The sequence below is a fragment of the Nicotiana sylvestris genome, chromosome 10 (genome assembly GCF_000393655.2).
Source record: "Nicotiana sylvestris chromosome 10, ASM39365v2, whole genome shotgun sequence".
NCBI lineage: Eukaryota > Viridiplantae > Streptophyta > Magnoliopsida > Solanales > Solanaceae > Nicotiana > Nicotiana sylvestris.
This window is the reverse complement of record NC_091066.1, coordinates 111,986,381-112,058,469: the sequence shown is the minus strand read 5'-3', so window position 1 is coordinate 112,058,469 and position 72,089 is coordinate 111,986,381. Positions and strand designations below refer to the sequence as shown.

The 72,089-nt window shown below is 37.9% G+C and overlaps 1 protein-coding gene and 1 pseudogene across 1 annotated transcript; one reads left to right on the top strand and one right to left on the bottom strand.

Annotated features, from left to right (window-relative positions):
• Nucleotides 1-4,966: 4,966 nt before the first annotated feature.
• On the top strand, nt 4,967-5,716 carry LOC138879811 (uncharacterized). Its single transcript, XM_070159446.1, has 2 exons — nt 4,967-5,213; nt 5,340-5,716. The coding sequence occupies exons 1-2, from the start codon at nt 4,967-4,969 to the stop codon at nt 5,714-5,716; spliced, it is 624 nt and encodes a 207-aa protein (XP_070015547.1).
• A 32,873-nt stretch (nt 5,717-38,589) lies between these two features.
• On the bottom strand, nt 38,590-62,472 carry LOC104211848 (protein BONZAI 3-like; annotated as a pseudogene).
• Between the last annotated feature and the right edge of the window lie 9,617 nt (nt 62,473-72,089).

Below are 72,089 nucleotides of genomic sequence, written 5' to 3'. Positions count from 1 at the left end.
AGATGGTGGAAACTAAAAATGGTGAGGAGGAAAATTCACAAATTTATGCCTTCAAGGTGTTTGCTGAAATGCCCAATAGGAAATTTGACATGAAAGTTGAAGATTCAGTGCAAAATGATTCAGTAAAGCCTGAAACCCAGGTGTTCAACGAATTGTTTCAAACAATTTCCTCAGTTAAGTGTGATTACAGTGACTATTGTCATGTTTGCTAATCAACTAGCACTTCCTTGTGTGCTTTCTACTTTCGGTCCCCGCCAACATCTCGACAGAGCTATATTTGATTATTTAAGTAGATTTAATCATGTTAAACTTATCTTATCCTTGCATCAATTTCCACGTGATCAATTCGAATTGGAGTTCCCATATGATCCCGGCTCTAATTTGCTTACGACATTCCTTAGAGCTACAATAAATTGTATATTTTTTGCTGCTTGGGGTGACTTGGAGCCTGATAAGTTCACAATGTCAACCTTAATGGATTCTTGCAATTGGGTTGATACTGGACAAGGGAGAAATCATCTTAGTTTCTTGTGGTTTATATTGAAGGATCTTGTTAGAGAGGAGAAATACAGAGGGTACTCGAGGAAATTACTGGAAGGCAATACGAGCTGTCACCATATATTCTAGTCAATAAAGCTGTTGTGTTCTTGTTTGCCATGTTTGGTTCAGTTCATAAATCATGGTCAACTTCGCAGGTAGAAGATTTTCAAGGATCAGGTAATTTTCAATGTGTCAAGAAAGTCTTCTTTGAACATATACATGAAACTAAAGATGGTGTCTTTTTCATTAAGACCCATGATGGGTTGACGTTGGTGCTTTGTGGACCAAAACAACAAGGTGCCAACCAATTTATTTTGCAAGAGCTTGCAGCACAAGGCCTAGCTTCACTGGTAATGCCAATGCCAATCATAAGGGGTTTTCACAGTGTGCTATGGATAATAGACATGTCTGACTATGAAGTAATAAAACTAACTATAGTTGGTACATGACAAGAATTACAACCTTGTTTGCTGGAATTCTACATTTGTTTGCTTATCCTGTTACTAAAGGAACAATTTCAGTTGAAGAAATCTACTTTTCTCAAGATTATTTGTTGACTAAGAACATCATGCTACTCAATACACCTGCTATAGTCATCCATGATCCCTATTTGAGCCTTTATGATTTCCCCATGGCGCTATCAGTGTTGTTATACTCGAACCTTGAGGACAAGGTTCTTATTGAGAATGGGGTAATGTCATGATGGATGAGGAATTTGGGCTCAAGGATAATATTGGGTCATTTGAAGAGGCAAGAATTAGTAGAATTGGCCCAACTAGGAGAAGCAGGAGAACTAAAAGGCTACCACAAAGGCTTTTTGGCTATATCTGGGATCCGGGTTGATAAATCGGGTACATGTAATAGGAATATTAGTGAGGGCACAGAAATAGTTAAATAGCAGAATAGTACCAGTAGTATTCTAGGTTGAATATTGTAGAAACTTCCCTCTCTGGTCTCTCTCTCCCACGCTATTTCTCTCTGTGGCTCTGTCTCTCCCCTGCTTTCTTTCTGTTCCTATCTTAATGTCGTTAATGTCTATCATGTTGTTTACTATTTCCATGTACTGAGTGTTGCTATTAATCAATATTAGTTGTTGTTGAGAGGTTCATAACAAGCTAATTAGTCCTAATACCTAAAGTGACCGCACCAACCACCTTCTCACAATTGAGACCTATAAGCCTCTGTAATGCGTCCAACAAAATTTTCTCCAAAATATTGACTAGAAGAGTTGATCCTATTTTTTATAAGATCATCATTGAGACCATTTTACTAACTCAGCAGATAGTTCATGCCATTACAGAGAAGAACAAGGGTGGGATTATATCAGTATATAAAGAATTTGCAATATCTGGTTTGAGAAAAGATAAGGGAAAGGAAAATAGCACATATTACTATATGAATCAGAATATATATGTGTTTAACCAAAAAGTGGGATTTCGGTCAAAGCGATAATTTAGAAGAACTCAGGTTACTGATAATCAAAGAAAGTATAGAAAAAAGTAATTTTACTAGCAATGATATAATCAGGAGAAAACAAGTAAACCAGTATATTCAGATAGTATTTCGTGTCGTTACAATTGATCCATTCTCTCCCTTTTATAGCTATTTTGGAGATATGCATTTTGCCTTTGTCAGAACAAGGCCATTATAGACAATTAAAGATATTAAATGCTATGTTACATAATCATTGTGTTTAATACAGATTCTCTAATGTTTTTAGTATTTAAGACTCATTAAATACCGTATCTGTACTCCCATGAACTGTCAGATTCATTCCCCTTGATTCTTGAACTTAAATAGGTATGGGCGTTGAGTCTTTTGAATAACCGCTCGTGCCTCTTCCTTTACCTCTGCTCGTATCTGTTGCAACTCGTACCTCTTTGCCAATCATAACTCTTTGACCAGTCTACGTGTCATGACACATCATCTTTATACCACTTTAATATGTAAACTCAATTTTTCCCAATACAGATAGTCCCCCTACTTGCCATTTATTCATCAATTGAATATTTAGGAAGTGGATTTCATTAAAACGAGAATTTTTGTCACCATTAATGCTATGACAGAATCGACGCTTCAATTGTCACTTCCATTTAATGTTCTTCACTCGTGTCACTTTTTCATTAGTTCTGTAGTTTTGCAGCACTTTTAAGGCTTTTTCACGGCTTCACTGTTCACGAAGTGTCAGTTATCATTATTATGGTCCTTCCATCATTGCACCTTTTCCTTTGATGGTTGCTTCTTAGTATAAATATAATTTTCTTCTTTGTCTTTACCATATAAAGTTTTCTGATCATCTAATTTCTCAAATCTTTGTTTGCTTCTTCCTCGTACTATCATGTCTTCATCAAAACCTAATCCTAGAAGGGTCCCCATAGTTGATAACTTCCCTAATGCCTATAGTAGGAGCAGAAGAGGAGGTAGGCTCCATAATTTAGGATCTTTATCTGTACGTGGTTCTTCTGTTCCTTCACCTGGTTCTGGCCCCTCTTCTAGAACTAGGGGTTCTCTTTCACAAAGATCTTCTTCTAGGGGTAAAGAACCTTCTGAACCTCTTCGTGAACCTTTAGTAGAGGAGATAGTTCCTGCGAAACTATCTTTTATAATGACAGAGAGTCTCTTAGAAATCAAGCATCTTCTTTAGATCGTGCTGATATCTATCCCACTCAAATTACTGAAGGTTTGATTTCTTTAGTTCGTAGAGACTGTCATTGGGATCATAACTTTCCTATCATTATTCCCAATCCGAATCAAAGAATTACCTCTTACTTAACCGGATTTTCATTTGTCTATACGTACCCTTTCACTTTTAGATTCAAACCTGCTATTGATTATGTTATTCTCGAGTTCTGTCATTTCTTTGATGTTTACATAGGTCAAATTGGCCCAATAATATGGAGGGCTGTCGCCTGTTTGAGGCATTTGACCAACACAGCCAGTGTGTCTTTTACTTTCCCGCATCTGATTCACCTTTACTCCCCTAGACTCTCTCGCAATGGTGTTTTTACACTATTAGCCAGGAGCAAAAGAGTTCTAGTTAGCCCTGAAGATGACAAAGACCGTGGATGGTATGCCAAGTTTGTTGCTACTCCCGCTGTTAGTTTAGTGGGTGATGAGAACGTTCCCTTCCCTGAGAAGTGAAATTTTGCACGTGAGTCTTCTAACTTTCTCGTACCTTTTTCTTCAATTTTATTGATTTTTCTAATTTTGCTTTTCTTTTTCAGCAACCATTGTAGTTGTGGAAGATGTTCCCAATTTCTGTAATTGGGTAGACAAGCTGTTGAAGATTACACCAATGGATGGTAGATCTTGGAAGACCCTTTCCTAACGATTTGGTTGGAAAGTAAAAACTCATGGTAAGAGATTTTTTATTTTATTTTACATATTGTTTCCTCCTGAACTTATTTCAATCCTTCTTTCTATCAGGATTTGCTATTCGAGAAGTTACTGCCAAGGCAGTCGCGGCTTCTCGTATCTCTTTGGAAAGGGCCCAAGGCTCTTCATCTTGGGTTCTTCATCGAAAAGAAAAGCCGTTTATGACCAAGGTTCTGAAGAAGAGGAAGACGGGGGCTCTTTGGTAACAAGGCCACAGGCTTGTAGATGCATCATTTCTGATGATGAAGTAGAAGCATCCACCCACCATTCTATTCCTCTTACCGAGTCTGTTGAGACCCCGGTTGTGATTCTTGATGATGATGATGCTGCTCCCGCTGTTGCTCATGACTCTGTTGAGCAGCTTTTTATCAGCGGGTTTGGTAGTGAAAGTTTAGGCCCAGTTTTTGATGAAGCACCTCTGGCTTCTTTTTCTACTCCCGTATCTGTGACTCCTTCTTTGACGATCTCGGCTATTTTCGTTCCTCCCCAGGCTATTTTTACTACCTCTACTATTCCATCTTCGACAATTCCTCCTCCACTTACTCACCGTGCTGAGGTTGGCTCCTCAAGTAGGAGTAGTGCTATGAGGCAAGTTTAGGCCCAGTTTTTGATGAAGCACCTCTGGCTTCTTTTTCTACTCCCGTATCTGTGACTCCTTCTTTGACGATCTCGGCTGTTTTCGTTCCTCCCCAGGCTATTTTTACTACCTCTACTATTCCATCTTCGACAATTCCTCCTCCACTTACTCACCGTGCTGAGGTTGGCTCCTCAAGTAGGAGTAGTGCTATGAGGCAAGTGATTATTGAAGTCCCCACTGAGGGCAATCTTTTGAAGAAATCGGGTCAAGCAGATGTGTGGCTAAAGCCCTTAATTGGTCCTATTGAGAGAGCCAAGCTAGAGATCCATAGTTCCTTGACCTTGATGTATGACATTGTGCATGCTTCTTTAAAGGTATTCCTTTTTTTTAAACTTTTACTTTGTCATTTTCCTATCTTTGGATTCTCATTCCCTTTCCTTTTCCCTTTTTCAGGCCAATCTTATCGGCACGTAGATGATGAAAAGGATTACCCTCTCAGAGCAATTAGTGCGTGACTATCAATTAGAGGTGTATAATTGGAAGGAACATAATGAAAGTCTTCATATTGATGTGGAATACTTAGAAGTAAGTAAGAGTACCTTGGAGCAGCAGATACGGGCCTTAACTTCGGAGTTGGCAGTTGAAAAGGCCTCCTCAAGTCAAGCAGATAAAGAAAAGGCTCGTCTTGAAACTTCTTTCTCCGAGCAGTTGTCCAAGGCTAGTGAATAGATTAGAGAGTTGAAGACTCTCTTGGGTGGGAAAGAAGCTTATGCTGGTGAGCTCGTGCAAAATTTAACTCAAGCCCAAGAAGACCTCTGAGTTTCTTCTGCTAAGGTTTGTTCCTTAGAGAATTTCCATGCCTCTCTTCAAGCTTCTTATGAATCTGCCTTGGCTGAGAATGAAAAATTAAAGAATGAAATTGCTGACTGGAAAAGAGATTATGAGATCCTTGAGGATAAATCTGCCATCGAAGTGAGTTGGGCGTTTTTGAATTCTCGCCGTGATATCCTTGTTGAAGCTAGCCAAGAGAATTTTAACTTGGAATCTGAGTTAGCTAAAATCAATGCAACTATTGAGAAGGCTCAGCAAAACCAAGATTTTCCTTCTCCCGTGGCCGAAGCTTCCACAAATGTTGAAGTTGATACGGGTATCCCCACTCCTTCAAGCCAAGTTGAGCCCGCTGCTGTTGATGCACCTGTTGTAGTTCCTCCATCTTTTCATTGACAAATTTTTAAGTTGTTTGAATTTCTTTGTGTTTTTTTTTGGAAAATTGTGGTTAGCAACCTTGGTCTCATTTAAGGGTTTGTTTTGGAAACTCAAGTCCCTGGACCTTTTATGGGGCAACTTGTATAAACAATTTTATGACTAAGTCTACTTAGTCTAAGCTTTTTAATATTAAGAAGTTTTTCGTTATTATTTTGAACTTCCATTTTGTTTATTCTTGCCTCTATTTCTAAGAACTTATAGAATAACTTACATTTTTATTCTTCAAAAATGCTTCTGTTAACTTCATGAATATTCAAATTAATCATGAATTTTATAAAGAGGGCTTTTTTATATTCGACACTTAATGAAGAAGACGTCTCAACTTCATAATGGTGTTAACATACGATAAAAGAAATAGGAATACACGTGTTTCTTTGAAATAACTTTGACAAGTTTTTATTTGAACTCTGTCTAGTTTTGGATAACACTTTACACATATTTGAATTACATATATAACTTTCTCGTAACTGTTTTTCTTTATTAGATTTAAAAAAGAAAAATAAACACGAGGTTTTTATTTATAACCCATTTCAATACATTGCCTTTACCCTAATTATGGTAAGGTTTTTCTTTGGCCTTAGCTCGTGACTTTGCTCTGCACTTGACTCATTCAGTGAGTGAAATTTTCAGGCTTGATCTTTGATTATTTCCCAATCTTCTTTTCCTTCTTTATACACATGCCCGTGTATATTATATAGTCCCCCAAGTGTTTGAGTGTTGAAGTATGAAGCCTCGAGCACTTGATTGTTCCTCTCATTTGGTCCTTTCCCTGAAAAAGAAAAACATACGGGACTCAGAGTACGATTATAGATGTAGACTGCTTAACCCGTTTGAATTTCTATCAGAATAATTGTAACTCTAGGCCAGGAAGTTTAATTTATTTCACGTGCCTTACAGGTCGTGACTCATCATTTAGTATGGGTTAGCTTTTTGCCTATCATCTAAAATCGTTAGTAAAATTTTAACAATTTAAAAATTAAATTCAAAAATATGGATACCTTACCGTGGGTATTCCTTAGAAATAGTATCTCTTCAGATGAACAACATTCGAATGTGAAGGTAGTATCTTGTCATCCATTGTTTCCAGCTCGTATGCTCCTTTTCCTGAAATATCATGAATTCTATAGGGTCCTTCCTATGTTGGACTTAATTTTCCCGCATTAGCTACCTTTGTAGATTGAAAAACCTTTTTGAGCACGAAGTCCCTAATTTTGAAGAATTTGAGGTGTGCTTTTCGGTTATAGTATCGTTCTATGACCTGCTTCTGTGTTGCCATTCTTATTAGTGCAACTTCTCTTCTTCCTTCAAGTAAATCAAGATTTACACGCATTTCCTCGTCATTAGATTCTTTTGACGCATGTGTGAACCTTGTACTCGGCTCTCCTATCTCAACTGGAATTAAAGATTCAGCTCCATAAACCAATGAAAATAGTGTTTCTCCTGCACTTATATTTGCTGTTGTGTGGTATGCCCATAAAACACCAGGTAACACTTCTGGCCAATTACCTTTGGATTCCTATAAACGCTTCTTTAAATTGTTGATAATGACTTTGTTTTTTGACTCAACTTGCTCATTACCCACTGGATGATAAGGTGTGGATGTAATCCTTTTGATTTGCCAACTTTGAAAGAACTCTGTGATTTGAGCGCCTATAAACTGAGGGCCATTATCACACACGATTTCCTTTGGCACACCGAATCGACATATGATATTCCGCCAAATGAAATCTTTAACTTCCTTTTCTCGCACCTGTTTGAATGCTCCTGCCTCCACCCATTTAGTAAAATAATCAGTGAGTACGAGCAAAAATTTTACCCGACCTTTTGCTTGTGGTAGTGGACCCACGATATCCATTTCTCACTTCATAAATGGCCACGGTGCAATGACCGGATGTAGTAACTCCGCAGGTCTATGCATATTATTACCGTAACTTTGGCATTTATCATATTTAGCCACGAAATTTTCCGCTTCTTCCTCCATTTTAGGCCAGTAATAACCTGCCATAATTAGGGTTCTTACCAATGACCTTCCATCTGCTTGATTCCCACAATGCCCCTCGTGTATTTTTCTCATTACGTATTTTGTTTGAGAAAGTCTGAGGCATCTTGCTAAGGGACCACCGAACATTTTTCGGTAAAGATTTCCTTGCTTTAAGCAATACCGAGCAGCCTTTTTTCGAAGCGCATGAGCTTTTTTCTTATCTTCAGGGATGGTACCATACTGCAAAAAAGCAACAATCTCGTTCCTCAAATCCCAAGTTAAGTTATTAAAATTTACCTCATTCTTATCGGGGTCGAGAACTGAATGAAATAAATGAATAACTAAAGCATTTTCATTGCTTGCCACGTCTGCCGCAGATGCAAGATTAGCTAGGGCGTCGGCTTCGACATTTTTATCCCTTGGTATTTGTGTCACTTTCCAGTTTTGAAATTGCTTTATCAAATCCCGTACCTTTTCTAAGTACTGCTGCATCCTTGCTTCCCTGGCCGTATAAGTCCCCAATATTTGATTAACTATGAGTTGTGAATCACTTTTGATTATAATCTGATTTATGCCAAGTTCTCATACCAGTTCTAAACCTGCAATCACAGCCTCATATTCTGCCTCATTGTTAGTTATAGAATGACATTTAATAGCTTGTCGAATGGTTTCACCCGTAGGTGGTACCAAAACAATCCCTAAACCAGCACCTTTTACGTTAGATGAACCATCAATAAATAAGGTCCAAATTCCTGGGTTAGCTCCATTGAACACCTGCAACTCTTTTTCTGCTTCTAATTGCATCCCTTGGCTAAAATTAGCCACGAAATCAGCTAACACTTGAGATTTTATAGCAGTTCTAGGTTGGTAGGTGATATCATATTCACTTAATTCTATAGCCATTTAACTAACCTACCTGACAACTCATGCTTATGTAATATATTGCGTAATGGGTAAGCAGTTACTACAATAATAGGATGACATTGAAAATAAGGCCTTAATTTTCTAGATGCCATGATTAATGCAAGTGCAAGCTTTTCTAATTGAGGATACCGCATCTCCGCATCTAATAAAGATTTTCTAACATAATAAATCGGAGATTGTTTACCTTGGTTCTCACGGACTAAAACAATACTTACCGCTACTTCTGAAACAACAAGGTAGATGAGTAGTCTTTCCCCAGCCTTAGGTTTTGCGAGCAATGGTGGATTTGATAAGTATGTCTTAAATTTTTTGAGTGCCTGCTGACATTCCTCATTCTATTCAAAATGATTTTGCTTTTTAAGAGCTGAAAAGAATTTAAAGCACTTTTCTGATGATTTAGAAATGAATCTTCCCAAGGCTGCAATTCTTCCTGTCAACCTCTGCACTTCTTTTTTGCTTGAAAGCATATCAGGAATTTCTTCAATGGCCTTAATCTATGCGGGATTCACTTCAATACCACGGTTAGAAACAAGAAAACCCAAAAACTTATCTGACGTAACACCAAATGCACATTTCTCCGGATTTAATTTCATATTAAATTTGCGCAAAATCTGAAATGTATCAGACAAGTGTGATATATGATCTCTCGAATGGTGAGTTTTAACAAGCATATCGTCTATATAAACCTCCATGATTTTTCCCAAATGTTCTTGATACATTTTAGTCACTAGCCTTTGATATGTTGCACCAGCATTTTTGAGACCAAAAGGCATTACTTTGTAACAATAAGTCCCCTGTATGTTATGAATGAAGTTTTTTCTTCATCTACTGAATCCATTTTGATCTGATTGTATCCTGAATACGCATCTAAAAAATTTAATAATTCATGTCCTACAGTAGCATCAATTAGTTAATATATATGCGGTAGTGGAAAAGAATCTTTAGGACAAGCTTTATTAAGGTATGTGTAATCTACACAAACTCGCCACTTACCATTCTTCTTTGGTACTACAACAGTATTGGCTAACCAATTAGGGTACTTTACCTCACGAATAGACCCAATCTTTAGTAATTTTTGAACCTCTTCCTGAATCACCTGATTTTTGAAAGTTCCTTGCTTTCTCTTCTTTTGTTTGACAGGAGGGTACGATGAGTCTTCATTTAATTTGTGAGTCATTACCTCCTGTGGTATTCCTGTCATATCAGAGTGGGACCAAGCAAAATAGTCCACGTTAGTTTTCAAAAATTCAATTAACTTACCTTTCATGTCTTGGCTTAAATTGGCCCCTATGTAGACTTTCTTATCAGGCCATTGTGCAAATAATACTACAGCCTCCACTTCTTCAATTGTTGTTTTGATATTTTCGTTATCCTCCGGTTCTTGAATGGTATCAGGCCTTGAGTCCACATCTGTCTGCCCTTGTTCAATTGAGGTTTGTGTTGTGGTGCCCTCAACTGGCTTCTGTGATTGCTATTTTTCTTCGTGTTTTGAATTGCTACAGAATTGATGTTCCTGGATGTACGTTGATCCCCACGGATTTGGCATATTCCCCATGGTGATGGAAATTTAATAACTTGATGCAAGGTTGAAGGAACGACATCCATTTCGTGTATCCACGATCTCCCAAGGATCATATTATAAGCCATCTCCATATCTACTACCTGAAACTTTGTATCTTTGACAACTCCTTCTGCGAATGTAGTGAGTATTACCTCTCCTTTCGTCACAACACTGGAATTGTCAAATCCGGATAAAGTATGCGCCTTTGGTATTAATTTATCTTCAGCTTGCATCTCTCGTAATACTCTTAGCAAAATAATGTTCACGGAACTACCTGGATCAATCAAAATTTGTTTTACATTAGTATCATGTACAAGTAAAGATATTACCAATGCATCGTTATGAGGAGATAATACGCCATCTGCATCAGCATCATCAAACTTAATACTTTTTTCCTCTAAGACATGCCGCACCCATTTCCCTTGGGTAGTTGTGACTTTGGAAATTTTATTAGCTACAGTATACGTCACACCATTGATATCTTCACCCTCGCTGATAACATTGACGGTCCTTTTGGGAGAAGGTAGTTTGGGGGGCTCCTGCCTATTCTTCATGTATGCTTGCTTACCTTTCTCACTAAATAACTTGGTGAGATACCCCTGTTTTAATAAATGATCAACTTCGCTTTGTAAAAACCTACAGTCAGCCGTTTTATGCCTGTGATCATTATGAAATTCACACCAATGATCAGGGTTGCGCCTGTTTGGATTCGATCTCATCTGTTTTGGCCATCGTACCTTGTCACCCATGCTTCTCAAAACAGCTACGAGTTCAGAAAAGCTCACATTGAAATTATAACCGCCAAATCTCGCCTTCAAATTTCTATCATCATCTTGTGACTCATGGGTGTTTCGATCATTCCTAATCTTGATGACGAGCCTGACTCTCTATTCCTTGATCTGTGATCGTACCTTTGATTGTCCTATTTTGACCGTGAGACTTTTCCCGCAGGTCCCATGTATGATTCGTACCTATTTTTACCTAAACGTTTTTCGGTTTCTGCCCGTCTCGAACTTATCTTTTCTTCTTTTTGATACCGTGAAATAATATCTTCTTCAATCCTCAGCTTCGTGCTATACCTGTTGTAAATGTCATTCCATGTTGTGGCTGGGAATTCAAGAAGACTTTCCTTGAGTCGCCTCGTAGCCTCAGAGCTTTTTTCATTCAAATTACTCATAAAAGCTATAGCGTCCCAATTGTCAAGTACACGCGGTAATGTCATTCTTTCACGTTGGATTCTGTCCACGAACTCTCTCAGCAATTCTGAGTCCTCTTGCTTGATTTTGAAATAATCTTCCATTATTTTTTCGACTTTTTGAGCTCCCGAGTGTGCTTTGATGAAATAATCTGCAAGCTTAGCAAAATAATTTATAGAATTTTTGGGTAAAAGAGAATACCATGTTAATGCACCCTTAGTAAGTGTTTCACCGAATTTCTTGACCAATACTGATTCAATCTCCTGTTTGGTCAAGTCATTGCCTTTGACGCCTGTTGTGAATGCAATCACGTGGTCTCGTGGATCAGTTGTTCCATCATATTTTGGAATATCAGGCATTTTGAATTTCTTTGGAATTGGGAGGGGAGAAGCACTTGGCTTCCAGTGTTATTGCGAATATTTATCCATATCCATCCCTTTGATTATGGGTGGCACCACAGGTATTTGCTCTATGCGGTCACTTTGCTTCTTGAGCTGTTTCTGCAATGTTAGTACTAAATTTTGTAAATTAGAATTGGCTAAGTTACCCGGTACTCCCTCTTGTGATTCGCTGGGGGTTCTACCACTTCCTGAATTAACAAGCCCAGAACGAGGGTTCTCCAAAGTGTTGTTATTAGGAGTGGGTGGTGCAGCTGGTTAGCAAAGGCTTCAAGAGCTTTATTGACCTGTTCAGCAATTAGTTTTTGCAAAGCTTCATAGATAGCTTCAACATTTTCAAATTGATCATTCTCATTTGCATGAGATCCATCAGGAGTGCCTTCTCGAGACCGTCGAGAGGAGTTTTGCTGAGAAGGATTCGGAGACTGCTCATCCTGAAGATTCCTTTGGAGTTGATGATTCCTTGGTTTCCTTGGTTTCCTTGGGTGTTGTCATTAACGTTTGGCATGACTGACGTAATAAGAAAGTTAGGCTGAGAACGAATAGATTATCAGATTCCCGGTAACGGAACCAATTTGTTTAACCAAAAAGTGAGATTTCGGTCAAAATGATAATTTAGAAGAACTCAGGTTACTGATAATCAAAGAAAGTATAGAAGAAAGTAATTTTACTAGCAATGATATAATCAGGAGAAAACAAGTAAACCAGTATATTCAGATAGTATTTCGTGTCGTTACAATTGATCCATTATCTCCCTTTTATAGCTATTTTGGAGATATGCGTTTTGCCTTTGTCATAATAAGGCCATTATAGACAATTAAAGACATTAAATGCTACGTTACATAATCATTGTGTTTAATACAGATTCTCTAGCGTTTTTAATATTTAAGGCTCATTAAATACTGTATCTGTACTCTCATAAACTGTCACATTCATTCCCCTTGATTCTTGGACTTAAATAAGTACGAGCGCTGAGTCTTTTGAATAACCGCTCGTGCCTCTTCTTTACCTCTGCTCATATCTGTTGCAACTCGTGCCTCTTTGCCAATCATAACTCTTTGACCAATCTACGTGTCATGACACGTCATCTTTATACCACTTTAATATATAAACTCAATTTTTCCCAATACAATATGGACCAAACACGATACTCAAACATTAAACTGAATAATTCCAAAACTTTGCCAATCGCTTGGAATCTGCCAAGAATTAATAACGTATTTGTAATAGTAACATGAATGGATTAGGACCGACAAGTTAACAAACTTTTCTAAAGGAGAACATAACTTCATATCAATGGGTAATCCGACTTGTCCGAAAGAGTGTATCATTCCTCGATGACTAATCTGAAGGAGGAATTGGTATGTATGAAGCGTGTTCTTTTCCTTTTTTCTGTAAATAGGATATTTAGAGTGTGTTTGGTATACGTTTTTAAATTTTTTCATATTTAGTTGGCTTAAATGTTTTGAAAAATATTTTGTTTGTAAAGTCTTTTTCTTTCAATTGGAGAAAATATCTTTCTTACCAAGAGAAGAAAAAATATTTTCCGAAACTTTTTTTAACTTTCTCCACCCTATTTCCCACCCCACCATCCTGCAACCCCACCTTATCCCACCCCACCTCCACCCACACCCTATCCTACCTTACCCCAGCCCAACCCCCACTCCCACCCTCCCCTCCCCCTCACTCTATCCCCCCAAACCCCTCCTCCCTTCTCACCCCACCTCATAATGTTTGTTTAATTTATATATTTTTTAAAATAATTTTTTCTACTAACTAATTAAACATAACAAATTATTTTAAAAAAAAAATTCACTTACCAACTAAACATGGGAAAATAAATGATAAAATCACTCATTTTTCAAGAAAAATATTTTTCTCCATACCAAACACACCCTTAGATTTTTAAGATAAGAAGGCGTCACGACCCAAAATTTCATCAGAGCCATGATGGCGCCTAACACTGCTTGCTAAGCAAGCCAGCAATAAATATGCGAAAATGAACTTTAAAAATAATAGGAAATAAACCTCAAGTAGCGGAATGGTATAAATAGAAGAAGTCTGAATGTCTTTACAACTGAAATCCACCCCAAAATCTGGTGTCACTGAGTGCATGAGCTCTATATAGTACTAAATACAATGTCTAAACAAAATACAATACTGTCTGGAAGACTAAACAATATTAACATACGATAAAAGAGGGGACTTCAAGGCCTGCGAGTTGGAAGAGCAGTGCTATCTCGAAATCCGTAAGCTAATCCAAATCCGGGTTATGGGCAACTACCACGATCAGTAATACCTGGAGATAAAGTGCAGAATATAATATGGGTATAACCGACCCTATGTATTCAATAAGTAGCAAGCTTAACCCCGGGCCTAAAGCAGTGACGACCTTGGCAAGATACAATGCTTATTTTTCACAGTCAACAACAACAATAACAATAGAATAATGACATATAGGAAAAAAACTCAAATAATAACAAGCTCAACTCTGACATAATAAGATAAGAAATAGACATGCTTTTCAAATGTAACAGGCAAGCCATCAACTCTTTTATAGAATTCACTTAGATATGGATTGAAGAAGATAAAACTATAATATCAAGCTTTAAATATCAAGTAGAGACATCAAATACAATTAAATAAGGATAGTACAACTCTATATCTGCATGTCTGATATACATGTCAAATCAACAAAGAATCACCGTTTAAATATTAAGTACACGTAATCTCTGCACATTCATAGTGCCTGGCACAAAGTACCCCTTAGTCATACTCTTAGCACTCCCATTATGCCTGGCTCAATGCCTATGAATCATACTCCCAGCACTCTCATGGGCCTGACAAAATGCCTATGGACCATCACACACACACATATAGCAATGTATGGTGTCTCACACAAGTCATTCACCAAACACATATATGACATGTCTGCCTGCACCCACAAGTGATTACCTGATTCCGGAGGGACGGGTCCTAGTCCAAGTGCTTATTGGATCTAAGTCAACGATCAATATCAATTAGTCCAATATTGGGCCTGGTCATGCATCACCTCATTATTAATACCACACATCCCAATAAGGGACCTGGCACATGCGTCACCTCACTATTATTAGCAACACAGCTCTAAGACCTAAAATCAATCATCAATCTACTCAAGTCTCCACATGCCAACATTTCACAGAAACACAATTCAACATACCACACAGAATACACCTACGTGCCACAATTCAGCTCAAACTCGTGCCACGCTCAAGGACACCAATAACATGTGAGATATCATATAAAAAGCTCACAGAGACAGAGATGTAATACACTGAAATAATACCATGGCCGAAAAGTATGACTATTGCTAAGGCAAATAAGTCAACACAACAAAATATCCCTATCATGCCTCAACAAATAAACAAATAGCCTATACATGATTTTCTAGCATGAATAATAGCTCACATAGCCATACAAATGGAGAAACCAAGATATCAAGGAAGCATCATAGCAAGACAATGCATATAACGGCCTAAGATCTATCCGGATCATGAATAACGACGGTTCATGCATATATGCTTGCCACCTCGCGTATACGTCACCCCCAACATATAATAAATATCATAGCCAACAGGAAAGGTTACCCTCAAACCAAGCTTCAACAAGATACTTATCTCATCGGGACTAGTCTTCAACCTCGATCTAGACCTACAATAATGCAAATCCAAGCCAAACATCATCCATAAAGCTACGATCTTTGAGGAAATTTTCAAAAGTCAACAAAAGTCAACCCAAACCCACATTCCCAACATTCAAAACCAATATCAAAATCAAATAATCTATAACCTACCAAGTCCAAATATATAATAAGTTTCAAAAATCGAGTCCAAATAAGTACTAAAATCTCAAAAATACACTCTCTTAAAGCGTTGAAAAATTTCAAACTTTCGTCCAAAATTCCTTGTTTTAGGTGTAGAAATCTATGAGTAATCAGTATATAAAACCAATCCAAGTGGAAATCACTTACCTCCTCGGTAGTAGTAAAATTGCTCTTTAAAATATCCTCTTCACGAAGTCTACGGCTCAAAATATGAAATAATTGGAAAAATCCCGAAAATGGCCACTTAAATGCACTGCCCAGCAGTACACTATGAGATCGCAGTAGTAACCTCGCGATCGTGATGGTCAAAGTGCCTCCAGCTCCAGTTATGCCTCGCGAACGCGAAGCCTACTATAGAAACACGATGATCCATACTGCCTTGGCCTATACAAATGCAATGCTGCCTGTCACACCCCTTTTTTACAAACTTCACTAACCCGCTTAAAAATAAATAAAAGATTTAGTAAAGCTTGAAAAGGGTTTTTAATTAGAAAGTGACAAAACTTTGTGTTTAAAAGGATTAACTCAGAGTCGCCACCTGACATTGGTTTCGGTGTGCCAGGTCACCATTTTTTTTAGAAATAAATTTTCCTTTTAAAACACTTTGGACTCCGAAATTAAGTCTGCACCAGAGATTCGAGTAAGGGGGTTCATTTGACTCGGGGAGAAGGTGTTAGGCACTCCCCAAGTTCCGTGAATGTCACGGTTGCGTACTCGATCTAGTTGGCTTTTAAAATATTCAATTGAGATAATAAACACAGAAAAGGGAAAGCAAACACGAGAGAGGCTCGAGGTCGTTCCCGCCTAATATAATAAAAATAAAAATAAAAATACTACGAATTCCACTTTAGGCCTCCAAATACAAGTACTTCGGGGTATACCCCGAATAAAATATATATAAATTACGCGAGGCATTCCCCGAATAAATTTAACTAAAGGAACGACTTCTCGCCTCAAAACTAAAAAAAATCCTAAGCTTGCCTACCCAAGTGAGGTCGGCCTAGGCATGCTCCTAGCGATTAATTTAACTAAAAGAGATAAAACAACGTAGAATCCATGCAATATCCAAAGTTTTTTGGCTTCAACACATAAAAAAATAATAATTTTCCCTTGTTAATTAAACCAAGACCAACACGTGTTATGCACATTTGGTATTTCCCTGCCCATCTGCTTTAATAATTCATGTCACTAGAATTTATCCTACTTCAATTCTTACCCAACAAATAAAATAGGAATGAAGCAAATAGACTATCCATAACTAAACATTTATCGCATGAATTTCAAGTAGTAAGTAAACTAGGCACAAATAAGCATAGTAGAGAAGTTAATTAAAATAAGTGCTGAAATAATGTCAAATTTAGGAGGAGAAAGAGAAATGGACCTCGATTAAAGTGGGAACTTCTCCAATATTAATTAAGAACTCAGCAAGATGTACAACAAATAATCCGCTCCAATTGAATTATGACTGAACCGTAACCGGAACTCGGATCCGTAACCTCGAACGACAACCTCACTAAAAACTCGACTGCAAGTAAACTTATTTTTCCACCATCTCGCGATTATATATAGCTTGCTTCTTTAATGTTTGATTAAAGTGACTTATAATGTTTAATCGCTTCAACTACCCCCCTGTCCGTTTCTGATTCCCTTTTTCCCTTTATCTGCTTCAATTTTCCATCAGTTGGTATAAAGACCACATCCTAAAAAAAGACTCCTTCATATTGTAAATAGGAATCAAAGTCGAAAAAGCACTGGAAATTCAAGCCGATTTCATCCCCTTTATTCGTTCCTTTCTGCTAGTGCAGATTGTATCTCCTTCCCGTTATATGTGTGCAACTGACTCTTAAAATCAGGGGGGGTCCGACTGTTTTGCGGTTAACGTGACGATTGATGGGGAGTTCTAGGGTTTTGGGGTTGAAAAATGGAGAAGAAAGGTGTTGTGCGGCTGATTCATTTTTTTGGAGTGTTAGTTTCGTGGCCTTTAGGGTTTAAGGTCTTGTGTGTTTATGAAGAAGAAATGTTCGGGTGTAAGGGTTAATTGGGCCAAGAAGATTGGGCTTGGAAATTTTACAAAATTGGGCCATGAAAAGGTTAAAAATTCAATTTAAATACCTACAAAAATATAAAAGCTCTTAATTGATTTTAATAAATTATTATATTTAAAAGTAAAACTAAAAATTAAAGTTAAAATTATTTTTGGTATTTTCAAAGATGATATTAAAATAAAATAGATTCAAAGTAATATATCTTTCTAAAAATATCTAATACATGAATTAAATAGAGACATATGGAACTATTTTTTTGTAATTTTTAATTTTGTAATAAAAATAATGTAAAAGAGTCAAACTTAGTTGAAATAACTATATTAGACCTAAACTAAGTATTTAAATGGTAAAATATGTAAAATCTTGGGAAGAGTCAAAAATTACATGTCTACAACTGCCCCTCTTTGACTGGAAATACGAAATATTTTCAGACAAAAAATGACTAGACATGTTTTTTGACCCGACCCTTATTTAGAGAGACCAAAAACTAAGAGAAAGGAAGAGAATGTGACCGAGCCCTGGTATCTGAGCTGCCTTCATATCCTTGACTATAAAGGAATCAGGCCACGTGTAGTTCAGAAGTGGGAACAGTGATGGAGTATACCGAGGTGGAGACTGATTGAGGTGCCGTCGAAGTTCCGGTCCACGATTCTGTTATTACATCAAAATCAAAAAAATAAAAAAGACTAATTAAGCATGTCAGCTATGATTTACAAGATTCCTATCTATAAGTCTTTTGAAGCTTGATCTTGAGTCTTCAATGGTTCTTCATGCAGACTTTAGATCAGAACCTTGACGCTTGCTAACTGCAGGTGCTAGTTCATTCTTCTTCAGTTTTTTTGGTCACGACGGGACATGCAAAGCTCGTGACTCAGTCATGTCTTGAGCAATCCTCATCTTATCTCCGCTTTTGCATTTTGGATACTTCTTTTTTTCTTTTTCTTTTTCTTTTTCTTTTTTTTCTGGATTGAGACTTCTTCTTTTGGTCATCTCAGAATGTCGACTCACATTCTTGAGGCGAGCTTCTGCTGCTTCTAACTTGAATTGAATTTCGCAATGACTTCCCTCGTTCTTCAGGTGGGCACCTACTACTGACTTGAAACTTGAAACGACTCTGAGACGAATTCTGAAATGTCTTCCCTTGTTCTCCAGGTGAGTGCCTGCAATCAAAACAACAAAACAAACAAAATTTTCTGCTCCAGTTTGCACTAGGAAGATTTGTGAGTTATTAGCAAAACTGTAAATCACCTATGCTATTGATGCAATGATGAGAGTAAAACTAAAGACTTGACTTTGACTAGCAAGTGCGTCTGCTAAGAAATAAACCTGAATGACCCAAACTAGGAAGTGTGTCTCCTAGATTTACGATTGAGCCAGAAGAAAATTATAAACTAAGCTTGACTAAAGTAAAAAACTGACCCTATTATCCAGGCGGGACCCCTAATTTCAAGAAAACTAAAGATTAATAACTTAATCAAACTAAAAATCTATCCTAGGAGAAAATTCATCAGACTAGGTTTTAATCTTAGGAGAAAGATTCATCAGACTAAGATTTTGATCCTAGGAGAAAGTTCATCAAACTATGTCCCTTTTTTGTTATCTTAGGAGAAAGATTCATCAGACTAAGATTTTGATCCTAGGAGAAAGTTCATCAGACTAGGTCTTCTATCTTAGGAGAAAAATTCACCAGACTAGGTTTTCTTATCTTAGGAGAAAAATTCATCAGACTAAGATTTTTATCCTAAGAGAAAATTCACCAGACTAGGTTTTCTATCTTAGGAGAAAGATTCATCAGACTAGGTTTTCTATCTTAGGAGAAAAATTCATCAGACTAAGATTTCTTATCTTAGGAGAAAGATTCATCAGACTAAGATTTCGATCATAGGAGAAAATTCATCAGACTAGGTTTCTTATCTTAGGAGAAAGATTCATCAGACTAAGATTTTGATCCTAGGAGAAGATTCATCAGACTAGGTTTCTTATCTTATGTGAAAGATTCATCAGACTGAGATTTTGATTCTAGGAGAAAATTCATCAGACCAGGTCCTCCTTTTTTTGTTATCTTAGGAGAAAGATTCATCGGACTAAGATTTTATTAGGAGGAAAATCCATCATACTAGGTCTCTTATCTTAGGAGAAAGATTCATCAGACTAAGATTTTGATCCTAGGAGAGAGTTCATCAGACTAGGTCTTTTGATCCTAGGAGAAAGTTCAGCAGACTAGGTTTCTTATCTTAGGAGAAAGATTCATCATACTAAGATTTTGATCCTAGGAGAAAATTAATCAAACTAGGTCCCCCTTTTTTTTATCTTAGGAGAAAAATTCATCAGACTAAGATTTTTATCTTAGGAGAAAGATTCATCAGACTAAGATTTCGATCCTAGGAGAAAATTCATCAGACTAGGCCTCTCTTAGGAGAAAATTCATCAGACTAGGTTTTCTATCTTAGGAGAAAAATTCATTAGAGTAAGATTTCGATCCTAGGAGAAAATTCATTAGAATAGGTCTTTTTGTTATCTTAGGAGAAAGATTCACATACTAAGATTTTGATCCTAGGAGAAAATTCATCAGACTAAGTTTCCTATCTTAGGAGAAAAATTCATCAGACTAAGATTTCGATCCTAGGAGAAAGTTCATCAGACTAGTCTTCTATCTTAGGAGAAAAATTCATCACACTAAGATTTCGATTCTAGGAGAAAATTCATCAAACTAGGTCCCCCCCTTTTTTTCATCTTAGGAGAAATATTCATCAGATTAAGATTTCTATCTTAGGAGAAAGATTCATCAGACTAAGATTTCAATCCTAAGAGAAAATTCATCAGACTAGGTCTCTTATCTTAGGAGAAAATTCATCAGACTAAGTTTTCTATCTTAGGAGAAAAATTGATCAGACTAAGATTTCGATCCTAGGAGAAAATTCATCAAACTAGGTCTTTTTGTTATCTTAGGAGAAAGATTCATCAGACTAAGATTTTTATCATAGGAGAAAATTCATCAGACTAAGTTTCCTATCTTAGGAGAAAGATTCATCAGACTAAGATTTCAATCCTAGGAGAAAATTCATCAGACTAGGTCTTTTTGTTATCTTAGGAGAAAGATTCATCAGACTAAGATTTTGATCCTAGGAGAAAATTTATCAGACTAGGACTTTTATCTTAGGAGGAAAATGTGAAGAGCAATGGTAACATTTTGTGCACACTAGCAAGACAGGTAAGGAAAAAGATTTGAGAAACTTCCCTTTGTCGATTCTTCTCTTCCTTTTCATCATTTTTTTGTTTTTGTTTTTGAACCAACTTGCTTGCACCGCTTTGTTCCTGTTTCAAACAAAGAAAACTTGTGAGTTTAAATGTGGTGGTTAGTTTGTGTCCTTGACCTCGAGGGCGATTTCTCTTACACTTGTCACTATCAACTTGGACTTCAACTTGGAAGACATTGCTTGTTATCGACCGACTGCTTTTCCGGACAACCCTTATCACAAGAAATATTCTAATTCGTTCAAGTCTAATACCTTATACCTGATGCATTGCACTCGTGTTCTAACATTCACCCAATCTTTACATTTTACATCAATCCCAAAGAACATCTATTATCACCAACTCAGTGCACACACTATTCTCCTCGGTCTTATGTCATTTTGATGTGCTTGCCAGACTCGGCTTTGTGTGATTAAAAAGCTGATGGCAGATTTTGAAGTCATTTTCACTTGTTTCGACAAAACAGACTCAAAGGGACAAAAACAAAACAGGAGGAACAAAATAAGGAGAAAAATATAAAGAGATGGTATCTAACAAGAAAAAAAATTTACATAGGAAAAAGAACAAAGTAGAAACTAATCTGATTTGAAGGCCCTCCCCACTGACCATGACATGCATTTTGGATTAGGCGACCTGATCTGTCAAGCAAGTCTAATTTTCAAGTCTTATTATGCCTCTAAGCTGTGAAACTAGGTTTCAACGCTCCAATTGTCCTATTTGATCCACAATCCTCAATTGACTTGTGATGCCCTGAATGTTTTTCACCATCAAGCCTCTCTCATTTTGCTCTTCTTCCTCAACTCACTGTCGCATTACGGTGCCCATGAGGGTTTTTACCGATAAGACTCTCTCATTTTATCATTTTCTCTCTTTGCAATAAGAACAAAGTGTTACCTATAATACAAGAAGATCAGACTTCCACCACACACTTGATTTGACATCCTTAAAGATTGGTCAGAAGGTCTTTCTTTGGATCGTAATGTAGGCTTTTGGACAGGGTTAGAAATAAAGGATGACATGAAGGCTCAAAATAATTTAAGATGAAAGGGTTCAAAATTACAACTTTTGGAATCAGGTCTTTTGGCAAAATTAAAACTTCTTCCCCAGTTTCTTGGAGTTTGGGTATTTTTTTTGCTTTGATGGGATTTCTAAGAAAAAATGCCCCACTCTTGACTTCGGGGGATTATGAAATATATTATTTGGTGTGACCGAACCGTAAGACTGCCTACGTATCTTGATCTGTCAAGAATCAGGTCGAACGTAGTTCAAAGGACAGCGTTGTTTTTTTTCTTTTCCTTCTCTCTTTTGTTTTTCCTTTTTACTTTTTTTTCTTTTTCTCTTTTCCTTTTTTTTTCTTCTCTTTCTCTTTTTCTTTTCCTTTTCTAGTTCCTGACTCTATTTCTGATTCCAAAAGAGGAGCATGAAATAAAAAATTAGGCTCAAAATGGGTAGCAAAGGATAAAAGTGTTTGGGTAGCAGAATAAAATGCCTTCGTCATACCAAACTTTAAAAATGCCAAGTACAAACATGCAGTTGCAGATAAACAAAGAAATCCAAATAAAAGTGTCAATGGGCAATACCTCTGTACTAATGAATGATCCTTGCTAGTTCGAAGCAGACTTGATTCAAACTTATCTTGATGTGGAAGAATGCATTTCAGCACTAATTGATCTACCTCAAACTGCTTGAGAGACATTCCCTTGTTGTATTCTCTCATCAACCTCTTGATTTTCCAGACTAACTACCTCAGTTTCACTCAATTCAAGCTTCAGGTTATCTCAGAATGAATGAATCTTTACTTGTTTCCTTAAATGCCTCTTTTTATCATGTTCAAAACTGTGTCATTGCTTCATGATTAAACTAACTTTCAAAACCAAGCTGAGAATTATGCGTGCATGTCATATCACTAGAGTCAGGCTGAAAAGGACTATAAAAGAAAAAGTAACCTAAACAAAGACTGACTAGAACTAATAGATAACAAGAGATTGCATTAGACAGATGGTGAAAAGGGTTTGAACAAAACAAGCAAAATAGACATGGGTTACAACCTTGGAACAATCCTAGATAACACTAGACGAGTTACTACCACTTAACGAACTAGGCAAAATAAGAAAAAGAAGGGTTTGAGCCATAAGACAATATCCGGATTATAACCTTAAAATAACCCGGACAACAGAAATGACATCAAAATAAACCACCAAAACTCCTCCTTGGCTAGCCAAGAAAGGAGAGTATTTCCAATTACCAAGCTCGACATCTTAGCCCAGTGGTTGCACATCAAAATTACTGGGACCTTCACCAATTTCAATATCATTAACCTCAGTCAGCAAGTTTCCAAAAGGATGCTCATACTCCCTGTCATCACGTATCTTCCCCAAAAAGTGTGCATCATCATGTGCAGGTAAAGGATTCTGTGCAATGTTCTGGGTGTCACTGTCCTAGACCACAATTATCCCTTCTTGAGTCATTCTTTCTATCTCCTTTTTCAAAGCACGACAATCTTCAATGTTATACCCTTGGACATTAGAGTGGTACATGCACCGTACAGTAGGATCAATACCTTTTTCATATGGGTGTGGAGTATAGCCGATGAGCGGCTCAATCAGGCCAGACTGTTTTAACTTTTCAAACAAGCTTGTGTAGGATTCTCCGATTGGACTGAAAGACTTTTCTCTTTGCTGCTGCCTTCTCTTTTTGTACTCCGGCCTTGGTTGGAACCTCTTTCGGGTAGGGGGTTGATATTCTTGTAGAGGTGGGTAAGACATTTGTGAAGGCGGTGAAAGCCGTTGCAGGTTTTGCGAGTGTGGAGCATACGGCAGTGCATTGTGGATAGAGCACTGGGAAGGTGAGGTATGACTTTGGGAATTTTGTGGAGGAAAGTAGCATTGGGGAGGATTATTTGGAGTACGAGGATATTCATGGGGTCAGTATTGAGGCTGAAAGCGTTTATCAAAAATGCCCACTGGATCATGTCGTTGGCGTGGCTCATCAACATCTTTTCTATCAATCGGAGAACTGACCCAAGCAACTTGTTCGTTCCATCTGAACCAAAACTCCCTAAAACTTTCCTTGGGTCTCTTTCCTTGGGCATTGGGGACTTTGAACATAGTCTCGCTAGAGGATCGAGGAAGAGTAGCTGGTGGAGGAGCTACAAAAATAGGAGCAGATGTCAGAGCAGGGTATGAGGTTGCTTTGGCTGGTGAAGCATGAAAAATTTGGGAGGAAGTGCCAGGGTAATTGTGGTAAGGGGTAAAGCCCGGTGCATGTTGAGAGGAAAGGTCAATGGTAGTGGGAACCTGGGCTTGTGATAGTGGTGGGATGAGGGCATGGTTTTCTGTATAGTTGGTAGGGAATGAAGGTGGAAGATACCCCTTAATCTAGGCCTGATACGTTTCCGCCATCTGATATTTCAACCATCGGACCTCCTCTTTCAATTTTGATTCTAATTCAACAATCTCCCTCGACGGGTCAACAACTCCTGTGTCCAAATCTTTGCTAGCCATGGCTTCCTTGCTTTTTGACCTTGTGTTGTGAAGAAAAATCACCAATGTGCCACAAACTAACCACCCTCTGTTATAATAAAAGTAACAAAGAGGAGCAAAACAAAGCCAACATGTTAGCGTTAGGACATGTATCAGATAGAAATATCACATTGCGCGCAATGCCCCTAGCAACAATTAATGGTTCTAGAATGACTTCGAGGGTCACAAGGTCATTTGGAATCATCCCAATTTTGTTCATTTCAACATTCTCTTTTCTTTCTTTTCTAGCATTTCTTGGCTTGCTCATTTTCCTTCCTCTCTTTTTCTTTTTAATTGTCACTCTTTTCTTTCCTCTCATTTCTCACATCCACAATTTCATCTTTTTCTTTTTTTTCTTTTTTAATGATTCGATCAAACCCTATGTAGGTTGCCTACGTATCATGTCCCTCATGAATCAGATCAAGCGTAGTTCTGAAAAAGTAATGGACAAAAATAAACTAAAAAACAATTTTTTTTTTGGATTTTTCATTTAATTTTTTTTTGGTTTTTCAAATACAAAATGAGAAGTAATATAACAAAAGACTCGATATTACTGTACAAGACTAGAAAGTAAAAGACAACACGAATGACAAACTCAAAACATAAAAAATCTTTAAGCAGCTCCTGAATGCAGTGGTCCTGGGGTATTTGTCATGCTCGAGCTCTAGTACACTGATCCATACCTGAATGAAAAAAATAAGACCAAATAAATCAGTGACTCAAGACACTATGCGACACCACAACACCTCCTGTTGGACACATGCAAGACACAATTGGGCTATTTTTTAAAATTAACCTACGTGGCCAAGAGTGGCTAGATGTACAAACTCAACAAAGGTGACCTCAAAGACATGAAAATATACCTCACTAAGTCTTATATGAATTCAAACTCCCGATAATCATGGCCCAAAATTAATTTGCAAGAATGACCCATTTTGCAAAAACGACCGATATGGCCGGAAGTGGCTAAAGATGCAAACTCAAAAAGGACGGACCTTAAAGAAATATGACACTTAGTTGTGGACTCAGGATCCTAAGACATGGGTTATTGAACCACTTTTGCGAAAATGACCCCATTTTGCAAGAATGGCCGATGTGGCCAAAAGTGGCTAAATACGCAAAATTTGGCTAAGACCCCGCAAAGCCAAGAACCTAAGACTTACTAGGAAGATCGGACCCTTTGTGGGATGCCTACGTATCCCGTCCCGAAAGATGAGAATCAGGTATGCGTAGTTCGGGAAGATTGGACATGAGAGAAAGCTTTTAAAAAAAATGATACTAATTTGGAAAAAATATATATTTTTTATTTTTTTGAAAAATGATGGAAAATGTAAAATCTTTTTGGATTTTTGGAAAATGATGGGAAGGTGTAAATCTTTTTGGATTTTCTTTTTCCTTTTTTTTGATTTTTTGGAAAATAATGGGAAAGTGTAAAATCTTTTTGGATTTTTCATTTTTATTTTTTTCTGTCTTTTTTTTTTGAAAAAGTAGTGAAAGAAAAATGTAACTGGGCCCTACTTGCTTCATCTTTCACCCTTCTTTCCCAAACATTTGTCCGCCAAATGACCTTTTTACCCTCAAAGATACAACATGTATCACATAGGGATGATTGAATATCATTTTGGGCCACGAGCCCATTTTTGACAAAATTTGGATAGGCTTCCTACAAAGGGACACAGTGCTTGGGATCGAGCCCTACTAGGTCCAAATGACATGATGCAAATAAGAATGACCTAAAGGCTGACCTAAGTTTGGGGTTCACTAACAAGACAATTCGGGGCGGCACGTGGTCGATGGTGGCTTCTCTAGCTGTCCGCCCACTCCACGCTCCCACGCCACCCCTTAAAGACACGGGTGACTCACAAATAGGCCTTGTACGCTCAAACGTACTCCGGAAGACTTGTTGCAGAAAGGAGACCCATGGTTATGCAAATGATGACAATTTATAAAGCAGTAACACATAAGGAAAAGAAACAAACAACCAACAAAAAAACAAATAAGATAAATAAACCAAATAAACAAAGCAAATAAAGAAAACAAACACCTCAACGGAACATCCTAAAAGCCAACAAGATCAAATATCAGCTCGAACCTGCAAGTCCCCAGCGGAGTCGCCAGAGCTGTCACACCCCTTTTTTACAAACTTCATTAACCCTCTTAAAAATAAATAAAAGATTTAGTAAAGCTCGAAAAGGGTTTTCAATTAGAAAGTGACAAAAATTTGTGTTTAAAAGAATTAACTCAGAGTCGCCACCTGACATTGATTTCGGTGTACCAGGTCACCATTTTTTTAAGAAATAAATTTTCCTTTTAAAACACTTTGGACTCCGAAACTAAGTTTGCACCAGAGATTTGGGTAAGGGGGTTCATTTGACTCGGGGAGAAGGTGTTAGACACTCCCCAAGTCCCGTGAAAATCACGATTGCGTACTCGATCTAGTTAGCTTTTAAAATATTCAATTGAGGTAATAAACACAGAAAAGGGAAAGCAAACACGAGAGAGGCTTGAGATTGTTCCCGCCTAATAAAATAAAAATAAAAATAAAAATACTACGAATTCCACTTTGGGCCTCCAAATAAAGTTCTTCGGTGCATACCCCAGATAAAATATATACAAATTACGCGAGACATTCCCCAGATAAATTTAACTAAGGGAACGACTTCTCGCCTCAAAACTAAAAAAAAATCCTAAGCTTGCCTACCCAAGTGAGGTCGGCCTAGGCATGCTCCTAGCGATTAATTTAACTAAAAGAGATAAAACAACGTGGAATCCATGCAATATCCAAAGTTCTTTGGCTTCAACACATAAAAAAAATAATTTTCCCTTGTTAATTAAACCAAGACCAACACGTGTTATGCACATTTGGTATTTCCCTGCCCATCTGCTTTAATAATTCATGTCACTAGAATTTATCCTACTTCAATTCTTACCCAGTAAATACAAATAGGAATGAAGCAAACGGACAATCCATAACTAAATATTTATCACATTAATTTCAAGTAGTATGTAAACTAGGCACAAACAAGCATAGTAGAGAAATTAATTAAAATAAGTGCTGAAATAATGTCAAATTTAGGAGGAGAAAGAGAAATGGACCTCGATTAAAGTGGAAACTTCTCCAATTTTAATTAAGAACTCAGCAAGATGTAAAACAAATAATCCGCTCCAATTGAATTATGACTGAACCGTAATCGGAACTCGGATCCGTAACCTCGAACGACGACCTCACTAGGAACTCGACTGCAAGTAAACTTATTTTTCCACTATCTCGCGATTACATATAGCTTGCTTCTCTAATGTTTGATTAAAGTGACTTATAATGTTTAATCGCTTCAACTACCCCCTGTCCGTTTTGGATTCCCTTTTTCCCTTTATCTGCTTCAATTTCCCATCAGTTGGTATAAAGATCACATCCTAAAAAAAGACTCCTTCATATTGTAAAAAGGAACCAAAGTCGAAAAGGCACTGGAAATTCAAGCCGGTTTCGTCCCCTTTGTTCGTTCCTTTCTGCTAGTGCAGATTGTATCTCCTTCCTGTTATATGTGTGCGACTGACTCCTAAAATTAGGGGGGTCCGGCTGTTTTGGGGTTAAAGTGACGGTTGATGGGGAGTTCTAGGGTTTTGGGGTTGAAAAATGGAGAAGAAAGGTGTTGTACGGCTGATTCATTTTTTTGGGGTGTTAGTTTCGTGGACTCCAGGGTTTAAGGTCTTGTGTGTTTATGAAGAATAAAGGTTAGGGTGTAAGAGTTAATTGGGCCAAGAAGATTGGGCTTGGAAATTTTACAAAATTGGGCCAAGAAAAGGTTAAAAATTTAATTTAAATACCTACAAAAATATAAATACTCTTAATTGATTTTAATAAATTATTATAATTAAAAGTAAAACTAAAAATTAAAGTTAAAACTCTTTTTGGTATTTTCAAAGATGATATTAAAATAAAATAGATTCAAAGTAATATATCCTTCTAAAAATATCTAATACATGAATTAAATAGAGACATATGGAACTATTTTTTTGTAATTTTCAATTTTGTGATAAAAATAATGTAAAAGAGTCAAACTTAGTTAAAATAACTAAATTAGACCAAAACTAAGCATTTAAATGCTAAAATATGTAAAATCTTGGGAAGGGTCAAAAATCACATATCTACACTGCCTATATGAACGCAAAGGACAAAACCTCGCCTGATAACAAAACTCAGTGAACACGTCCACTTCATTGCGAACGCGATGAACAAATCACCAATCAGCAAAAACACTTTATGTTAATGCGGCCACTTAATCGCGAACTCGATGAACAAATCACCAGTCATCCAATACACTCTTTGCGAATTTGACACTCTGAGCGTGAACACGAAGAACATTAGAACACTAGAAGATTAGCCAAAACAAACTCAACCGAAATGATCCGAAACCATCCCAACACTCACTTGACCTTCTCTTCTCCTCATCCTCATCCTTCATTATCGCTTATGTTTGAGGCCCGCGGTCTTAAGGTTACATGGCATCATTTTCTTCAGCCACGCCATGGCATTTTTCCTGGGATTTCCCTTGCCGAGCGAGATTACTCCGACTTGTTGTTGTTGTTACTGCTGTTGTTTTTGGCTTGAGAAGATGAGACAGGGGGGCCGATTTCTTCCGACTTGGTAAGATATTTGGACTCTACACCGCTTCTCACAAGGGTGTTCAGACTATACACTGATGCCCACTTTCCTACGCCGGCCTGGTGTGGCACTTCATCCCTTTTGCTTTCCGTGGTGAAGTGGCACCTCTGGCCGGTAGCTAGCACGACACAATGTCCCAAGAAGTGGACTCAAAGTAGCTGTGCAAGTGAGGCTGACGCCTGCCAAGCCTTCTACCGGGCCGTGATCTTCCTGGCCTGGTAGAAGCCTTTGCTCTTTGGCGGGCTATGGCATTTTTTCATCCTTTTCTTCTTCTTCACTTTCCTCTTCTCCATCTTCTCCCTCAGAGATATCATTCTGGAGGTCCGAGATGAGACCCCCGAGGAGGTGGTGCTCGAAAATACTGCCGCCGAGGATGTATCCCCAAGAATAGATTAGACTCTAGGCTTTTCTTACATATGTACCTTTTTGCTTATTTGTTTCTGTGTAAGGACCCCTTGTGGGCTTTTGTAATCATATGTACGGACCCCTCGCTGGCTTTTGTAATCAAGTGAATATAAAAATATTTCTTCAATTTGTCTCTGATGTATGCTATTTTCCCTTTATCTATGCTTGTGAAGAACCTGAGTGCATGACTCCACCGATTAGTGCAAATATCAAGTCCGGGTGTGAGTATGTTTTCTAACCTTTGATTGATTAACACGACTCCCCATGGAACCCTTTGTCGTTCCTTGGATCGAGCCCAGGTCGGACTAATAAACTCAGGTCGTCGGGACCCTAACTTCGAGTTGAATGAGAGTAGGGCTTCGAACCCTCAGACCGAGACTTAGCCTTTAGACCCTGCGATAATCTTCAAGGGGGGATTCGCTTGGAAGCTTAAGAATAGAGACTGCCTTTAGGCTTTCGAAAACAGTCCCCGAGTGAGGGTTTGCTCAAACTCGGGCCATCTAGAAACTTGTTTTGAACTTAGTGTAGATAGACTTAAGGCATTGTAGATGGATCTCGTATGAGGGCCTATCCGGGTTTAGATGGTACCCCGAGGCCAAGCCCATATGAGTAGAGTTTAAGCTTTTATTTTCTTCTTGACAGAAGCCCTCGAGATCGGGTACAATCTCGAGTCTTGTAATGATATCAATGGCCCCTTGGAGCATGTCTTCTTCTTGGTGGAGGTCCTCGAGATCGGGTACCGTCTCGAGACGTATAGTGAGGGCATTGGTCTCCTGGAGCCTGTTTTCTTTTCGATGGAGGTCCTCGAGATCGAGTACCATCTCGGGACTTGTAGTGATACTAATGGCTTCCTGGAGCCTAACTTCTTTTTGAAAGAGGTCCTTGAGATCGGGCACCATCTCGAGACTTGTAGTAGTACCAATGGCTTCCTGGATCCTAACTTCTAATTGATATAGGTCCTCGAGATCGGGTACCATCTCGGGACTTGCAATGGTACCAATGGCTTCCTGGATCCTAACTTCTTTTTGATGGAGGTCCTCGAGATCAGGTACCATCTCGGGACTTACAGTGATACCAATGGCTTCCTGAAGCCTAACTTCTTTTTGATGGAGGTCCTTAAGATCGGGTACCATCTCGGAAGGAGAGCATCATGGGCCATATCGAGGGATTTTTGAACGTATACACATACCCCTTTACGCTGGGCCCCATTGATGGGGTTATGCTCGACTTCTGTCGAAAGTACCAGGTTACCTTGGCGCAGATTCACTCGTCATTTTGGCGGACATTATTGATGATGAGGTTCTTTACGGAAGACACAGGTCTTGAATTCACTCTTAATCACCTCATCAGGATGTATTGACCCTTTCATCATCGAGGCCTGTTGACCCTGCGATGCTAATCCACTATGCCTTTCGTTGTTGACGATGAAGAAGACGGAGATCGAGGGTGGATGAGCCAATTTGTTTGGATACGGACTGTCGATATTATTCTAGTAGAGTTTCTTCCATTTCCTAAGGAATGGAATTTTACACGTAAGTGGCACACTCGTGCCTTCTTAGTTTTGTTCATGGTGAAGGTTAGCTTCGTAAATGCGCCTTCTCTTCTTTTTCTGCACTGATTTTGTGGATTCTGGGTGAGGTTCTCGATCTGCCGGATTGGGTTCAGAAGTTGGCGACCCACTCGACTTACAATGAGCGTAAGTGGCGAGCTTTATCTAAGGATAGGTAGGAGGCAAAATGCCACGGTACGTGCTATGTGATTTGCTTCCCCCCTCCTTTTTTTTTCTCAGAAGGGCGCTTTTTCTTTCTGCGTACTAACTCTGTTATTGTAGGCATTGGGGAGTCCCTCAAAGCGAGGTCATACCCTTTAGGAGAGGGAGAAAGATTGCCAGCTTCCGGGCTAAAGAATGATAACAACAAGTAAGGAATGCCTTTGTAGAGAGACGGTGCCCAAAGCAAGACTAAACTAGATCGGGGGCTCGGAGATGATGTATTGACTGAGCCTGCTTCACATGCGATTTCTGGTTTTGGTAAGGCGATTTTGCTTCCGCTGCCGTCTTCTTTTTCCATCGAAGGTACTTCGAGGGATACTCAAAACCCGGGATCATATGCACTGAGAGACCATATCCCAACTGGGGTCGACTCCTCTAGGGCTGAGGGAGCCATACTAGCAGATGTGCGCTCGACCTTTGAGGAAGCTCAGCGACTTCATTCTGTGGTAAGTTTTGGCACAGGCCCTTTGAGTTTTGCGCCTTCCCTTTCTTATTGAGTTTTCTTTTGCAGGCATTTGACAAGCTTAAGTCCGAGCTGCTTCACTGTGAGGTCAGGCTGCGAAAGGCTTTGGATGGGGAGAAATCCTTTAGGCTCCTTTGCGACGAAAGGGAAGGCAAGTTGGCATGCTTATGGTATGAGGAGAGTCGGAGCTCGAATTATGAGAGCTACCTGAGGAGAGAGGTAATTTTTATTCTGAGGGAGTGTGTGTTCCTTCTTCTAGCTCCTGAGGCTCATGTTTCATTTATTTCAGTTGCAGAAAAAGACGGAGGATCTGAGGTGCCTTCGGAATGATGTTGGCCGAGCCAGACGCGAGTATGATGAGTTAAAGGCTCAAGGGACGCTCAGGCTTCGGTGGAGAAGGGTGCTCTGGCTAAAGCTTCCGCCCTTGAGGTTCAACTTCGCTTAACTCGTGATGATAGCTTGGTTCGGACAGATATGATTATGAAGCTCGAGTTTGAGCTTTTGAAGATAAAGGTCGAGGTTGTGGATGCCTGGGGTGAAGCTGTAATGAGTCGAACTAAGGCTGACCAGAAAGTGGTGGTTTATTTGAAGGACGCTACCGATGCTCAAGCTGAGCTGAGAAGGACTCTTGACCGCGAGGGTAGGAGAAAGGAATATGCTCGGTGCAAGTCTCAAAAGGAAACCTTCGAGGAAATTTATGCTAGGGGATTTGACCTCTCGGAAGAGGTGAAACGGGCGGGGGTAGACAAACATGGTGCTAAGTCACTTCTGTCTGACGCCGAGGATTGCGAGGATGAGGCCGACGGGCCATAGTCCCCAAGGGGGACGTAGATTTCCTTTTCTGATTCTGTATGTAGTACTTTCAAAGTTTGCTGTAAATGGAGCTCGTATTTTTCCGCATGTATGTATAAAAGGAAAGTTTCATGGTTTTATTTCTCCTACATTTCCTTTTTCCTTGATTTTAGCTAGATGAATTGGTCTTCGAGTTGAGAGGAATCCTTAGATTCACGGTATGGCCTTGGGGCTCTTTAGGCTGGCCCGTAGGCTCTTACGCGTTTGGTCGACGCGACCTTTTAGTATAAGCTGGCGATAATGGCTCTTACGCTTTTGCTCTTAGGTATATTTAGTTTACTATCTTGGGTTCAGTCTCCGAATCAGGTTTCGACTCGAGCTCATTCGACCCTCAAGTTTTTGAATTTAGAGTTGGCCTTTAGGCTCTTACACGTTGGGTCGGTACGACCTTTTGTATTTGGGCTGGCGACAGTAGCTATTACGCCTTGGGTCGATGCGACCTTTTAGTATAATCTGGCGACAATGGCTCTTACACTTTTGTTCTTAGGCATATTTAGTTAACTATTTTGGGTCCAGTCTCCGAATTGGGTTTCCACTCGAGCTCATTCGACCCTCAAGTTTTTGAATTTAGAGCTGGACCTTAGGCTCTTACGCGTTGGGTCTGTATGACTTTTTGTGTAGGCTGGCGACAGTGGCTCTTACGCCTTAGGTCGATGTGACCTTTTATGTGGGCTGACGACAATGGCTCTTACGCCTTGGGTCGATGTGACCTTTTATGTGGGTTGGCGACAGTGGCTCTTACGCATTGGGTCGATGCGACCTTTTATGTAGGCTTTATTTTTCCCATGATAAGGATTTTTTTGAAATAGTGTTTGCCTGACTCTTCAACAGTTTAATAAAAAACCTCGATTGTGAGTCATTATATGGCGATGATCGAGCACCTTGGGAGGTTTGGCTCGGAGGATGATATCTCGAAGCCAATATTTAGGAGCTGACATGGTCAAAACTCTTTTGCCTATGTCGAGGGTAGCCTGTTTAACCAGTCCTTTCCGAAGTATATTCGAAATAATTGAAGGCCTGTGATTTATAGCGATGGTAGGGCGTCCCCGAGTCGTGTTAGTTTGGCTGGTACAGCCTTATGACCGGAGTCATTTGTGTTTGGCCGGAGCCTTTAAGTCCCGAGTGAAGTAGTTTCGACGTCTATATCCAGGGTATGCCTTTTTAGGGGTCTTACAAGTTCGATATATAGCCTAAACTTTGAAATCAGATTTATGCCTTTAATAAGGTCTTACAGGTTTTACATGCCTTTGAGATCTTACAGTTTTGGATACTTGGTATAAGTATGGTTCATGCCTTGCTTGAGGTCTTACAGATATTGTTGTTGCCTTGTATAGGTCTTATGAGACCGAGGCTGCCCGCATGTGGTCTTATGGCCTCGGGTTTTTATAAGTCGATGGAGATGGCAATTGGCAGTAGTCCTCAAGTCGTCGAGGATTTCTCGACTCGGGAGCCATTACTTGCAAACTTAGTATTGCCTCTTTGAGAGCTTACGATTTTGGAGTTTCCGACCCAGAGGTCATGTCGTCTTGACTTTTTGACGCTAGTCCCCGAGTGTTTGGGATGTTTTTTGGCTCTAGAGATGTTTTGTGATCTTATTGTTACTTCATTGAGAGCTTACAAGTTCGAAGCTCCGACCCGGGGATCACATTGTTATGAGTTGTTGACGCTAGTCCCCAAGTGTTTGGAACGTGTTTTGAAAGAGGAGTCATTTTTGCAAATATACCGATTTCCTTTGATTACTTGGTGCAAGCATACATGTTTTTGCTGTTGCGGGCTCGGTTGTTCTATGTGGACATGGTTCGTTCGACCATTTGGCCCAGTACATTATTTTCTTACCGAAAACCCACTTAGCGCATCTTGTCTTCTCCAAGTAGGTGACCTTCCGGGGGGATGCCCCCCAGTGTTCGAGGTTGATTGAAAAAGAAGCCTTGAATACTTGTTGAGTTTTCCTTAGGTAGAATATGGATGTTGCCTCGTTAAAAACCTTGCCGGTAAAACTCTTTTTGGGATAAAAACCCGGTCGAAGGAAAAGATTGCAACACATGCTTTTTGAAACCTAAGGCCTTTGAGTTGGAGAGTGCTTTGGCTGTTTCGATCGGATACCTGTACTTAGATCAGTGTAGAATGTAATTGAAAGAGAAAGGAGATGGTCATACCTTAGTGTAGAATGTGCCGGCGATGTTTCGAGCCCTGATATGTTTCAGTCGCTTGTGATGAGGACACGGTACGGTACCCTGCTTTGTTTAGTCGGGGATAGCTGAGAGTGTAGCTTGTTATTGCTATTTTACTGTTTGCTTATCCTTCAGCTCCTTCAAAGGTGGAGGTACCGATGTCGGGGCCACATCGTGTACCGTGAACATTTCTCTCGCCGCGTGTTGTTCCCCGTTAACGGTCTTAATCCCATCTTTTGTTGGGAATTTCATCATTTGATGGAGGGTGGAAGGTACTGCTCTCATGCAGTGTATCCATGCCTTTCTGAGCAAGGTGTTGTACCTCATATCTCCCTCAATGACATGGAATTTGGCATTTTGTGTTGTGCCGGCCACGTTGGCCGCGAGGGTGATTTCCCCTTTTGTTGTTTCGATCGCCATGTTGAACCCGTTGAGGACTCGAGAGGCGGGTACAATTTGGTTAAGCAGTTCGAGCTGCTCTACCACCCTCGACCTGATAATGTTGGTCGAGCTACCTAGATCCACAAGTACATGTTTAATCTGAAATGTATTTACAAGAAAAGAGATTACCAGTGCATCGTTGTGAGGCTGAGACAAGGTCTTGATGTCCTCGTCGCTGAATGTGAGAGCATCTTCAGGTATGTAACCCCGAGTTAGATTTTCTCTGGTGATAGATACTTTTGTTCTTCTCATTATGGGCTCATGCGGGGCATAGATGCCCCCCAAAATCATGTGGATGACATGTTGCAGCTCATTTGTTTCGTTCTTCTTGGTCGCCTTTCTTTCTCTGAACTGATTTTTGGCCCGGTTATTGAGGAATTCTCGGAGGTGACCTTTACTGAGTAATCTGGCTACTTCTTCTCGGAGTTGGTGGCAATCTTCGGTCCTGTGACCGTGCGTGTTATGAAATTCACACACTAAGTTATGGTTCCTTTGTGAAGGATCTGATTGTACAGGCCTTGTCCACCTGGTGTCTCTGATTTTACTGATGGCGAACACGATGCCTGATACATTGACATTGAAGTTGTATACCAACAAGCGAGGTGCCTCCGTTATCCCTGTGAGCCTATCGAATCCGGCTCTATTGACGAGTCCCCGAGGATTCTGGCCTCGGTCCATCCTTCGGTCATTGCGGGGTATGTTACGCCGCGGGGCTTTCTCTTGTCGTCGGTGTATGGCTGGTACCTTTCCTTGTTTGGCTTTGGTTCCTTCACCAGAAACCTACTTGGGTATACCGAGCCCGATGGGGTTCCTAGTTGGTCATCCTCGACCCTGATTTTCGATTGATATCGGTTGTGAACATCCGACCAAGTCACGGGGGGATATTTGATCGGGTTCTGTTTCAGCTGCTTCGAAGCCACCGAGCTTCGCTCATTTAGACCTTGAGTGAAGGCCTGTACTGCCCAGTCGTCGGAGACAGGTAGTAGTTCCCTTCGTTCCATTTGAAAGCGAGATATGAACTCTCGCAACATCTCATTCTCCCTCTGCTTGATCTTGAAGATGTCAAACATCCTTGTTGCTACTTTGATGGCACCGGCATGTGCCTTTATGAAAGAATCTGCCAGCATGGCAAATGAGTCTATGGAGTTAGGAGCCAGGTTGTGATACCACATCATGGCCCCTCTCAAAAGTGTTTCCCCGAACTTTTTTAGTAAGACGGACTCGATCTCGTCGTCCTTTAGGTCGTTGCCCTTCGCTGCACAAGTGTAAGCAGTAATGTGCTCGTTGGGGTCTGAGGTTCCATTGTATTTCGGGAGGTCCGACATTCTGAACTTCTTTGGAATGGGTTTTGGAGCCTCTTCTTCTGGGAACGACCTTTGTATGAACTTCTTCGAATCTACACCTTTCAGGATCGAAGGTGCGCCCGTAATTTGGTCAACCCTGGAGTTGTAGGTCTCGACATTTTTGTTGTTGGCTTCTATCTTCTTCTCGCCCGATTCGATCCTCTTTGTGAGATCCTCGAGCATCTTTACGATAGTGGGGTCTGCTGTCGACCCTTTGTTGCTTGATCTCTCTGGTACCTACTCGGCTGGGGGAGCCGTCCCCGATGCTACCGTGCTAGGAGTTTTCTGGTGACTTTGCAGCTGAGCAATTGCTAGCTGTTGTGCCTGCAACATTTCAAAAATAACGTGAATGCTAACCTCCCGTTCTTCCCTAACCGGGATTTCTTGAGCTTCTTGTTAGTCTCCTTGGTGTACGCTCCTGTTAGTGTGGGAGCTTACATCGACGTGTTGAGCATCGCGTGAGACCGCGTCCGCGAAAATCAGTTCTAGTACGTTCTCAGGGTTTCGTGGTGGTACACCAACACCTGGAACATCCACACCATTTTCTCCTTAGTTCTCAAGATTGTTGTTGACTGAGTCAGACATTTTGACCTGCAATCAAAGATCTTCGGCAAGAAAAAGTGTGAAAGATAACTTGCGTTATGTAGTTAAACTAGCAAAAAAATAATCACTATTATTTTTAGCCCCACGGTAGGCGCCAATCTGTTTACCGCGAAAATGGTAATAACAATTAAATTTGATTTAGTGGTCCTAAAATACGTGATCTATTTTTATGCTAGTTGTTAGGCAGTTGATGCTACGTGAAAGACTTAGAAACGAGATAAGAGCTTAAAAACAAGATGTTAACCAAACCGAATCGTTGTCAATCGGGACCTCGAGCTTGCCTATTCGAGGGCCTCGGGGTCGAGTTTGAAGCTCGGCTGGAAGCTATCGAGGTGGTTGATGGAGACTAACAGTTATAAATAGATCAATGAATGCTCCTTATGGCCAATAATAAACAATAAATAATGAACTTTAAGTAGAACACAATAAATATGAGCAATAAATGAAGTAATGAGATCAAGAGAATATGTTAGAGAGTAGAGAGAATGTTCTAGTATATTTAGTATGGAGCAACAAATGTTTACAAAATGACAAGGATTCCTTTATATATAAGGGGGCATCCCAACATAGTACAAAATACATTAATTACAAAGATATGGAGATGAGATAGCTAGTTGACGCCCTGATTCGGGTTTAGACTAGCCTGACAGACTTTGTCGGCTCTAGCTGCACGCCTTGGGAACTCCCCACTTTCCCCCGTAACCGTCGGTCTGTACTGCTCCGAGTTCGAGCGTCGATGGCCCTCGAGGGATGAAACTCGACTGTGGTTTTGAGCCTTCGAGACGTCGTAACAATGGAAAATTGGACCCTCCGATTTTACCGTAGAGGGGGACTAATATCCACAAGTTCATTGCACAAATTTAGCCTTATCGTCTTATATATTTCGCCTGCATATACGAAAGATTTTTGCTTGTGTGAATCTTGTTAACCAGCAATGATAGATTTCTCGTTTAGACTCTTTCCCTAAACTAATTTGTTATACAAAAGTCAAAACATATAGTCCATCCTTTTACCACTGGTCATAATTTATCTAGACCCCAATTTTAACAGTCAAATAGGATTGTCACTCATTGAAATGATTTCGCACTTAAACATTAGAATTTAGCAATAATATATTAGTTATGACTGATTAGGCTTGCTATTAAAAGCTTATAGTCATAGGTCAGGTGAGACATTGATCCCTAACCTTTAATTGGCTGAACCATGTTTGATTGTGCTGAGATTAGTTGTATAAACAAGTAAATCAAATATAAATGTCGCACCTATGAGCTACTTCGCTCTAACCAAAATCTATGTATTTACATATGTGCAAAACTAGTTTTGAAGCATAATACAACTCGTTCTGCAGAAAGAAAAAATTGTCTTCAACCTTCCCAACAGACACTTTCTTCTGGAATCATACATTGATTTTGATGGCCTATGAGAAATCCTTCTTCTTACTCAAGCCGCATAGGATGTCCTGGAGAAGATGTTTAGGCAGCAGCAACGTTATGAGGTCTAATATTCCTACAACGCATGTACGTTAGAAACTGCCCAGGTAGCTCCTCTAGAAGTGCTTGAACAACTGAAATTTGTCCACCTGCAGAATGACAAAGTAGACTCAAGCTTATCGACAAGGGTTAAAAGGATATTGACTGATTATAACATAATAATTATGCAAGGAAACAAAAAGCAAATGAAATATAGAACAATTGAAGATGTACATAAGTTAAATCAAATTAGTGGAGAAGAACCAGCACAAGCACAAAGTATGAGTAAGGATGCAAATGATATTGCAGCAAATAAACTATCAACAAGTCCGCGAAGGAGAATTCTTTGCATGCAATAGTAAGATCATGGAAACACATCCAATCGATGATTTGACAATGTGTAAAACCAAATCAACTAATACGACAAACCTTTGATATTTCTACACATCAGAAGTCAATTCCCAACTACTTGTGTAATGTCATTAGCATACAGACTAACTTTGCCTCAAAAAGCAACATTAAGGACAATGCGACTAACTTTGCCTCAAAAAGTAACATTAAGGACAATGCTGTGTTATGATGGTATTCAACTCACTATGTACTTCTCGCATTGGAACAAATTGAACAATGTCTCGTGTAGCTACCCTTCCAGTGGAACTCTCTAATCGATGTCCATTGTCAGCATCAAGGATCTGAAAGGAAATAATAAACATGATTAGTTAATGATGTCACTACAACTTTTGTGTAGATAAGAGGTAGATATCATGTGCTCCGTTTAGAGGTTCGAGTGCTGTGATGAGAATATACCTCCATCTGTGTAAAATCTGCACTTCCAACTCCTACAATAAGAATTGAAAGTGGCAGGTCAGATGCCCTGACTAGAGCATCTTTTGTTTCTTGCATATCAGTAAGGACACCATCCTGCAAATATTAAAAGATTAAGATCTCCAGATAAATTTACTGATATTACACATCTAAAAATAATCCTGCCTTGATCCATTAATTACCGTTATAATGAGGAGGACAAAGTATTTCCTCTGGTTGTACTTGAGGGACTCAGCAGCAATTTCTGCAGCCTTGTTAACTACATGTCCGAATAATGTGGGTCCAGAAAGAGTAAAATTCTGCATAAGCAGCCATGATACCTCCCACCTGTTAAAAAATATCAAAAGAGAAGGGAAAAAAACAGGAAGAAGGAAATTGTCAAAGGCATTGCACTGCCTTGGAAAACTGAGGTGAGATCTCAAGATATCAGTTGGGAAAGGCCTCAAGAGAACCACATAACTAAATATTATTATAAGAGCCTCATGACAGTTTTATATGTCATCCCCAAAATATCTACAGATCAGTAGAAGTGTTAGTCGTGTTCCTGATATCGTTGCGAACTTCAGCAATGCTAGTCAATCAACAATAGAGCCACAAGGTACTACCTCCAGCCCTTTATCCGTCGTTTAAGGTTTTGACAAAACCATTAAGAAAACTATTTGATAAAATTAATTACAAGGAGTATTTGACTAAGTTACCCTTATCTTTTCCTTAAATGAGTAATTAATGATAATAGGCCCTTATGAGTACTAATGTTGGAATTCATATGATAATAATTCAAATAACAATAACAATAATAATGTCGTTTTGGCTTTCTAAAATGACAAATATTTCCGAAATTTTTTTTGGGATTAAGTGACAGATAAAAAGGAGCAGAGGGATATAATATATAAGATGACTCGCAACTGGACATCTCTAGCAAGCAAAACTAATTAACTCTACCTCAAAGGCACCTGGGCTTCCAGCTAAGTTGAAACAGTGAGATACTGTTCCACTATATGCCCTGCCACCAAAGCCCCAAGCAGGAAAGCGTTTATCAGAATCATAGAATTGTATGACATCTCCAACCTCCATAATAGCCTGTAACAAATACATTGACCAATTATCAACAAAACTTTTCTGGCATGCAGATACTGAGCATGACAATTTAAAACTTCTGTTTGTTTGCATAGCTAGAACCAGAACACTAGGATTTATAATAGAATAGAAAGTTTAAGGTACAATCAAACTTAAATGTGTATACTTTCAGATTATGAGCAAACAAAGCTAAGATAACAATTCTTTTGGGTACAGAAATTGGACAAATTCATTGCTAGAGCCTAAAACTTCACAAAGTGTAATGCAATCAAGCAACCACAGTACATTATAAACTTCATCAGTCACATGATTTTCTTTTTCCTGGCATATAAATAACATTCAGCTGTTCTGTTATGAAGCAATGGAAACATTGGAATTTAAAGAAGATGTAGTCAGTGAAAAAAAGGTGGTCATAACCTCTTACCCTCTGGTAAGCATTCAAACAGCCACAAGGATCAATATAATGCAAGGAACCAGGATCGCGAGGATTTCCATTAGAAGCTGGGCATTGTAAGTTCAGATGCATCAGAAAACTCTTACCTAGACCAATTTAAAAAAACTGTAAAATTGTTATAGTGCTTTCACCAGTAAAATCCACGGCAACCATAAAGCTAAGCTCAAATCCACTAGAAATGTAGTCAAGAAAACTATAGAGTTGCTTCTCAGCATATTCTTCAACAAAAAGTTCACCTTTCAGGACCTGAAAACAGTCAAACGAGTTCAGATATCACAAAGATGTTAAGCCCCCAACCCCTTCAACCAAAAAAATAATAATAATTAAAAAAAAAAACTCAACTACAAAGGAAAGTTTACCTTTTCATTACCCCGAAAACCAGAAGGTGGTGAAATAAACTTTGCACCAACTCCGCTCTTATGCATATTTTCAAGGTCTGCCACTGTCTTTTGTAATTTCCTTAATTAAAAGCGGTGATAATTTATTCAAAAAAGCAAAAAGAATGACAAAAGTTCTCCGACAAGCAAAAAGGAGTTACTTTAACTGAAACCAAAAAACTAAGAAAGTACAGTTCAGTGTTACATACACTTTTTGAGAATAAATCCTTGTTTTCCAGGTTGGTACATCGCAATGTCATCTCCACTGCAGTTCTTGAAGTGACTGTTTCTTCTGCAAGAACAGTAAGTTTCCCTAAGTTTTTCAGGCCATGACCATCCCTGTTGTGCAGATTTAGTGTTATACTTCGGTTGCGCTTGGTCACAATCTGCAGGAAGATAAAAAGGAAACAAACTGTTGTAAATTTCCATTATTATGACACTAACAAATATAGGAAATTGCAGTAGCTAGTGAATCTGAGGTGAAATACTACTAGCAAAGAAATTTTTTCAAAGAAGTTGCTGTAGATAGTTAAATGATAAGCTAGTCTCTTATACAGGAAGCCAGACATGTCTCCCATCAACAAGCACCCAAGCTTGTGGAGGAGTCAGCTTATAAAAACCTATGCTACACAAATACCCCATCCGATAGCCTGTTTGGCCAAGCTTCGCAAATTTGCTTATCAAAAAAAGGATTTTTAGTGAGAAGAAGTTTGTATTTGGCTAATTAATTTGAAAAACACTTTTGAGCAGGAATTAGTATTTAGCCAAGCTTTTAAAAAGTGTTTCTAAGTGTATTTTTCTCAAAAGTGCTTTTCAAAAAGTGTTTTTCGAGAAAAGCTACTTTTTCTGCTTCTCAAAAAATGCTTCTACTTCTATCAAAACATTTTTTTTCCTTCTAAAAGATTGGTCAAACACCTTAATTTCGGCAAAAAAGTACTTTTGACTAAAAAAACCTTTTGGCCAAAATTAGTTTTTTTCTCTCTCTAACATTTTTCTCTCGGCACACGTTAACGTGGCCTAGCTAATGTGTGCTTGGAAGCCATGGGAGGGAGAGGCAGACCTAAGAAAAACCAGACAAAAGTCCCAATCAATGATCAGCGATCAACGGAAATGAGGAATGTTGTATTAGAATTGTTTGTTTCACCAAAAGGGATACGAATTGAAGAACCAACTGAAAATTGCACTCCGAGGAGCATGCAGAGCGAGCTGAGAAGGGATGAAGCAGATCTACCTCTGAATAAAGGTAAATCGAAAGAAGCTGCAGTTACACCTGTAGCTGCGCAAGCTATAGGTAGTGAATCAGGAAATGGTAAAGCTCAAACACAAGTGATGAAGCCTATCAACAATGGAACAGTACCATGCAACTCAGGTACTGTTGAGAACAGTAAAATGGCAGATCTAGGAAAGAGAGCAAGATGCAATCATGGGCAAATGTGGTTGGGGGCAACAAGTTAGCAATGAAAGGTATGAATCTACAATTCATTGCTCCGATAATCCAAAATGGAGAGAAGATTGTGCAATTAGACCCTGAGGATGTAGAACAGGAAAATGAAAAATGGAGATCTGTGATTGTGCTTTATGTGATAAGAGATTCACCTACTATTGGAGCAATGGAAAGATTCTTGAGCTCAGTAGGTAAATTTTCAGTGAAGCCACAGATCTTCTATCATAATGATGATTACTTTGTGATAAGATTTAGTAACTTGGAAGAAAGAGATCAAGTACTATATTCCGGCCCCCATACAGTAAATAATCGTCCAATAATCATGAAATCTTGGTCAACAAATTTCAATTTGCATGATGAAATCCTGAAAATCATTCCCCTGTGGGTTAGATTCCCAAATCTGCCGCTCAATTGCTGGAGTATGAAGGCCCTAAGTAAGCTAGGTAGTGCTTTGGGAAATCCTATTTATGCTTATGAATGCACTATTGGATCAATCAGGATATCTTATGTAAGGATGCTAATTGAAATGGATGTCACTAAACCATTGCCTAGAACTGTGAAGCTGCAAGATCCAAAGGGCAAAATAATACAACAGGAAATTACATATGATTGGGAGCCATCATTTTGTGCTAAATATCTGAAAATAGGACATGACTGTAATGAAGATAAAACCCTACAGCCATAGAAAATGTCGTATCAGAGGAGGGTGAATAGAGTCAAACAAGTTTGGCTTAGAACTGATAGAAATGGATCAAATAAAAATAAACAGGAGGCTGAACAAAGTGATAAGAAGGAAGTAACTCAAACCGCAGAATAAGGGGTAAAGGCAAAGGACAATGAAAAACAAGGAAAGGAAGATGGGTGGATAACAGTACTTGGTAAATCAGCAGCAAGGGCAGCCAAAACTAAACAAAATGAGGAGCAGAGTCTGGTTGGGAACAATGGTTTCCAATCTCTTAGAAATGATCAAGCAAACAATGACCCAGGCACAAGCTGTATGCAGATGAGGAGTGGAGGGGTGTAAGAGTTGTATCAAGGTACTCAGTTCATACCAGTATGAGTGTGATCACATGGAATGTTAGGGGATTGAATAAAACCTATAAGCAAAAAGAGATAAAGGAGTTTATAAAAGAAAATAAAAAAGCAGTCATAGCTCTAATAGAGCACAGAATAAAGGAACAGAAAACTAGTGGGATAATGAAGAAGATTGCACCTGGATGGAAATGGATTACTAACTCTAGTACAATGAACAAAAGTAGAATTTGGGTGATTTGGGACCCTAGAATATATGTATTTGTCCCAATTGAAATTGATGAGCAGCTAATACATGGCCAGCTCAGAGTAGTCTCAAAGTTATTTACAATTGGCTTTACAACAATTTATGGACTACATACCATCAAAGATAGGCAGAGTTTGTGGAACAAATTGAGACTGATTCATAATATACAACAGGGACCTTGGATAGCAATGGAAGATTACAATGTTGTGTTAAATGAACATGATAGATAACATGGCTTAGTGATACAAGATATGGAGATAAAAGACTTCAAAGAATTCATGAAGGATACTAGGATGAATGAGCTGCAAACTGTGGGAAGGGATTATATCTGGACCAATAATCATACTTATAGTAGAATAGACAAGGGACTGGTTAATGCTAGTTGGATGCTGACAATGCCAAGCTTGAGAATACAGGTACTAGAACCATCTATATCTGATCACTCTCCACTTAAGCTAATGATTACATAGATACAGAGGAAGAAGAATAGGTCATTTCGATTCTTTAATTGTATATCGGACCATCCTCAATTTATTCAGCATGTAGAACAGGTATGGAATGTAGATGGAGCACAGGAAAGGATGCAAGAGGTATGGAATAAGCTTAAAAGGGTCAAGGAGAGTATAAAAGGGATAAATACACAACACTATCAAGGAGTGGAGAATAGAATTACAGAAGCAAGGAAGAAGTTGCTAGCTGTCCAAGAGGAGATGAGTGGTAGAGTGCAACAGCCAGACTTAATTGAGAAGGAGAAAACACTAAAATATGAACTAGAAAAATGGTCTCTGATTGAAGAGAGTATCTACAAGCAAAGATCCAGAGTCCAATGGTTGATACTGGGAGATTCCAACTCTGCCTACTTCTTTGCACAAATGAAGAACATAAATAATTTGAATGGCATCCAGGCTCTAACAAATAAAGGTGGGATCCAACTAATGCTAGAAAAAGATATAGAGGCTGAAATAATGGAATATTATAAGAAATTGTTGGGGTCAAGAGCAGAAAGTATACCTGCTATTAATCCAAATGTCATGAAGATGGGAACAACACTAAGTAGGGAGCAGCAGTTGCAACTTATTCAACCAGTGACAAAGGAGGAAATATGGCAACATTGAAGGATATTAGTGACTTAAAAGCACCTGGCTATGATGGGTTTAATGCAGTATTCTTCAAAAAAGCATGGGAAGTAATAGGTGATGATGTGACTAAGGTTGTTCTTGACTTCTTTGTTTCATCACAAATGTACAAACCTATTGACTGCACAGCAATTACTTTGATCCCTAAAATTAGGAATCCTACTAGCATTAAAGAATACAAACCAATCTCTTGCTATACTACTTTGTATAAAGTGATCTCTAAGATTTTAACTAAGAGATTACAAAGGGTGATGGATTTACTAATTGATAAAATACAATATGCCTTTGTTCCTGGAAGAGTGATAACAAATAATATTATCCTTAGCCATGAACTTGTAAAAGGATATGGAAGAAGAGGGGTGTCACCAAGGTGTATGATGAAACTGGATATGCAAAAAGCATATGATTCTATTGAATGGGGGTTCATGGAGCAGGTGCTGAATGCAATGGCTTTTCCAGACCAGTTTGTGAGATGGATCATGAGTTGTGTGCAAAGTGTTACATATACAATATTGGTCAATGGATCATTGACACAACCATTTGAAACTAGGAAGGGGCTGAGGCAAGGGGATCCATTATCTCCATTTCTATTTGTGCAAGCAATGGAATACTTGACATGGAGCCTAAAACATTGAACCAGATCCCTAATTTCAACTATCATCCCAGGTGTGAAAAGCTGCAAATCATGCAGCTTGGTTTTGCAGATGACCTTTTACTTTTTTGCAGGGGTGACATAGGATCAATCATGCTCCTATATAACTGTTTCATGGAGTTTTCAAAAGCTTCAGGTTTGGTGATTAACAAACAGAAGAGTTCAATCTTTTTTGGAGGGGTACCACAAGATGATCAGGAAAATATTCTGGAATTCCTAGGAATCCAAAAGGGTGAACTACCAGTTAAATACCTGGGAGTCCCTTTAAGCTCCAAGAGAATATCAGTAGCTCAATTCCAGCCCTTAATTGACAAAATAGTAGGCAGAATAACCTCATGGACAGCTAAATTCCTATCTTATGCTGGAAGGATTCAATTAATCAAAAGTGTTCTATTCTCTATTCAAACTTACTGGGCACAAATCTTTGTGCTCCCTAAGAAGATTACTAAGCTAATTGAGGCAATATGCAGAAGCTTCTTGTGGACAGGGGAGGGCAACATCTCTAAGAAAGCATTGCTTGCATAGGAAAAAGTATGTATGCCCAAATCAGCAGGGGGATTCAATATCATAAGCATCACACTGTGGAACAAAGCTGCTATATGTAAACAATATTGGAATCTATGTAAAGAGAAGAACAACTCTGGATTCAATGGATGCACAACTACTACATCAGAGGAAGGAACATATGGGAAGTCCCACTGAAGCAAACATCATGGATGATGAGCAAGATTTTGAAAGCAAAGAAGACATTTGAGGAAGCAGGACTTAACCTTGAGGATATCAGGAAGATGAACAACTGTTCAATTAAGCAAATATATCATAAGTTGAGAGGAAGCTTCAACAAAGTGAGCTGGAGAAGAGTTGTATGCAGCAATGCTGGTTGCCCTAGGTGGACAGTTATGTTAACATTGACAGCACATGGCAAGTTGTATACTAAAGATAGACTGAGTAAGTGGGGAATGCAAATTGATTAGGAGTGTGTACTGTGCAGAAAAGAAAATGAAACTATTCAGCATCTGTTCTTTGAGTGCTCATATGCAGCTGAATTGTGGGGTAATTTGCTAAATTGGCAAGGGATAAGAAGACCGATATATGGATGGCTTGAGGAACTAGCTTGGGCTGAAAAATGGCTGAAGAGGCAAAATGCAAGAACTGAATTATATAAGATGACATTGGCAGCATGCGTATATTATCTGTGGCAAGAAAGGAATACCAGAATTTTCCAAGATAAAGTGAGACGATGGGAGGTACTTGGCAAGATGATCATACAGGAACTACACTGTCGAAGCAATAAGCATGTGGAGAAAGCTTTAAGTAGATTGGATTGGTACTCTATGTAATAGTCAAAACAATATAGCAATAACAAGGTGGTTAAAGGGAGGTGAGAAGTACAGATAGATCAAGATATATGTAAGGGTTTTCTTGATTTACTTGTAAATATTTTCCCTGGTAAATGAAAGTTTAATGAAAGTTTAATTACCAAAAAAAAAAAAAAAAACTTTTGGCCAAAAAGGAGCTTGACCAAACAGGCTATGAGGCTTCTAGGGTTGGCAAGGGTAAAGAAAAACTCTTAAATAAGGATCAAGGTTATTTAGTTACACTTAGTTTTCCTCTTGTGATGATGCTTTTCAAAGTGTGCCAATTAGTGAAATTGATACTGAAGCTTCCTCAGGTGTGAGTAGGCCATTTAACTGTGTGGATATTAATCATGATAATTGTGGTGTTGATTCCTCGGGAGTACTTACATGTTATTCCACTTGTGAAGTTGTGTATTTACTTGAGGATGAGGCGGACTTGTGTTGGTGCAACTTCTTTTTAAAAAGATGATTCTTGTGTTGATGAGCTAATTGAGGAGTCAAGAGTATTATCAAGATGATGCTGATGTCGAACATGGTTCGTTAGTTCATAAAGAAGACGGCTATGGACTTTTATGAGGGATATGATTACGTGAGCCTTATCTGTTCCTTAGGATGAAGAAGCAGAATCAGTACAAAGATATAATATTTTATACAAGAAGTATGTGATTGAGAATAGAATGTGCAGTTTAGTAGTTGATGGAGCTAGTTGTGACGATTTGGTAACTGCTACCTCGCTGAAGGAGATAAATTTAGGAACATTTTAGCATCCTAGAACTTATAAGTCAAAATTGTTAAATGGTTACGGAGATCTTAAAGTGAACAAGATGGTGAAGATTCCTTTTATTATTGGGAAGTACAAGGATGAAGCGAAATGCGGCGTAGTGCAATTGCATGCTTGTCGTCTCATTCTTAGGAAATCAAGGTTATGAGATAGATATATAACACATGATGTAAGGAAAAATCACTACACATTTAAGCAAGGAGGAAAATTGATCAATCTTTCACTATTGCAAGGAAGCTAAAAAGTCATCCTTGAAGGCTACTATAAAAGATATGTGCAAAAAAGAAAGGATGAGAGAGAGAAGTAAAGGTGTGCTTGTTGACATCCCAAGAGAGGCAAAATGAGAGGTTAAGAGTGGTGAAGAGCGTGCGAAATCAAGAGAACAAAAGAGAGCGAGCAAGAATAAAAGAGAGTTGATTGGCAAGAAAAAGGTGAAACAAAAGAGAGTTTGAGTGATTAGGTTCCTTGTTTATCTACTAGCATATTAACTTATTCTCTTTCTAGTGTCTTTGTTTCTAATGTGAAAGTTCTTGAAGATGATACCACTTGAATGGTGGAGCAACCAACACAAGAAGCCACCGATTGAATTGGTCAAGAGGAGCTGGAAGTTTTGTTGAATATTTGATTAGGTTACTTATATGTATCTTATTTTATTTGATTGTAAATAGCATTGAGTGTCTTTCCTAAATTAGAGATAGGATTTATTGTATAAATATTAGCTCATGTATTGTATAGATATATTGAAATACAAAGAAGCCTTTTCTTCTTCATTAATTTCAACATGGTATTAGAGCCATTGTTGTCCTTTTGATGCGAGTTTTATCTCTCTACATCACTAGGGTTCCAAGAGGTTGAGTTTTCTTCTCGCTTTTTATTGTTTCGAGGTAGTTCCGGAGGTTGTAAGTGTCGAAATTAATTTCTGACAATGGTGTGCAAAAACAAATACCACCACAGGGAGCTCCGAGAAAGAATGTCGCACGCGCCGTAATGCGCCCCCGGCAGTCCAGATTCCGGTGATGCATAAATTTCACACGCCAGTGTGTGGACCATTTTCCGACGACCTTTTCAGAGAGTTTTTAACTAAGTTGGGTCCCAGGTTCAACAATTTTTGAGCATTAAAGCTAGGGTTCCGATGTGTCATAAATATATTTTTTTCCGTCGATAGAGTTACTATTTTCTGTCTCTTTTCTAAATTTTCGGCTGAATTCTGTACTTCTCCACCCTGAATTTCAGTTTGGTAAGTGCTTTTTCATATTCAAATTCTTTTAGGATTTGCTACGGGGGGACACAAAGACAGTAGATAACATTTTTCCTGCACCAGGGTCGGGGGAAGGGCCGGACCCAAGGGATATGATGTAGGCAGCCTACCCTAATGCAAACATTAATGAATGTTTCTCATATACTAATTAGTGCGGTAAAATTAGATAGGGTGATACATAACTTGCTTGGTCAAGATCTTGTTTGCTATTTATTAAGTCTAGGAAGTTACTTTGTTATATTACTGGAGAAAAGAAAGAACCTATTGTGACTGATGCTCACTATATCAGATTCTGATAATTCCCTTGTTTAGGGGTGTTCATGGTTCGGTTTGGATCGGTTTTTCCCTAAAAAGAAACCAAACCAAGTAAGTCGGTTTTTCAAATATTAGAACCAAACCAAACCAATTAAGTCGATTTTTTCTCGATTCGGTTTATGTCGGTTTTTCGGGTTTTTCGGTTATTTGTCGGTTTTTTCTTAAATATAAGACATACACTACCAAACATACATTTCGGCGGCCACATTTTCAACGTAACACTATCAAATCAATTGCTCTTTGAGAAATCTATTATTTACCAAGATATATTGATGATAATTGAATCAAATAATGATGAACAATTTAAGAAGTCAATTAAAAATATATTATTTTTAACATGAAATAAATTCTTACACTAAACAAAAGAAAACTACCAATTAAACTAGAATGTAAAGGTAAGGAACTATACGAAAAATGCAAACGATTAATATTTACTATAAAAATTTTAAAACTATGTATAAAAGTAAACATATGTATAGGTGTAATAATAAATTTAAAATAGCTACTCATATATTCGGTTTGGTTCAGTTTTTTTTTAATTAAAACCAAAACCAAACCAAATTTGATCGGTTTTTAAATTTCAAAACCAAAACCAAACCAAACTAAAAAGTATCGGTTTTTTTGGTCGATTTGATTTGGTTTTCGGTTTGGTTCGGATTTTCGGATTTTTATGAACACCCCTACCCTTGTTATGCCATCAATGAGTCAATATCACCAAGAAGCAGCTGAATAAGTATAAGAATGACTAGGGATACTATGGAATTTGTGTCAGCCCGAGCGAATGCAATTATCTTACCTCTGAGAGAACACAACTGCCTTCACCAAGGAAATCTTGGTCCTTTAATTTCAGGTCCTGCAGTGCCAAAAATATTTCAATTTAGCCATAATGCTTGGCAAATACGTCACTGAAAAACTGCAAATTATTTGTTGATCAATAAAGTAGATAACGCATAAATATGCAAATATGGTCAAGGGAAAGAAACTAATATTAAACATTAGCAGTTCCATGAATTATTCGAATTGAACATTCCAAGCTTGATTGTTACAACAAACTTTCGACGTAGATTACTTTCATTTATAGATTATTTAAAGTCCAGAATAGACTTTTTGAGTTTAGATGCAAAGAGATAAAAGTGAACATTTGCAGAAAAAAAGATTATTAAGAAGTTTGCTTCCCTTCTTCTATTTAGTTTACATGTTTTCTTTCTAGTAGTAAGGAAAATTTTAAATCTCAAGTGCTAAAGAATGGAAAACAAAAATATTAGAAATCGGCAAAATTGTTCGGGACTATCCTAAACTTGGCAACTTTTATTTAGTTACACCTTAAATATTACGTGGTCTTTAATACCCCTCTGAACTTGGCATTTTAATAGGCTCAACCCCCTGGGTGCTGACAATCCATGAGAGTATGACACACGCGTTGCCACATGGATTGTTTTGTCCATGTGGATTTTTTTACAATAAAACATATATTTTAACCTTTTTAAGTCCACCAATTATTTAAATTATTTTTTGTGCCAATCTGTTACAAAAACTTGGAACACCATTATTTTGACTATAATTTTTTATTTGGATACTGTAATTTTTACATATTTGGTCAGGAAAAGAAGGAATACACAGTTAAAACATATACTCATGGCATCTAAAGAAAAATACGTTATTGGAACTCCATATTTTGGCTAAAAATAATAATATTCCAGCCATATATTTTACGAATTTGACCGGAAGAAAATAAATAATGCATAGCTTAAATAAATAGTCATCTCATGAAAAGAAAAAAACACATTTCTTTTCTCTTTGTAGAAAAAATACCATTTGTACTTCATTAATTTGGCTAAACCTTCTTTTTATTTGGCTAAAAGAAATAAAGTTTCAACTAACTTTTGTATATTTGGACCTGAAATAAAAATACATAGTTGAAACAAATATTCAGTTTATCTAAAAAATACAATTCAGATAAATTATGCAACGTATATTAAGAAGAAACATCGACAAATACAATTGGAACAAATAAATCATTATATTTGATTATGTAGCAATTAATATTTCAAAAGTACCCCACTTAGAAGCTGATTTTTTCTCTCCTACACGCCTAAAAGAGAATGTATTCACGCTCTTTGCCACATCAGTGTCTAGGGGGTTGAGGCTATCAAATTTTCAAGTTCAGGCACGTAAAGTTTAAGGAGGAACTAAACCAAAGTTGATAAGTTTAGGGGGACCCGAATATTTGTGACCCAGAAAATCTCATGTCAAGCTAAAGAATCATATATGTGACTCAAACTCAAATGCCAACTTCAAACGGATGGCACAAAAATTGTTTAAATCAGATGATGCACAAGAACATTTCTCATAGTTACTTTTGTCAAAGTATCATTTCCTACTTGTGTCAAGCACTTGCAGTGTCCACAAGTGAAAACGATATATATTGGAGTTTCTCCAACCGTCAATCAAGTAAAGGCAAAATAAAAATTAATTTAAGTTAAGAAAAAAAGGTCCAGACCAACTACATATGTATCATCTTGCTCAAAAAGTTGACACATACAATTAACTGTGGTGAGTAAAGGCGTTAGCATATTCATTAAGGAAGGACTCATGTTATGGGGATTAAGGGCTTAATTATTCAACCATTCCGAATCCCTGCTCTTCTTTCCCATCCCCTCACAAAGAAAGAGGGGAAGGGGAAAAGTGATAACCAAATAAAAGCTAAAGTTGAAGTATATTTCTCAGTATCCTTCAGCTGGACTGTACTAAAGATACTGGAAACTGCTAACAATTGTACCTTAACTGGTAAATTATGATATTTTGTGTCTATATCATAGACATGGAAACTGAAAATCAAAAGATATGGAAAAGTGCGTCAGGGGCTAATTGAACATAATAGAGATCCATAAATTCAGAGATCAAATAAGCATGAAGAGCAAAAACCTACATCAGTGTCTGCACAGTCTCAAAGTGGTACATGATATGAATTTTCTGTATCCATTATAACTTCTGTTCGACCAAGCTCTTCCAGTGTCCCATCTCTTTTTCTAAAGTGTACTACTGCCATTGGATCACTCTGAATTGAAGTAGAACACTAAAATCATTGATAAGGCAACGCAAAAGAAGAATTTGAACATTGGGAAGGAAGGCATAAAAATGACGGAACCCCAGCTATGAGGCTGGGTTTTGAAATTTCAAACTAGAACTGTTATTGGGATAATACAAGAAAAAGAGAAATTGACCATAAGAAAGATATAAAGTTTTAGGCTTGATGAAAGCTTTTTGGTTTACAATTCAGACAACACAAGAAGTATGAAGTGAAGAGTACAGTTAAACATACGTGAAGCAATCAGAACACCACTACACATGAATATATGTTCAGACATGTTACTGATGTTACCACTCATCCCAAGTTACATATTTGTAATATGGTGACAATACTTTAAATCAGAAAAGTAAAATTTCTTTTGAGTGTTAGTTCTTTTCGGAATAGATATTTCTATAAATTTAATGGAATTACTAATGGAGTAGATTCATTCATATTTAAATTTCAATCAATTTATACCAACGCATCAATTCAACCAAATGTAGTAACTCTGCAGTATTATGCATTTTATTTGGCATTACATCATAAATCCTTGCAGATGTTCAATATAAGACAAAAATTAGACAGTTAGCTCCTTGTAAATACAGGCAATTCATTCTCGAAATGGAGAGAGTATTATACAATCTTGTTTAACAGAATTTACAGCAGGTATATCAGCTCCACATAGTTTCAACTTTCAAATAAGATCTCTGCTACCTTAGAACTCATAGCAAGGGATTGACATCACATAAATAGTCAATATGACAGTAAGACTTTAATACAAAAATGGCAAAACAAAGATTAATAATCACTGGATTATTGTATTTGTTACCTGATCTTTTATTTTCCTTATATATGTTAAAGCATGTGTTTGGTATTAAATTGAATATCCAGTAATACCATTATAATGCTGTATTTTGTCCCGGGCCCGGGCCTTAGTGGGCCTAACGGGCCGGGCCTCGCGGTCCCGGGCTTCGTGGTCCCGGGCTCTGGCGGTCCCGGTCTTCGTGGGCCTAATGGGTGGAACCGGCCCGACTTTTTTTTTTAAAGACAATTTCTTGTAGTATCATGGCTATATTAAAAATATATATGTAGTATATATGTATATCTAATTATTAAAGTGCTTGACGAAAAAGAAAATAACAAAACAATAGTAAAACACTAAATTGTCATGCATAAATATCACTTCTTGAAGTATATTATATTGTATCTTATGTATATATATTCTCTTATATATTTTCTTTTAGTATATGTATTGTATCTTATGTATATATATTCGCATAATAATATATTTTCTTGTAGTATATATATTGTATCTTATGTATATATGTTCGCATAATATATTTTCTTGTAGTATATATATTGTATATTATGTATATATTGTAGCATAATATATTTTCTTTTAGTATATTATATTGTATCTTATGTATATATATTCTCTTATATATTTTCTTATAGTATATATATTGTATCTTATGTATATATATTCGCATAATATATTTTCTTGTAGTATATATATTGTATATTATGTATATATTGTAGCATAATATATTTTCTTGTAGTATATTATATTGTATCTTATGTATATATATTCTCTTATATATTTTCTTGTAGTATATATATTGTATCTTATGTATATATATTCGCATAATATATTTTCTTGTAGTATATATATTGTATCTTATGTATATATATTCGCATAATATATTTTCTTTTAGTATATATATTGTATATTATGTATATATATTCGCATAATATATTGTCTTGTAGTATATATATTGTATATTATGTATATATTTTCGCATAATATATTTTCTTGTAGTATATTATATTGTATCTTATGTATATATATTCTCTTATATATTTTCTTGTAGTATATATATTGTATATTATGTATATATTGTAGCTTATAAATAATTCTAAGTATAGACAAAGAAATATTGCGAAAAGAAGCTCATGGGTAGAAGCAATAAATTTTATTACCAAAAAATGACATATCTTTCTTAGTCATCCTTCCCCCAATGGAATGAGCACAACAAGGTACTAATACCACCATTAGAAGGAAAAAAAACTAAGGAAGATGTGCCAAAATACAAGTTACATATTATTCTATGTATTATCTCTAACAAATCTCATAAATCCTTCAAGGTTCGGAGGAGGTTGCGTTGGTGGTGGTGGAAAAGAAGCTTGTTCATCACCACTTCCGGGCGAAGCCGAATCCTCCGCAAGTTCCGCTATCATTTCTTCATAAGCTTCATCTATCGCCGGTTGTGCTTCTGCAATTCCAAAGTTTCTTCTTTCCGAGCGGATCCAATCTCTAAACAATACTGATTTTTCCAAGCTATCCCTCATAGACGCTCTATGATCACCTATTTGCAGTCTTGCTTGACTGAAAGCGCTCTCTGATGCAACAGTTGAAGCTTGAATTGATAAAATATCCCGAGCCATCCTTGCAAGAACAGGAAAATGTTTTTCCCTTGCCTTCCACCATTCCAAAAGATCAAAAGAGCCGTCTGGATTCTCCTTTTCAAGTCCCTGAGACAAATAAACTTGAAGCTCATTTAGATGTGAAGTTTCATCATAATTTTCACCTTGAGACCCCCTGAACTCCGTCCAAGAATAGTTGGCCTAGCATGCTCTAAGGCAAGTTGATAAGCATTATAAACTGTTTGAGCATTAATCTTAATTGAAGCTTTTGCATCTGCAAGTGTCGCAATTTCCTCATTTGAAAGATCTAAAGCCTTATAAATATTTGAATACCAAAAATGAGGACCTCCCAATTTCATTGTAGGATTTAGCATTGCAGCAAGACCATAAATAGGAGGGATAGGAAAAAAATATTTTTTAAACTTTTGTTTCATTTCATTTATAGCAAGTTCATAAATATCCCCACCCTCACTAAATTCAACAAACAAATCAGATAGTGCTGCAATATAAACTAAACAGTTTGAAATAGTAGGATAATATTGCCCAGAAAATGCATTTGTTGCAATTTGAAAATGTTCTAAAAAATCTAAAAGAATTTTAACATTAGTCCAATCTTGAGTGGTAAGCATTTCATCATCATCTTCACCACCTACCCGAGAATTAAACGTTGCATTAATTGGGTTTCTATATTCATATGCTACTACTAAACTTTCGTACATACAATTCCATCTAGTCGGGCAAGGTTTAGGAACCTTTCTTTCTCTAAGGCCATATTCATCACATTTTTTAAAATACTCTCTAAGTCTACTTCTACGGTTTGAATAAAAAAGCCAATTAAGAGCCATTCTAACCTTTTCAATTTCTATGTTTAATATTCGCATACCATCACCGACAATTAAATGATAAATATGACAAATACATCTAACATGGAAAATATTAGTAAATGCAGGATTTAGTGTTGTTGTAAGCATGCCTATAGCACTGGTGTTACTAGAAGCATTATCCATTGAAATTGCCATTATTTTATCGCTAAAGCAAAAATATCTACAAATATCTGCAACAGTGTTAGCTATAAACTTACCTGTGTGACGCGAATTAATTATTCTATATGCAATTATGCGTTTTTGCATTATCCATTCCTCATCTATCCAATGACTTGTAACAGTTAGGTAATCACAATCATTACCACTTCTACCAATATCAGTAGTAATAGAAATCCGATTAGGTATATGAGTAAATAAATACCGCAAATATTGTTCATATTCATGTTTGAATTTATAAATATCACTCTTAACTGTTGCGCGAGGCCAACCTTTATAAGTAGGATTAAACACTCTTCTAATATAATGAACCCAATTAGGATTAGAAGCAAAAGTATAAGGTAAGCACATAACAGTAATCATCTTTGCTAATTCTTCACGATCTCTATTTGGATCGTAATATAAAATACCTCCAGTGACAGTGTTAATTCCTGGTTGAACTAGATTTGAACCTGTACTAGGGTTAACCGCAGAATCTACACTTGTCCCCTCTAGCTGCGCTTTCATTTGAAAAAATCTAGCCTTATCTCTAGGGTGTGTTTTTATGTGCCTAGTCAAACTACCTGTGCCGCTACGGTCTCCTACATATTTATGCGACATTAATTTCCCACAAGTTTTACACTTAGCCTTATTTTTTTCTCTTACTTGAGTAAAAAAATTCCAAACTAATGATGTTTCTAGGCGTTTAGCAGGTTCTCTATTAAAAGTAGGAGTTTCTACAGGTGGGTCGACCGGTGCATCACTTGGGTTATTAAGAGGACTAGTAGGTGTATCATCTAAATCCGGTGCTTGAGTTTCATCATCATCCTCATTTTCCTCATTATTTTCTAAGATGGTTTCATTAGGATAAAGAGCATTCATAATTTCATCATCTAATCTATCACCTGGTGCAACATTATGATAAAATTCACTATCGGTAAATTGAAAACAAGGGTGATCACTATCAAGAATTACGGAAGGAGGAGGACGTCTAGGTTGGCGACTACTTTCAACTTGCTTATCTTTTCTAGGTCGGGGAGCCGGGGGAAGGGTAGTTGGTTGGCCACTACTTTCACCGGTTTTATCTTTTCCTTTACCAAATATTTTTTTCAAAGTAAATGCCATATTAATTATAATTATGCAAACTAAACCACACAAAAATATATTCTAAAAACGTAAGAGTTGAAACGAGTTTACCGGATTGCCGAACAACTTCTTGAAAATTGAAAATCGTTGAACACTTGAAAACTTCAATTCAACAACTTCACAATTTTTCACGAAATTTCAACAATAAATTAAGTAATTGTAGTAGAGAGATTGAGAGAGATTGAGAGATATTGAGAGATATTGATGAATTGGTGAATAAAAATGAAAGAATGAGGGGGTATTTATAGTTGAGAAATGGGAAAAGTGTAATTATATAAAGTTTGGGGTTAAAATAAAGTTTGGGGGCCAAATGACCATTTTTTTAACTTAAAAAACGGTCATATTTTCAGCCCAAACGGCTAGATTTTAAATATGGCCGTTGGAGATTTTTTTTTTTTTTTTTTTTTTTAAAAATAGCCGTTGGGCCCGCTAGGCCCGCCTGCCGGTCCCGGGCTAAACGGTCCCGGGCTCGTGGGCTCAACCATGAAGACCAGCCCGTGACGGGCTCAGGAGGCCCACCAAGACCGGCCCACCCAGGACCGGCCCACCAGGCCCACCAGGCCCGTTAGGACCGCGGGCCCGGTCCGGTCCGGTTCAGGCCCGGCCCACCGAGCAGCCCTAAATACCAATGACCTAAGGTTCAAACAATCCAATATCAGTTTTATTATATGTAACTAAAATAATTAGCTTGAAACAATTGAATATTCAATAAAATCTATCACTACCAATTTTTTTATTTTCTCATATGAAAAGATAATTTTACATGGAAAGTTAAAAATGGCGTATACTAAAATATGAAATAGAAAACTAAGCAAATCCTAGAATTCCTCCTTCAAGGATAAAAGTTTTATTCTAAACACTTTCTTATAATTTTACGGTCAATACTACCAACCTTATTAGAAACTGTGAGAAATAGTAATAAGAAACATTATAACTAAACAAATAATAGTTTAATGGACAATTCAGTTGTGGGATTAAATACATTGTTGCTAATACGTGTATTGTTATTCAATATTGAATCGGGTATAAAATAATTAAGAACTGTTGCAAAAGTTATGCAGGTATCTGTATAGGAAACAAAATGGGTAATCAAAATGCTGATTAATAATACGAAGTTCCATATAGACATTGTTTTTTCTTATACCTCATAACAAATGAGCCCTAAATTTTCACACCAAAAAGTATTCAGTAATTGGTAACGGAAAGGAACATATTACACCTTTGACTCTACTTATTCATGAGCCGCACTGACATGACTATTTGCATGTTTAAAACTGACATGATCCTATAATCATTTTAGCTTAATCCAGATAGAAGAATTTAAAACAAACAAATCATTGTCCATGATGACAGAAGGAAGTTTTGAGCAACAACTAGCAAGTATGCGTAATATTCTCAAAAGTTAGAATAATAATGACCAGGATACACAGACAGATATCACCAATAAACCAGAAGTTTAACATTCAAAAGAGAAGGTACCTTAGAAACAATATCAAGATCACGTAGCTTTGAAGCCGAGAATGATAACTGCAGTTGATAATTCAAAGCACATATGTTCAGAGAAACATAATATTCTCATAATCACAGCAATAAAGAAACTAATGCCATGGGAAACTCCTTAAATGGAAACTTCTAGGAAAGCCACAATTGAGGCCGAGTTCATTGTATATCGGTAAAAAAATGTAGAGAGCACAATATTGTTGAGCATTGGCATAAAACGGGTCCAAATGGAGCGAAATGATTATTGAATATTCATATAATCAACTCAACTAACATGGTAATGAGGCATAGTTGTTGTAGGAATTGGTAATAAAGCTTTATTTCATTTTGGTGGAGCTGATGACTCTTAAGAAGTTTTAGCTTTCTGTTATTCTATTACTTCGCCATTGTCATTTGTAGTATTCAACATGTAGGCCAATTTGGATACTGTATATATTTGCTTCTAAGATTAATTTTGGATCCTCTTGGAGGAGTTGACTCTAATGCAAAAAAGTGTGCATCTAGACTTATTAATTTTGGATCCTCTTGGAGGAGTTGACTCTAATGCATAAAAGTGTGCATCTAGACTTACGTACAACTTCGGCAGTAATGAATGTATTCTTGTTTATTATTCAAACTATTAGGGTGTGTTTGGTACGAAGGAAAATATTTTTCAATTTTCTCATGTTTGGGAAAATATTTTTCAAAACTCTTTTTCAATCTTTCCTACTCTATTCTCCATCCCCATCAACCCCTCCCCCACACCCCCATCCACACCACCCCACCCTACACCCTCCCACCCCACCCACCCCTGCCCTTACCTCGGACCCCCGCCCTAAATAGAAATATTGTTAAGAGTACTTTCTTTATATGTTGTAGAAAAAGAGTACTTTATTTTTTATTTCAACAAAATGAGTATTTTATTTTCATGATGTAAAAAAAAAATCATTCATTTCAACAAAACAAGTACTTTCCTTTCATGATGTAGAATTTTTTTTTTTCATTTCAACAAAATGCTGTAGTAAAAATATTTTCTTTCATTTCAATAAAATTAATATTTTGTTTTTACAGCGTAGAAAAAATATTTTCTTTGATTTCAATGAAATGAGTATTTTCTTTTCATGATGCAGAAAAATTATTTTCTTTCATTTCAGCAAAATGAAGTACTTTCTTATCATGTTATAGAAATAATACTTTATTTTTCAACCAAAAATAGAGTCTTTTCCTGGTAGTTATGGAACATAAATTTCAACGTTATTTTTACGAAAAAAAGTAAAGTAGCACATTAGTACCTTTGGGTTTGTGTGAATTTTTTAAAAAATAATTAAATTCTAGAAGAAAATAAAGTCCTAAAAAAGTTGGATTTTTTTTGTGGGAGGGGGAGGGGGAGGGGGAGGGGGAGGGGGGACTCCGAAAAGAATGGGGATTTCGGAGAAGAGGCTGAGGAGAGTAGTATAAAAAAACTATTTTTTGAAAAAATATTTTTTTACTCTCTAATCAAATAGTAAAAAATATTTGTCTGAAAATTTTTTTCACTCACCCAAACAAGGAATAAGTGATAAAATCGCTCATTTTCCAAGGAAAACATTTTCGATTGAAAACACTTTCCTTCGTACCATACACATCCTTATTGAACAAAATAAAGGAAGATGTATTTCCTCTCCCTTAGAACAATATCTACCTAAATCAAATGAAAGATAAGAGAAATTTCGTTTGTTGCTTAAACTACATTGTCAGATACTTCAAGTATTGGGGAGAGGCTAGTCTGTTAGAGTTTTATCTTAGACTGCTAGTGGTTCATGTTGTCTTCACATTATTCTCTAATTTTTTTTGTACTAGGCCTTATTTACTAGTTATTGTTAGTGTTTTCCATCTATTCTCTGGTTCTTATGTTATTGTCATTATTTCTATTGTTTTTTTGTTGATATTGCTGATATATTATCTCTCTTTTTGTCTTCTTGAGACGAGGGTCTACCGAAAATAGCCTCTTTACTTCCCGATGTAGGGATAAGGTCTGTGTACACTCTATCCTTCCCAAACCACACTTGTGAGATTTTATTGGGTTGTTATTGTTGTTATTGTTGTTGCCAGATACTTCAAGTCAGACCTTCAGCTAATCAGGTGTGTAACAGAAAGAGTGGCGGCATCTTATGCCGAAATGCAGATCCTGAAATTCCTTCAGATAAGTTAAAAGAGTTTTGTCAGGCTAAATCTTTTGTTAAAGTTTTTTTTTTCCCGTATAATACTACTACCTCGAACAAGGATTCTAAGGTGACATCATTATCCTAAGCCTAATTACCTATGGAACTCCAGTTGATAGTTTAAAAGTGAATACTTAACGCGGCTCTCCTTCTCAATATCCCAGTCACTTTTCCTGGAGTGTTTATAACTCATTATCTAGATGGACTAATATAGAGATTTCACGTCTGGAACTAAGAAAAACTTTTGACGCGTAATTGTTCCCAAATATATATATATATATATATATATATATATATATATATATATATATATATATATATATATATATATATATATATATATATATATGGCAACAAAGTTAACTAATCATACTTGGTAATGCAAAGGAACCCATGGAGAAGCTACTGAACATTGTTAAATACCTCTATGATGAGTTTGTAAACAGTGTCTATTCAATAAATTAATGAAACGTCACGATTTATAACCCCAACAACAACTATTGGTACACCTATTTCAAACAAGTTGGGGTCGGCTCTTAAACTATGAAATAAACTAAGGTTCATAAACCCCAAAAAGGAAAAAGATACTCATCTTAAGCCCAAATCAGAATGTTAAACTTTTAACTAAAGAAAAAAAAATAGGGTATCCCGACACCACGAGTACACAATGGAAATAATATTAAAACTGTGGGGTCCATCCCCAACTAGTCCAAAGTCGCCGGGATGGACTTAGACTTGGATTTGGCTGCCAAATTGTTTGGCAGAAAAGGAAAATTTTTGCAATTCAACTAATCCTCCGTTTTGGTTGGTTGAAGAGGTAAGCCGTTTCTCCGAGAGCTTTAGTTTCTTCATTCTATACACCACACAGAAAGAGAAGCAACACAATAGTTGCAGAGAGTATTTCTCAGGCATTGTGAGAAATAGACTGTGTAGAAGAAAATAGAGAGTGAACAATATTGTAGAGAGGTGGGAATATCAAAAGAGGGTTATTTCTTTTGAGTGTTGTAGTGGTCTTTGGAGTATTTTACTCGGACCTACATTTTCTTACTATAGTGATATCAATTGCTCCTCTCGGGGCCATGGTTTTTTTTACCTAATTCAGAAAGGTTTCCACATAAAATCTTGGTGTCATTATTGCTGCATTTTTACTCTTGCTGATTTAATCATAACTTAATGTTTCGCGTTTATCACTAGTACCATGAATATTACTTTTGTGGGGTTTATTCTAACAAAAACAACAGCGGAATTTGTTTTATTCCAAAGACAACCTTAAAACTAGTCAAGGCAGTTAAATTGCAATTTTAAGATGAAAAAGACATATAACCTCAATTGGCGTGTAAAGGGCGTGAAGGCCATTTGTCTTATAGAACAAGTCAACAGCATCATTGGGCCCTCCACCACCACCAACAGCGGCGGCGGCTGGGTCCATATGGTGCCCCACTCCTCCTATAGCCTGCTTCCCTCCTTTCACATCCGACATACAGTTCCCCATCTCTCTTTCTCCTTTCGCTCTCTCTAAAATCTGATATGCGTTTTTCAGTTTTTCCGGAGCTCTTTTTTTTTCTCTTTTTGGTAGTAAAGAATAAAAGAATTTTCGTTCTAAATAAATCCCAAAAATTTACCCCAAATTTTACGCCTGATATTCAGACAAATTGGATGAGTGGAGTGGAGAAGGAAATCCCGTTAGAATTATTCCATATAGCCTCTCCTTCATGCTATATATAGGCATGCATAGTTGTGAGCAACTTATTTTTGACCATGTTTGAATTTATTCCTATTTTTCTCTACTTACTACCCACTTTCTTCATTCACTACTCACTTTCCTCATTTTCTCCACTCATGTTCTCCACTTTCCCCATTTTCTCCACTCACTACCCACTTTCCTCATTTTCCCCACTCATGTTCCCCACTCTCTCCACTTTCCCCACTCATCTTCCCCACTCTCCCCAAAAAATATATTTCCTCCACCCACTCTTCATCATTCTCTCTACCTATAACATACACATCAAGACCTCACCTTAAAAATAATTATATATAGAAAATGACGTATTTTACAAGGGGACTCTCTTCTTCTTCTTGGATTTTTTCTCCAAGCAACAGACAAATACAACAGATCTCACCCTTTCTTCCCAAGAAAAATGGCCGCACACACTCATTTTACCACGGAAGCTTCTCTGAAAATGCACACCTGAATTCACACCCAACATTTGAGAGACTCACTTTGAAAGTTCTTCACACTCAAAAGAGCTGAAAGCAAAGGCTTCAAAATTCAAAATTTTCAGCTGGATTCGGGTAAAAGTTTGCTGCTCTGTTGCTACTGTTGAAATTACTTCTTGAGCTCCTCATGTGATTTGGATTCTACTTTTCTTTGGCTTATCTCTTGGTGTCCGCTTAACTCTGTCAGGTCAGTCCTAAATCCTTTGTATTATGTTTTGTTGAATGGCTATATAAAGTTATTGAATTCCTTTTAGATTTTTGGATTTGCTCAAAAATACGATTTCTGCTATTCTAGTGTGTCATGGATGAATGTTTGGTTTCCATTTGAATAAAGTAGTGTAATGAATCGAAAATGTTAAACTTTAGATTAAATGTTGACGAAGTAAATGCTGCAAAGATTTTGGAATCTGTTATTTGCTTTGGGAGTCTTTACTCATTTTCTTTAATTTTCACTTCTTGTCATCGAGGAAGAGAGTAAAATTCAAGCAAATTTGCTCTTAAATCGAGGATCTGATGGCCAGCAATGGTTATCTTTTAATAGCAAACAAGCCGTAAATTATATTCTATACTCCACTTTCAGAAATAAGATAAGCGGCATCATGAGGTATATAGTTTTTTTTAGTAGCAAAAATATAAAGATATATAGTATCACATGTTTCAACTCGTAGGCATAATGATTCCTCAATAGTTTGTTAATGAGTTGTTTGTGCACTCCAGCTTTTACAACCACAATCTACTTTATTTATTTGATTAGTTTAACATCAAATTTGCCCCCCTATCCTCTCTGCCTCACATTTTCTTGTTCTTGGACTTTTTGCCTCCTGATTTATCCAATCCTTTTTTTACTAGTCTATGTATTTTCATGACTTGTACATTAAGTTACATAAGTCGAGCAAATTTAAATATATATCTTCCTTTTTTTACAAATACTTTTAAAGTATGTATATGTTCGTGTATGTATAAAAGAGATAGAAAATGCAAGCTAAAAAATAGAAATTGGCTTGAACTTTCGTAGTTTACTTTAGGTGCGTTAATTGAATAATTGTCATAGCTACGGGTACGGTTCCCGTAACGTAGTTTGTGACACCTAGTTACTAAAATCCGGGGGTACAGTTATGTGACCCGGCCACAATTTAATCTTTTAAAAAAAAATTAAACATGTTGTAGATCGTGAGTACGACATGATTCGCAATATGTAACAATAATTAAATAAAAGCGGTTATAAGGTAAAAATGCACAATAATTTAAAATATGTATTAAAATCAGATAATATGCCAGTTATAATAGTTTAAGCGACCGTGCTAGAACCACGGAATCCGGGGATGCCTAACACCTTCCCTCGGGTTAACAGAGTTTCTTATTCAGAATTTCTGGTTCGCAGACTTCAAAAAGGAAAGTCAAAATTTTCCTCGATTTGGGATTTAAAATAAATCGGTGACTTGGGACACCAAATAAACTATCCCAAGTGGCGACTCTGAACAAAATTGAATAAATTAATCCCATTTCGAATAATGTCACTTTAATTGAAAAAACTCTCTTGTACTACCTTCGGGTGTGTAAAAAGGAGGTGTGACAGCTCTGGTGACTCTGCTGGGAACGAACCCAGAATCTCTGGTTCAGGGTTCAAGAATTCGAGCTTAGAATAACTGTTATAGTTGGCTTGTTTTATTTGATTTTTACATGTTGAGCCTAATGTGCTAAATGCCGCTTTTACCGCTTTGATATTGTTTGGACTGTATATAAATTGATACGAAACCCTCCTCTCTCTGAGTCTTCTAAATCATCTGGGAAGTGTGCACTTCGTGTGACTTCTTTTCTGCTAGAGTCTTATCCCAATTTTAGAACGTGGTTCGGACAAGTTGCAAAGCCGGTGAAGCTTCTGTATTTCCGGTATGCTGCCCCCCTCGGCTCGAGCTGTCCGCTCGGGTAAGCCAGGTCTAGAACAATAAACCCAGGTTTTTAAACCTAGTATAACAAGCCTCATGCCGGATCTCTAGTAGGAACGTTTGTTTGCATCACGTGCATTTGACCTTGGAGACTCAACATAGGGGTTGGGTCTGTCTAGGACAGGTGTACCCAAATGAAAAAGACCATCCTGATGCATCTTACGTGTTACTTGCGCGTCTGTTTGTTTCGGCTTGCATGTTGACCGGCTTCTAGAACAGAGGAAGAAAATCAAAAATAATAATAATAATAATAATATAGGAGTGAATAATAATAATAATAATAATAATAATAATATAGGAGTAAGAGATAGGTATTTAGAAAATTCTGAAACTCTGCCGAAATTCCGAAAAAAAAGAAGTCGTCTCCAAATAAGCCAAAGTTTTCAACTGTCATGTTTCCCCTGTTCTGTCAAAACTGGCGAACTACGCGGGTCTGATTCTCATCGGATGTGAGATACGTAGGCAAACCTCATCGGTTCCGACCCATAATTTTCAAAAAAAAATTCCAAAAATATTTTCCTTTACTTCCTCTCTAGAAAAGTCTTTTTTTTATACTCCAATTTTCAAAAAATCCAAAAAAAAAAAAATATTTTCCATTACTTGCTTCTTTAGAAACTAATTGTTTATTTAAAACAATATATACAAAAATATTTTCTTTTACTGCTTCTTTAGACCCTAATTGTTTTAAATATATATATATATATATATATACAAAAATATTTTCTTTTAATTTCTTCCAAAAATCCAAAAATATTTTCATTCTTCTTTCAAAATTGAAAAGAAAATTCAAAATTAAAAAATATTTCATTTTTTTAGAAGCATTTCTTTCATAAATTCAAAATAAAATTTCAAAAATATTTTTCTTTCTTCTTTAGAAGTTTTTTCTATCGAAATTCCAAAAAAAAATAATAAAAGTCTAAATTAAAAAAAAATCTTTCTTCTTTCGAAATTCCCAAAAAAAAAAATTTGAAATCAAAAATATTTTCTTTCTTCTTTATAAGTCTTTCTTGCGGAAATTAAAATATTCTAGTAAAAAAAAAGAGTTAGTTTATTTACTTTATTTCTGGTCTTCCCAAACTACGCCAGTTTGATTCTCACCGGATGTGGGATACGTAGACAACCCCCATCGGGTCCAACTTCATTTTTGTAAAAAATAGCCCAAAAAGAACAAAAATTTTTTGTTTTGATTGTAAATAAGTAAGGTGATGTCATTCTTGTCTAAAATAGTTGAATGTCTCCAAAAGGGCGCCGGAAGGCCGTTTTTGCAAGAACAACCACCTTTAGTAATTTTTTTAAGGTTTTGGCCGTTTAGCAAACACAACGTTAAAATCTTCTTCCCCGAAATACTGAAAGGCCGTATTTGCAAAGCCGTATTTTTTATGAAATTTTTAAAAAAAAATAATGATAACCTTTTCTTGAGTCAAAATGAGTCATAACCTTTTAAATTAAATCACCCTAATAAATGTGCAGGATGAGCACATATGAAAACGAACCATTCGCAGCTCTTGAAGAGATCCCCTTACAGCTCCACATGTGGTGAATGACCTAGGAAAAGGTAGTCGAGGAACTGTGATAAAAGTTTTGGGTGGTCTTGTCGTACTTTTGAACATCAAGCCAAGATTGGACGTGATTGAAGCCTTGATACCTTTTTGGGATCCGACTCGCAATGTGTTTCGCTTTTCTGATTTTGAGCTCACACCCACGCTAGAGGAAATTGCGGGTTACGCCGGCCTTAGCGGAAACTTTAGAAGTCGGTACCCGGTGTCACCGAGACCAGTATCTCCTCACAAGTTTCTGGATATGTTGAGTATTAGCCGGGATATTCAGGATGGGAATTTATCTGAAGGGTTTTGCACTTTCCAGTTCCTGTACCAACGCTATGGCAATCCCCAAGGTTTTGAAGCACCGAATATTGGTCTGACTCATGCCGGAAATAAAGATAAATGGGAGGCAAGGCGGGGTTTGGTTTTTATAGTAGCATTCTTGGGTGTTATAATATGTCCGCGAAAAGACGGCAACATAGAATTGGGCCTCGTGGGAATGGTTGATGTCGCAATCAAGAAAGCTAATAGCGCTTTGGTTCCCCTGATCTTATCTGAGATTTACCGAGCTTTGACCATCTGTCGAGAAGGGGGAAAATTCTTCCAAGGCTGCAACTTACTACTACAATTGTGGATACTGGAACATCTCTGCCACCGTGTCGGGTATATGAACTACGGCATGACCGGTTTGGATTGCATCGAAGAATTTGAAAGCCGAGTGGTGGGGGTTGAATTTCCAGAGGGTACCGAAGCTTGGTTTGCACACTTGAGTTCTTTAACTTCGGAAAAAATTGAGTGGACGTTCGGATGGCTCCTTGCCACCGAAGTCGTATACATGTCAGCTAAAGTGTGCTACTTTCTCCTAATGGGCATCCGGAGCATCCAGCCATATACTCCTCACAGGGTTTTGCGCCAACTGGGAATATTTCAAACCGTCCCCCATGACGAAGATTTGAGTGTACATGTCGTCGAATTGGGCCCAAAGGCTGTATTTCCAGAAGGAAGAGTTCACCAAGTTTGGAATGAGTGCAGATTTCTCGAACCCAAGACTATGGCGCGGGATCTAGCTAGAGGTGAGGTGGACCCCAATTATATGGTTTGGTTTGGCAAAAGGTTTCAAATTCCTCGAGAGCCCGAGAGACCTGCTAAGAGACCCCATGTCCAACAATTCATTAATGACTCGCAGGAACAGTGGGGCTGGTTGGCAAAAGAAGAAAGCTATAGGGCCAAGATAAGTAAATTAGAGGGACAAATCAGGGACCTCAAATTTGGCCACAGTATCCAATCTGCCGCAGATGAAGGGGAAAAGAAAAAGCTAACTCAGGAAAATGAAGCTCTCAAAGCTCAAATCCATAAAATAAGAATAGTTGCTAGAAACCTGGAAAGAAGTCAGGCAGATAAAATGCTTATAAGCGGTATGAGAAAGAAATTACTTGAGTGTCAAGATGACCTAGAAAAATCTGAGGCTAGTCTAGCAAAAGTCCGAGCACAATTGGTAGAGAATGCAGAAGGGTGGGCAGAGTTTGTGCGACAAATGAAAAGAAAATATGAGGGGACAATCGCCAATTTAAAGAGAAAGCTAACCACCCTTGAAAATGAGACGGACAAACAGGCCAGGAATTTTAAAGCTGATAGGGAATATTGTTATGCTCTGATGGCCCAAATTACGAAGATATGCAACATTTGCGGAATCAAAATCATCATGACACTCAAGTGTTGGAAACTCGGAATCAGCAAACCGGGCGTTTACTTCAGGAAAAGGGTATTGTCCGAGAGAGGGTTAGAGCCATTGCCTACTATATCGTCATGAAATGCCACGCATGTGAGGATATGACTCAGACCACTTTCTTCGCTGCTGTGATGATATTTGTCCGCCAGATAATGAGTGATTTGGAGCGGCTTCAAGGGTATCTCGCATGTAGGCTCGTGAGACCGGATGATGTCCCACGGGCCTCAGGAGTCGAAGCATTGATGTATTCATGATTTTTCATTTATTGAGTTTGTATTTTGGAAATTATTTTTGAGTCTGTTGGTAGTTTTTAAAATTTCAAGAAAATGAGTAGTTGGAAGTCTTTTGTAATAGAAAGTTTAGGAGTTTTATTAATGAAAATTTGAAAATTCCCAAAAATTGTTTCTTTATTTTTCGCATTTGTTTTTCTTGAACTACGTAATGATCTGATTCATGCGGCATCGTGATACGTAGGCAATCCTCATCGGATCCGGTCACATTTTTGTATATAACTCAAATAAGAGAGGGATGTGAAAAAGAGAGCCAAAGAAAAACCAAAAGAAAAACGAAAAAAAAGCAAGGAAAGAGAGGAAAGAAAAGAGTGGAAAATAGGAATAAGAGGAGAAGTACAAAAGCCAAAAGTGGAAAGAAAAAGAAAATTGGGGAAAATAAGCAGAGCCGGGATGAAACATGCAACCGTTGCGAAACATGTAGACACACATTTAACTGTATAGGTGCATCACACCCCAACGTGCGATTACCTATGTGTTAATTGCTTCAAACTGACCGGTTTGTTATTTACTGTTAAGTTTAGGTTCTATAGTAAGGTGGTTGATTTTGTGGTAGTCTGGCTTCACATTCATACTTCACAAGGTCAAAAGGAAGCATTGAAATGTCTTCGGAAATTCCTCTGCCAACAGTTCCTATTCCAGAGGATAGTCCGATCTCGACCATCCCAACTTCTGAGTCAGGAACTGCTGAGGAAAATAGAATTCTGCGTCTCCGCATGATGGAAATGTGGGACGCCTGGGCCAATGGAAAAGAACCACCAATTGCGATCCCTGGATTCCCTGAGCTTTTTCCTAGGACAAGTGGGACCTCCAACATCCCCATGAGTTATCCAAATACCCCACTGGGATATCCTACCATTTCAGCTCACTTTGCTGGAACACCTTCTGAGTTTCGCCCCCAGGTGTTAGCTTCAGGTGCAACTTCAAACATATTCACCGCTCCAGCTTGTTCAGCTATGGCACAACCTGCTTTACCCAGGCCTAACTTTGATTCATCTTCCTTCACATTTCAAGCACCATCTTTCCCACTGGAACCTACCCAGTTTACTACCAATGCTTACCCTCAGCCGCCCCGGTACGAGTTTACCACAGGGCAGGAAAAAGCCGAAAAAACACCTGAACAAGAGGAAATTACCAGAAAGATGAGAAGCATGGAGCAAAGTCTAAAAAATATACAGGGTCTGAGTGGGCAAAAGAGTGTATCTTACGCTGACCTGTGCATGTTCCTGCACGTACATCTACCCTTGGGTTTCAAAACCCCAAAGTTTGAAAAATATGACGGGCATGGGGATCCCATTGCCCACCTCAAAAGGTACTGCAACCAGTTGCGGGAAGCGGGCGGAAAAGAAGAGCTTCTTATGGCCTACTTTGGAGAGACTTTGGTCGTCATTGCTTCTGAATGGTATATGGATCAGGATATATCTCGTTGGCATATCTGTGACGACTTGGCTCAGGATTTTGTCAGGTAGTTTCAATATAACATCGACATTGCCCCTGACAGGAATTCATTATCAAATCCAAAGAAGAAGTCCTCAGAGAGCTTTCGAGAGTATGCTGTCAAATGGCGCGAACAAGCCGCCAGAGTCAAGCCTCCAATGGACGAAACAGAAATGGTCAGTGTCTTCCTTCAAGCCCAAGAGGCTGATTATTATCAAAACATGATGTCTGTAATGGGAAAGCCGTTTGCCGAAGCCATCAAAATCGGTGAAATGGTTGAGAATGGGTTGAAAATAGGGAGAATCTTGAGTCAGTTTGCTATAAGGGCTACTTCCCAAGCAATCCAAGGCGGGTCTGGAGGAGTAGCAAACCGAAAGAAGAAGGAAGAAGTAGCAATGGCAACTTCGAGTGTAAGAAAACCCCGTTCGGCCAGACTTCATTTCTCTGAAAGAACCCCACAACACTACTACCCCCATCAAGATGCGGCCTATGCTATGGATCTTCAACCATACGCAGTGATGAATGCACAACCATACGCTAGGCCACAATAACAATTTCACCAAAACCGAGCTCAATTTCCTAGAAATCAACTTCCTCACCAAGCTCAGCATAATCCCCGACCTCCACAAAATAATTTCCCCTACAATGCCCGTGCTCGGGAGCCGCCCAGGAAGACTAACTTCACACCTATTGGTGAGTCATATTCTAGCCTTTTCCCTAAATTGGTCCAAATGGGTTTGTTACAACCCGTACCCCCAAATAGGCAAAACCCAGAGTCACCCTCTTACCAACCTGGCGCCCGATGTGCCTATCATTCTGGGGTGGAAGGGCATGACACTGAGAGCTGTTGGACTTTGAAAAGGGTTGTTGAAAATCTCATAGAACAAAAGCGGATAGTGTTAAAGAATGAAGACATTCCTAATGTGACCAACAACCCGTTACTGGCTCACAACAATGGACCGGTTATTGGAATGATCTACGAAGATAAAGAGTTTGATCCTGCCTTGAAAGCCATCATTGCAATCGCTGACGTCGAGAAAAAGCCAAAGGCTGATGCAAAGCAAGAAAAAGGGGAGAAGAAGAGTAAACCCACCCCTCAAAACACAGAAAAAATAGTGGAAACCAAAACTGAGGTAGTACCCTCGAAAGATGCCATCCTTTATGTGCCCCGGGGTCCTAGGAAAGGACAAGTGACATTGAGCCCTCCAAGAAGGTTTGAGCTGAACAAAGGATCTAAAATGTATGTGCCAAAAGGGACCTATGTGGTACGGGGGACAATAATTTCACCAAGGCTGAATGAGCCCGTGGTTATTGGCCGCGCACCGCAGAGGCCCATGACAGATCCTACTGCCATCCCATGGAATTATAACGAGGCGGTAACCTACAAAGGAAAAGAAGTCCTGGGAGAAGTAAATGAAACTAACCTGACTGAGAAATACCTCAATCTGGAGGAAGTGAATAATGCCACGAAGAAGCATTTCCCACTCAAGAAGCTAGTTAGTGCCGAAGAAGCAGAAGAGTTCTTTAGGAAAATGAAAACTGTGGACTACGAGATAATTGACCAACTCCAAAAGTCTCCTGCTTAGGTCTCTTTGTTGTCTCTATTAATGAATTCAACTGAACATCAGAAAGTGTTGATCAAAACCCTCAATGAAGCTTACGTTCCGATTGAAACTACTGTGGAACAACTGGAGAGGATGGCAGAAAGATTCTTCACAGATCTCCTTTAGCAAGAATGACCTACCCCTGGAGGGGGCCACCCACAACAAAGCCCTACACCTAACAATTAAATATGAGGGGTACTATGTGAAGAGAGTCATGCTGGATGGTGGTTCTGGAGTAGATATCTGCCCTCTCTCAACTCTACAAAGAATAGAGATCGAGACTGAGAGAATCAGGCCCAACAACGTCTGTGTTCGTGCCTTTGATGGCATCAAAAGAGACACCAT

Excerpts from the sequence above, each read along its gene's own strand:
- LOC138879811 (XM_070159446.1), top strand. The coding sequence starts at position 4,967 with ATGATGAAAAGGATTACCCTCTCAGAGCAATTAGTGCGTGACTATCAA. Across the intron at positions 5,214-5,339 it reads CGAGCAGTTGTCCAAGGCTA|AGAATTTCCATGCCTCTCTT; the intron begins GTGAATAGATTA and ends TTTGTTCCTTAG.